The sequence below is a fragment of the Cibotium barometz genome, chromosome 24, assembly GCF_041138505.1.
Source record: "Cibotium barometz isolate CiBa-2024 chromosome 24, ASM4113850v1, whole genome shotgun sequence".
NCBI classification, from domain to species: domain Eukaryota; kingdom Viridiplantae; phylum Streptophyta; class Polypodiopsida; order Cyatheales; family Cibotiaceae; genus Cibotium; species Cibotium barometz.
The window spans coordinates 54,876,850-54,948,938 of NC_141069.1; the positions used below are offsets into that span (position 1 = coordinate 54,876,850).

The window sequence follows — 72,089 nt, forward strand, 5'->3', positions numbered from 1 at the left end:
TAACAAAGAAGTGGTTTTGAAGGTGATCAAATAAGGGGCAAGGAAGCGCAAAGGGGTGAGCATGCTCAAAGAGGCAAGCAAGCTCAAAAGGGCAAGCAAGCTCAAATTAGTGAGACACAGAGTACATGTGACTTTTACTTATTTCACTTTGCATATTCATGTCTCATGCAACTTAGAGAAGGCTAGCTATCTATGTTGGATACTTTATATACCTTCCTTGTAAAATAAAGATTTATGTTTCTTTGTTTGTTTTGTTTTAGATCGTGAAATTTTTGTTGATGACAATTCACCACCACTCGATGTTGGTATGCATGGTAGCTTTCATAGTGGTATGCTTCTTTTTATGGATATACGCAAGTCAATTGTTTTGTATGTTATGCTTGTTGTTCATTCATTATACTTGCCGTGATTATTTAGGTCCATCCTCACGTCCTAGACCACCATCCCAAAAAGAATATGTGCCACTCTTGTCCATACAAGGGGGGCTTCTTTGGATCGCTCTATCTTTTCATTTGGATGTGGAGATTATATTTCTATGGGGGGTAAGGATTTTGCATCCTCTATTAGGAATGAGGATTATGCAAAGATCCATACATTTTTTTCTGGAAACAATAAATTGGGGATGGAGTATAAGAAAAAGAAAAAGACGGTGGCATGGGCTGTTGACTTTGTGCTCTTGGATCTTCCCATGGACTCTTCTACGCATGGACGAGACGGTGTTCCATTGTGGAACAAGGTGTCAGAGGATCATATTCAGCATGGACTTGGAGTGGCAGCAGCTTGTTTGGTGGACTCAGGATGGGTTGTTTGTCTTACCTCCATTTCAGGTGATTCTTTCAGTCAGAAATATGTAAATAGGATTGTTAGGTACTTGTGAATATGATTGTTAGGAAATTGTCAATGTTTAAAATGTATTTCTTTCTGTTAGGGGACTCTCCCTCGTGGGTGGAGAAATATGCCCCGCGGTGTGAGCTGGAGATTGTGCGTAGATTCATAGTTGAGGACTTAGCCTTCATGGATGAGGTTATGATTGAGGGTATTGCCGTAGAGGTATTTGACATGGTTATTGTATACAAATTGTTTTCGTGGTTTTATGAATATTGGTTAATAAAACTATCAGAGAAGTGAATCTTGTTTTCAAGAATTATGATGGAATATTTATTTGTTTAAGAAATAAATCTCAAAAATTAAAGTCATAAATCTGATGACAAAGTTAAGTTGACAAAAATATCGTTTTGTCATAATCATGAGGCGCATAGGCCATGGTAGGCAGTCGGATCCTCTTACCGATCTGGATGTTCGTAAAGCCCTGCACTGATCCCAACCTGGTCCCTTCAAGGGGGTGAAGGGGATGTAACTGGTTTTAACGAGAAGAGCAAGATGGCTCTCGCCAGATTATTGAAAATTGTGGAAATGGCTAGGGTCGCATAGAGGAACCATTGTGAGACAAACCATCTCGACCAAAATACCCAGACCTGGTCAGATCTTAAAGCTTACCTCAGGAAGAGGTTCTGTCCTCCAGGCTTCCTAAAAACCAAAATGAATGAGTTCTTAGAACTGAAGCAGGATAGCCCGACAATTGAAGAATACCATCACGCATTTGCCCTTCTCCTCAAATATTCTCCACTTTTGTATGAAGAGCCAGCTGATGGCCAGATTCATTCGAGGGATGAAAGAGCCATTGGACACTTTAGTGAAAAATGCCAAACCAGTCTCAATGGCAGAAGCTGTCAGAATGGCAAAGGACTTTGCCAAAGCATTTGTTGTTAAGGTCCTATCGAAGCCTGCACCCTCAAACTTTAAAAGGTTCCAAACCCCAGGAAGTGCTTCAAACTTTCCACCCCCAAAGAGGCAGCAAGGCCCTAATCAGAATCAAGATGCTGGGAAATTCAGAAGTGAAGGAAGACCCTTCCCTCATCAGAACACTTTCTCAGGAGCCCCACCTCTTTCAAGGATTTAGAGGGATAAGCTTAGAAGTGAGAACAGGTGTTTTTGGGTGTCAGGGTTTCGGCCACCAGCTTAAAGACTGCCCGACTCTTGCCATGCCAAGAAGAGTGGAGAGGATCCTCCTATTGCAAAGGTTGCTATAGCTAGAGCTTCCCATCGGACTAGAAAGGGAAAGTCAATGCACATGTTGAACCAAGAAAAGAAACAAATATTGACTCAAAATGTAAGTGTTCTAAGGTAGATTAGACAAGCTTAGAAGGCCATAGGGTTTGCACCATTTCAGAGACTCCTAAGAGAGGTTATTAATGGTCACTTGGATTGAGGTGGCAGAGAACTGTAGTCTACACCCTTCACGAAACAACAGAGGATTTTCTCATATAGTTCTTCCAAGGCACTATGTTAGTAGCTACACATGCACACATATTGATAATCATGCACAAGGACATGAAGAAATTGAAGAGGGTACATTGGAGATACGACAAGATTCTTCATCATGTTTAATGGGTGGACATGAAGATGACACATATTCTCCTAGTACCACCATCAAGAAAGTCAAAGGAAGGTGAAGAAAAGAGGTGGAAGAAGTGACACACATGATAATAACACAAGGGGGAAAACACTTTATGAAGAATCTCTCAAGAAAAAAAGATATCTTGAAGGTAATAAATACTATGGATCAAGAGACTGCCCTCCAAGATATCAGAAACTTGCAAAGATTAGCAGATCCTGGGGATAGTGTGAATATTACAATAGATGAGATTGATGTTGAAAGTAGGATTTCACTTAGCGAAGAATGTTTGAGGTTCTTGAAGATTACAACTAAACCATCTAACACAATAATTCTTGTGGGCTTAAGGTAATTTTCTTAATATCTCATTTTTTAGTTCCATGTTATAGGCTATCTTTGGAGGCACTCTCAAATTAATTTAACTTTTGCAAGATTTTTAGGTCTCAATTGTCTCCAAATATGCAATCAATGACATTTATCTTGGATACACACTTTTCATCCTTTTTAAGGAACCCAAAAGAATCAAACAAAAAGCTAGCAAAGTGGTTCATCCATTGTAATTTTGAATATGTCAACTTAATCTTCTTTCCCTACCATGTAGAGTAAGTAAGATACTTGAGTATGTCTTCAATATTTTTGACCACTGTGAAGGAAGTCTGATTATCGTATTATGTTGTAGCATCTCCCATTGGAGCCTTGTGGTAATTGATGTTGCTGTGACAAACAATATTGGATTTTCAATTCTCTCATGGGGATACTCATCACAACAACGAACTTGGATTGTATGTATTATTAGTTCCTTTATGTTCAGTTACTTTGTTTTAATTTCAAGTTACTAAATTATCATATGTTGTAGATGTTTGAAGAGGATTTTCTCTATGCTGGGTCATTTTCCTCCAAATACTAATCTTCTTAGGTTTGTAACTCCACTTTGGATTCCTATAAGTACCTCTTCCTCTTTTCTATTATTGGGGGTCATTGTTAATCCCATTTTGGATTAACAAATATGCTCCTCCATTTGAGGACATTAATAAGTCTCATGCAAAGGCACTATAAAAATTGTACATTATGAGATATTGGCCACCCAAGGCCTTAGTTAAGTAAGTTTTGGGCGCCCAAGTGTGAATGAGGGCCAATTATATATAAGGCATTTTCTCATAATGAATGGACACAATTCCACTTTGTGCTATAAGAGCTCTTGCTTTTGTCTTGAGAGAGAGCATTCTAGCACTTGTGCCTTCTCTATACTTGAATGTCGCATGCTTGTATTGAGAAGTGAGAGATAGTGATTGCCTTATGTGGTGGTGTGAGCAACTCTATGGTGACAGTGTGGAGGTGGAGCTTGGAGGATTGGAGCTTCTCAAGTGAGCTTGGAGACCACAAGGGACACAAGTTCAAAGCATTGGTAAGTGACGTACGACAGTTGTGTTCTATTGCTCTTCCCAAAGGTGAATGCATTGAGTTCCCTCTTGGAGGTGTGGTAGCCCATAACATTTTTGGCGTTGCTGCCGAGGAAACACCTTTGTTTCTTCCATCCTCTTTGAGTTTCAGCTCCCATTACATAAGATTTATTATTGCCTTTGCATTCTGGTAGTGCATTGTGTATGGAATGAATGGATAAGATTTGAGTGGAAGTGAAAAATTGGTTGTTTTTGTTATGTAGTTGTGTGGTGGGGTGGCCTTGGAAGAAGGCTCCACTGTTTTTCTAGTCAATTTTGATGTTTATATCACCAGAATCATTAACGTGAACAAGCAGGGTGATGTTCTGTTTTTCTTTCCTTTCAAAAATTTACAAAAATCATAAAAATAAGGAGCCATTAATTGTGTCTTGAACTCGTATTACACTCTTTATACATGGAACAATCATTTTGGAAGCATTTAGATAGGTATTTTGACCCAATTTCATCTTAGTCGATGCGGTAATTTTCCATGTGAAACTACAGGAGACCATTTACGACATGAAATGTTTTTGAAGTGAAATGTTTTTTACAACTTCACGGTGTGAAACGCTCTAGGCATCATCACCACAGTTCACGAGATTACCTTGCTAAAAACAGGAAGCCTTATCCTGGCACCTCTGACACCACAGGTTTGACAAAATTAAGAACCGTGAATTAGCAGAAAATGTTCACAAGAACCGATTGCATTTCATGATATGAAACATTTGCATTTCATGACATAAACTGATTCAGAGCATTTCACAGCATGAACCATTTTCATTTCACGACATGAACCGATTGCATTTCATGACATGAACCATTTTTCCTTCTGGCGTGAAACTTTCCTATAGTTTCACATCTTTACCAAATCTAACTCATGAACCTGGTATTGTCAGATTAAGGTTAAGGAAGTTCTTGAGACCAAAAAAGATTATAACAAGGCAACGTGGATTTCTGAGTCCAAAGTAAAAATTTTGAATACGTGAAAGTGTAGAAAATCATTGACGTGAACACTTTTCTGGCATTTCACGCCATAAATTGTTCTCTGCAATCTCACGGCCTCAGAAAACAAGTCGATAGTATCTGACCAGAATTTAATTGGGCAGCAAAATAGCTTATCAACTCATATTCACATGCAATTGAGGTCTGGAAAGCTCATCGGAGAAGACCTCACTCGTGACAATAGTGCATCAAATCAACTAGGATCTTCCGATCAAAAGAGTGTGGGTTCATGCCACCTAATAAGCACTCAATTGAGTGTCTTAAGGAATCTAACCATTGTCAATGGAAGAAGGGATGCAATACTCTAGGACTGGGGAAGAGGACAAACCACCCTCCCCTACCAGATCTAGCGATATCATTGATATAGCCCGATGATTTTTTGGTCTCCAAACTAGCAACGATGAAGAGGCGCAATCTGTGAGCATGGGTCCGTCAACTAGTGCTAGACTTGAATCAAGGCAAGAAGTACCTACCCAACCTTCGAATTGTTGAGATATCGAGCTCTAGTGAGGCGGTGGACACTGATGACCCGCCTGGGGGATAGGCCCCACACTTACACCACTGGCATGGTTGGTGAGATCTTGGGTGATATGCGGCCAGTGGGATGACAGGCTGTGTGACAGCCACTCTAGAGACTGGCATAGTTATAGCGCCAGCTCATTTAGTCGGGTTCACATTATAGAGAACCCGTGTATGTATTGGTTGAGTACCTTTCATATTGTGTGTACTCTTATCTTGTATATGGTGTGTTGAGTGTTGAGTAGAGAAGAAGAAGATTTTCAGCCTCTCACCTTGTGTGTTCTCTATTAGGGTTTTGTGAGTGTGTGTGTGTGCTTGCAAGAGCTCAAGCTCTCTTCCCCCCTGCATCTTTTCATGGTATCAGAGCCTGGTTCGTACTAAGGGCTGAGCTGCAAGCAAGAGAACCACAGGAAGCGGTACGAGGGTAAGAGCTGCAACTACTCTTCCCTATTGTGTTGGTGACTACACCCTTGTCGGGAGCTCTACGGGAGGCACCGGCAAACGATCTCCGATTGAGGAGCTTTCTTCGCGGGAGTGAAGCTACAGGGCAACAATACAGTCCTTTGGACTGAGTCCTTTGGACTGAAATTTTCGGACCGGAAACGCGTTTCGGGCGCGTCTGGACCTCCGTTTTTCAGAAAGCAGGCGATTTCGAGCACTGCGGGTAAGTCATCGATTCTCTGCAGAACTCTGTTTTACGAACTGCAGGAAGACAGATTGACTGTGCAGACACTGTGGGTGCTGCAAAGAGGTCTACAGTTGCCATTGGGTGTATGTATGCACATTCAAGTCACTGGTTGTGACATTTGAGAGTACAACAGTACCGCTGTGCAGAAAATACTGCAGGTTGTGCAGAAAAACCAGAGTGCAGTTTCTGGTGAAATTGTGTATTTGGCAAGATGTCTAATGATGGCATAACACAGATTGTGGCTGAGAAGCTGGACAAGAATAACTTCCATGCTTGGAGGTTCAGGCTGACTAATTTCCTAATGGGAAAAGGCTATTGGGACTACATTGAAGGTGAGCATGAAGAGGCACCGGAGATACCGGATATAAATCCGACTGCTGCAGATGTGAAAGAGTTTAAAGACTGGAACCAAGGAGCCAGGAAGGTTATGTATTGGCTTTCCATTAGTATACAGGACACCATGATTGGGCACATTCAGGATGCCAAGTCCCCCAAGGAGGCATGGGACACCTTGGTAAAGCTCTATGAAACAAATACCAAGGCACGTAAGATACAGTTGAAGAATGAACTTCATACTGTGGAGAAAAAGAGCATGTCTGTGAATGACTATGCGTTGAAGATAAAGGGCATTGTGGAATCCCTTGCATCTATTGGTGTGTCAGTAGATGATGATGACAAGGTGGAAGTCTGTTTACGTGGTCTCGGGCCACAATACAAGGCGTTCAAGACGTCCATTCAGACTCGGGAAAACATTCCCAACTTTACAGATTTGGTGTCTATGCTGATTATCGAAGAGAAGAGCTTGGGTGAAGACCAACAGTCTTCACAAAGTAAAAACAGTTCAGAGCAACAGGCCTTCTACACGAGTTCAGGAAGAGGACGAGGTAGAGGAGGCCGTGGACGCGGTCAAGGAGGTGGCCGAACAGGTAATCAGAATTATGGTCAGCAGCAGCAACAACAACAGTCCCAGAATCAACAACAACAACAACAGCACGCAGGTGGAAGAGGCAAATTCAGAGGCAGGGGGAGTCAAAGAGGCCGAGGAAATTGGCAAAGGCAATACAATGATGCACGTGAATGCTACTATTGTGGTAAGCCAGGACATGTGCAGTCAGAATGTTATAAGAAGCAGGCTGACATGCAAAATGGGAAAGTGCAGCAAAACAACTATGCATCCTCAAGCAGAAATAATGAGGATAATGAAAGGTTGTTTGTTATGCAGCATGTTGTGAATGCCATGTCTGAAAATGTTGATGCAGCACAAAAAGATAATGTATGGTATGTGGATTCAGGCGCTTCGAACCACATGACGAGTCATGGAGAGTGGTTCAAGGAGATGAAAAACCCGGAAAGACCAGGTTTTGTGGAAACAGGGGATGACACTGCTCATCCAATTGCCCACATTGGAGATGTGCCATTGTCTATGCAGGATGGCAAAGTGAAGTACCTTGCAGATGTACTTCATGTACCGAACATAACAAAGAATCTGGTTTCAGTTGGCCAGATGATTGAGCAGGGTTTGCAGGTTCGGTTTAACCCTGATGGGTGTTATGTTGAAGATTTCAAAGACAAGTGCAGGTTGGTTGCAAAAGGCAACAGAGTGGGCAGAATGTTTACGTTGGATGTAGACATGCCTGAGATGAGTGCTGCAATGTTTGCAAATGGTTCAGGAGTTGTTGCAGACACAGATATATGGCATAAAAGGATTGGTCATGTGAATGTGCAGAGATTGAAGTCTATGCAGACAAAAGGAATTGTGACAGGGCTGCCAAAATTTAAAGTGGAAGGTATGCAGAAAATATGTGAAGCATGCCAATTTGGGAAGCAAACAAAGCATGTGTTTCCACGTAACAGATATGTGAGCAGAAATGCACTGGATGTTGTGCATTCAGATGTATGGGGTCCTACGAAGACCGTGTCTATGGGAGGCTGCAGGTACTATGTCACTTTCATTGATGACCACACAAGAAAAGTGTGGGTATATTTCATGAAGGAGAAGAGTGAGGTGTTCACTCACTTTCAAAATTTCAGAGTTTTGGTTGAAAAGCAAACAGGGAAATATGTAAAGTGCCTAAGGTCAGATGGAGGGGGAGAGTACTTCTCCAATGAGTTCTCTGAATTTTTGAAGAAGAATGGTATTCGGAGACAGTTCACATGCAGATATACTCCGCAGCAAAATGGAGTTGCTGAGCGGAAAAACAGGCACATTGCTGAGATTGCGCGGGCATTGATGGAAGAGAAGAATATGCCGCATTGCTATTGGGCTGAGGCTGTTTCTACAGCAGTATACATCATGAACAGGACTCCAACTGCAGCCATACATGATGTAACTCCAGAGGAGAAGTTTACTGGCAGAAAACCAGATTTATCTCATCTGAAAGTTTTTGGATGCATTGCATATGTGCATGTGCCAGATGAGCTGAGAACTAAGCTGGATCCGAAAGCTGAAAAATGTGTGTTTATTGGATACTCCCTTGAGCAAAAGGGATACAGGTGTTATAACCCTACTACACGTGAGTTGAGGGTAAGCAGGGATGTTGTGTTTGATGAGATGAGCAGCTGGTATGCTGCTGAAAAAGAAGCTGTTGGGGCTGATGTGAGTGGAAGTGTGGTTGCACAGAATGCAGGTCAGCAATCACAGTCTTTGAGTGGACCAGGAGAGTCCTCATCTAGTGGGTCTGTTGATAGACCATGGAGTGGCAGGCTGCGTCATAATACCAGTCCTGCAAATGTGGTTAGTACATCACGTAAAGGAAAAGAGAAAGTGGTTGAGCCCCTTGGTATGCCTGACATTTCTGCAGGACATTCTCATGTTGATGGAGAGTCTAGTGGCTCGGATATGAGCCTTGATGAGGAGCTTGGGATCCCAGCTATGAGAACACCTGGTGTAAAGAAGGCTATGGAAGCCATGAATGAAAAGCTGCGAAGATCAGGGAGAGTGAAGAACCCTGTGCAGAGATTTACATATGATGGTTATGTGGCACATCACTATGCATATATGGCAAAGGTTGTGCAGGTTGTTGAGCCCACATGCATTGATGAGGCTGTTGGAAATGTGAATTGGGAGAAAGCTATGGATGAGGAGATGGATGCACTATATGGAAATGAAACTTGGGATTTAGTGCAATTGCCTGAAGGCAAGAAAGCCATTGGATGCAAGTGGGTGTACAAAGTTAAACATAACAGTGATGGAAGCATAAACAGGTACAAGGCTAGATTGGTAGCCAAAGGATATGCGCAGACATATGGGATTGATTATGAGGAAACTTTCAGCCCAGTTGCCAAGATGGCAACGGTGAGAGTTGTGATAGCAGTGGCTGCGTCAAAGAAATGGTCTTTACATCAGATGGATGTAAAGAATGCATTCTTGCATGGGGATTTGCAAGAAGAGGTGTATATGTTGCAGCCACCTGGTTATGAGGATGTGGGTCACCCCGAGCATGTTTGCAGGTTGAAGAAAGCCTTGTATGGCTTAAAGCAAGCACCAAGAGCATGGTCTGACAAGATTTCTGAATATCTTGTCACTATTGGCTTTCATGTAGCCAATGCAGATTTCTCATTGTATGTGAGACATGGTGATAGAGGAGTTGTGCTTGTTGTCATCTATGTAGATGACTTGATCATTACGGGGGACCATGATGCAGAGATCTTTGATGTAAAGATCTTGCTTAGACAGAAGTTCGAGATGAAGGATCTGGGGGAGCTCAGATATTTCTTGGGCATTGAGGTGATTAGGTCACCACATGGTATTGGATTACTGCAGAGACAGTATGGCTTGGACATGTTGTCCAAGTATGGTATGACAGGCTGTAAGCCTATTTCTGTGCCATTGGATCAGAATGGCAAGTTGAGTGCAGATTCAGGAGAGATCTTGGAGGATCCTACTATGTACAGGAGCATAGTAGGAAGTTTGATCTACATGACGATCACCAGACCAGATTTGAGCTATGCTGTTGGGTTGGTGAGTCAGTTTATGCAGGTTCCACGGAAACCGCATTTGGATGCAGTGAGACGCATACTGAGGTATGTGAGGTCTACTTTGCATTGTGGACTATTCTATGAGACTGGGACAGAGATATGTGTACATGGGTACACAGATGCTGATTGGGCTGGTAGTATCTCAGACAGAAGATCTACCAGTGGATTCATGTTTTCTTTGGGGAGTGCTGCTGTGACTTGGAGCAGCAAGAAGCAGCCTACGGTTGCTCTATCGAGTACAGAGGCCGAGTACAGAGGAGCTGCTATGGCAGCATGTGAGGTAGCTTGGTTGAGAAAGCTACTTGCAGATTTGGGTCTATCACTGGATAGACAAGTTGTCATTTTCTGTGACAACGTTAGCAGTATACAGTTGGCCAAGAACCCAGTCTTTCATGCTCGTACGAAGCACATAGAGGTCCACTACCACTTCGTCAGAGAGAAGGTCTTGGCAGGAGACCTTGACCTTGTTTATGTCAGCACAGAGGATCAGGTAGCTGACATCTTCACCAAAGCATTGGGTACAGAGAAGCTCCGCAGATTCAGAGCTTCGCTTGGTGTACATGAGATGGAGTTGAGCTCGAGGGGGAGTGTTGAGATATCGAGCTCTAGTGAGGCGGTGGACACTGATGACCCGCCTGGGGGATAGGCCCCACACTTACACCACTGGCATGGTTGGTGAGATCTTGGGTGATATGCGGCCAGTGGGATGACAGGCTATGTGACAGCCACTCTAGAGACTGGCATAGTTATAGCGCCAGCTCATTTAGTCGGGTTCACATTATAGAGAACCCGTGTATGTATTGGTTGAGTACCTTTCATATTGTGTGTACTCTTATCTTGTATATGGTGTGTTGAGTGTTGAGTAGAGAAGAAGAAGATTTTCAGCCTCTCACCTTGTGTGTTCTCTATTAGGGTTTTGTGAGTGTGTGTGTGTGCTTGCAAGAGCTCAAGCTCTCTTCCCCCCTGCATCTTTTCACGAATTCGAGGCTGTCAAAAGACATGGAAAGCGTAGCCAGGACAGGTCAAGTATTCTTCCCAACCTCAGAGGAAGTAGAAGTAGATCTGAAAAGGATTGAAGTAGAATAGCAGACAGCTAACGAGAATTGAGCTTAACCAAGAGCTCGATACTCGAAAGGCTAGAGCTGAACAAAAGGATATGGGAAGTGTAAACTTACTTCAATCACGTGGCAAAGAGCGAGAAATAGTCATGGGAAAGGGTGAGGGAGAAATTCCAAACTTAGAACCCATTAATGAAGAGCCAAGAGCGGAGAAAGGGTTTGTAACCCTATATGAAGGGGATAATCTACCAAGAGAAGTGGGTGAAGTGGAAGACCACCTATACACCAAGAAGGACATCGAGCAGATGATCAATCATCCCATGTTCTTGCAGGACATGGAGCTCTTAATTCTACAAAGGCGTACAAAGGCGACTAATGATGAGCCATTCCAAAATGAAGTGGCTGGACCGTCCTATATACCGGAAATGCTTAGAAGAGCCAACGTAGGAAGAGGATGAGGTCTAGGTAGAGGGGGAGTAGCTCCTCAAATACCAAGGGTAGATCCAAGCATAGATCTTAATGCAGCCACAAGGATGGATTTGTTAAATATGGCTGCAAAAATGGGCCGAGGAATGGACAGGGAACTAGGCACTGCTCTAGAATCAGGACCCTCCTCCCAAATGAAGCCACACATCATTTCAAATCAGGACCCTCCTCCCAAATGAAGCCACACATCATTTCAAATCTCATTAAAAACTTCTCTGGGGATGGGGATCTGATTCAACATGTAGCGATCTTTGAGTCAACATGCGAAACCTATGGGCCACTAAGTAATGTAACCATGATTCATGCTTTCTCTCACTGACCCTAGAAGGAAAAGCGCATCAATGGTTCCAAACTCTCAAACCCAAAGATAAGGTTAATTTCACACAGCTCAATAACTGCACAACATCAAACAGAAGGAAATGGAGTCGATACTCGAACTCCAAACATTCCAAAAATTTGTCACTTTCTTCCCCCCTTTTTTGTGTGTGCACCAGATCTCTTTCTCTCTCTAAATCCTCTCTCTAAAACGCCCTGCACTCCTTCTCCATGGAAAAAAGCGTCTTTCTCTACTCCAAAAGCCATAGCTAGCAGATCTATACTCCTAAATGAGCCTTCTCTCTCCAAACCCACAGTAGTAGCCATGGCTTGCAAGGAAGAAGCTTACCATGAGCATTCTCTCTACAATACTTGGTCCTCTCTCCATAGCTAGCAGGTCTGTACTCCTAAATGAGCCTTCTCTCTCCAAACCCACAGTAGTAGCCATGGCTTGCAAGGAAGAAGCTTACCAGGAGAATTCTCTCTACAATACTTGGTTCTCTCTCCAAACCCACAGTAGTAGCCACAGAAGAACCTTTTCATGATGTATTCTCTCTCTATATTGCTTAGCAGCCATAGCTTGCACTAAAGAAGCTTCCCATGATGCATTGTCTCCTTTGCATTTTCGTCTCACCATTGCCAACCCTCTCTATGTTTCTTTGGCTCCCTTTCTGGCTTCTTTCTCTATCCACAATGCAGCTCTAGAGAAGCAACCCTCATCTCCATTCTTCCCATTATTTTTTGATACCATATCCTGCTCCTTCCACTCCTATTCAACCCAAGCTTACAAGCCTACTTTCTTGTATATGGCACTACAAGACATCACCAATAAGCCTTCTAAGATCCGCCTTCAGGTTGATTTGGAGACAGAATACGCAACCCTACGCAGTAGGCATGTTGCACCCAATATTTCATACGATCAGCTTCGAATGCAAGGAGCAAAGGCCATTGATCTTTGGATTGATGGAAATCTTTATCCACCAGATCCAATATCGGGTGCTCCTCCACCATTCAAAAGCATTACAAGTTTTTTTAAGTTTGTTGGTGATGGTTTCAATGGGCTTCTTGGCTATTGTAGGAGATTACACATGTTGTGGCTAGATGAGGCAGCTGAAAAGAGGCAAACACAATTTGCCTTCGACCAACTTCAAGCGGCATCGACTAAGCAGATCAATAGTTTATGCAGAGGATTAAAGAGCTCTCAGAGGATCTTGAGGTGCAGAAGAATAATCTAGCAGATCGTGTGCGCATAATAAATCAATTTACCGATAATTATGTTCATCTTCAACACTCCACTCGTAATCTTCGGCGTCGTGTTCACCATTTCACTCACCTTCCCATTGGATATCACGCAAGGCAAAGAAAACGTAAAGCTGTTGGGTTACTTTCTAAGATAGTAGGCGCATGCAAGAGGCGTAAACAAACAACCAAGTAAAATTTTTTGTAGGAATTAAAGCAACTTTGAGAAGCAATTAATGAATAAAGCATCTCTCATGGGTGACTCTTGCGATTGTAGGGCATGTGCAACAGCTATACTAGGATGTCACAACGCTGAGGACAATATTAATGTCTCCCTTCTTCAACATGTCCTTCAGGAGAAGGATATCATGGAAATGATAACAAGTTCTGGTAATGATAAGCTGCGGGAGACCCTTCGTCAACATTTCTTGAAGGAAATCGAAGAAATTATCACACCCAAAGAGATGCTTGATATATGTGGCTCAGCAGGTATTAGCCAGAAAGGTTACAGAGCAATGTACAAGTCAATCACTTTAGGGTTGCGAGCAAAGGGAGTTACGCAATCCTTGCTTCCAACACTTTATAGCTTACAGATGGCAAAGAAGTGTGCTAATGGTGATATTGCATCCATGTTTAATGGTGGGTACAAGTGGGTTGAGGATATTATGCCAATGCCAACAATCAAACCCTTTGAATACAATGCATATAACAATGTCTACATTGACATGGAAGTGCTACAAAAAGCAATGATTCAGTACTATGGCCTCACACTTGAAGAGACAGGTGGAAATGCCGTGTTTGTCTTGAAGCTGGATGAATGTCAAAGTGGTTAAAGGTCAAAGACTGGAGCGTGTTAGTTTAACCTTGATGAGCCGAGCACTTAGAGGAAAGCCTTTAGAGACCCAAGAGTTGGATGCAACTGAAGACAGCAACAATAGGGGTCAAGGGCATAAGCAAGACTACTACGGCATTCAATCAGAGAAGAACATCTGGTGGCAAGCAGCATGGGTCCTCCCAAAAGAGAACCATGATACCTTGAGGTGGTATTTTAAACGGTCTGGCATTCAACATGTCGTCTCTTGTCAGGTCAATGGTCAAAAGCTTGATGTTCCCGGAATAGGCTGCTTTAACATTGAATGGCACTTGGGTGGCGATCTAAAAACCTTAAAGTGTATGTTGGGTTGTAAAATAGGTGCGAATACTATATTCTCATGTGTTTACTGTTGTCATTCCAAGACAGCAGTAGACTCAAGAGTAAAAGGGAAACAACCTAGCAAAGGCAAAAGTTAAAAACAGGTGGGTGCAAAAAAAGCAATCGTTTTTGGTGCTGCACAGAGGAAAGGATCAAAGGTATGGCATAATGGCATATTAAGTTGTGACCAGAGCAAGCCACCTAGTCGTGACCAGGAGGACAATGCTTGGAACCCAATCTTGGACATTCCACTATGTCAAGTGCATGTGTGCACATTACATGCAAGACTCAGGATTTTGGATAAGTATTGATGCTCCACATAAACTATGTCTAGAACATGGAGCCCGAAGATCGACGAGAAGAGTCAATACGTGCACTAGAGGGTGTACTTTCCTCTTTGGGATTACATGCTGGAGCAGTGGTCTTGACAAAGGACAGAAAATCAAACCCTACACAAGACAACCCTAATAAAATTTGTATGGGTGGATCAAAGGCAAGACACTTGCTATCAAACCACTTGGGTTCTCATAGCCACACTGACTTTGAAATTTGGAAGAAGATATGTGATGTTACAACATATCAAGGAAATGATGCTAGGCTTGGCCTAAAACGTGCACATGTATGGGAGGTGTGTAATAAAATGGTCGATCTACTAGAGCGACCTCACCTGGATGACCATGGTATTGAGGCACTTAAACAAGCCACTTGTAGATTTACAGAAGAAATGGTCGAGGCATGGGGAGAAACACACATTACTCACTACATGGTAATGTTATATTTCTTGTGTCCTTGTAGTATGTTCTTCATACTGTTTGTTGACTTTTTGTAATTTTCTATGCAGCATATATTGTATGCACATGGGCCATACTTTCTCGATAGATATGGCTCTTTAGCACTTTGGAGCAATCAAGGCATGGAGAAATCACATTACCAAGCAAAGGCCATGTATTTTAAGGGCACTCGCCATGGTGGTGGCAAAGTCAAGAGTAATGCGCTCCATGAAATGTTCAACTGGTTCTATCGCGTTATGGTTGGCAAAAAAAGGCAGAAAACTCGCGGTAATTTGTCTCTTAGGCATCAAATAATGAAAACTATTAATGCAAGAAGAACTGAAGGATACAACAGATCAAATGCTAGGGAGAGACTATGGCAGTGGGTAGCAAGCAAGCGTCGGTGTGGTTCCTCATGGGCTTAAACTCTCTGATTATAATCTTTTTGTGTTTTTAAATTTTCTAAAAGTTTTAAAAAATTATATTTATAGACATATTTAAGTCATTTTTCATTTATAGCCACCACATTTCAATTTCTTCTTTGTGCTCTACTCTCTCTTGCCCTCCCACTATCTCTTGCACTCGTACATACCTAGGCCATGCCAGAGGAACAGGAGCAAGACTTGCGGTTTTTCGATCAACTCGGCCCACTACCTGCTACAGCAAAAAGGACAAATCTACCTATAGTAACAGAGCAAGAGGCAAAGGAGATGAGAGAAGAAGAGCGCAGGAAGGAGGCCAAAGAAGCCCAACGCAGGAAGGAAGCTGAAGAAGCAGAGCCTAGTAGAGAAGCAGAAGAAGAGCAGCGTCAAAAAGAAGCCGAGGAAGGTCAAGGGAGATTGTTATTGAGGCCGACACCCTAGAACAGCTAGAGGTTATCTTACAGAACAGGGAGGTCGAGCTCTTGTCCTATGGCATCACAAAAGATACCATTGACAAAGAGTTTGCTCTTGTGAGGGCGGCTTGGGAGACAGAAATGCAAGAGACAGCAGCCCAAAGAGGACGCAAGGAGGGCAAGCCAAGCACAGCCACAAGCAGCCACAACATCCAGACGTCCAGTCAAGAAGTGTGGCAAAAGAATGGAGGGCAAGTTTTGGGACTAGCAAGAAGAGGAAGAACGTGCACAAAAGAAAAAGAAGTTCAGGTCTGAACGACCACCGTGGGAGAAGACCACCACCGCCTCCACCAGTTACAAAGAAGAAGAGAAAATGGAGGCCAAGGACAGTCACGCTACGAGAGATTAGGAAATATCAGAAAAGCACAGATCTTCTCATCCCCAAGGCACCATTCTCTCGACTGGTGAGGGAAACAATGGAAAAATTTACTGACAGGGTTGACCGCATACAGAGCACAGCTCTTGAAGCTCTTCAAGAAGCTGCTGAAGATATTGTAGTTTCTATTTTTGAAGACTCAGTGGTTCTGGCTATGGTACATGCCAAGAGAGTTACTTTGAAGCCTGTAGATATGTCCCTAGCCCTACGTCTACGTTTAGAGCGTAGCCTTCTACCTCAATAGGCTAACCCACTTTGTAATTCTCCCTACAAAATTTTGTAATGTTCCCAAATTCCTTTGTAGCATTTTCACACATTAATGAAAGCTTTTTGAGTTGTGTTACATTCTTTGTTGAGTCCAATTTTTTTTGTATGCTCAGTGCCAATGAACATTTCATTAAAAAAATATAAAAGCACTATACACATAGGAAAAAACACACACAAACACACACACACACATACACATATATATATACACACACATACATATATACACACATATATATATACATATACAAATATATATACATATACACACATATATATATATGTACACACACACACACACACACACATATATATATATTTATATTTATATATACAAAAAAGGTAGAGCCTATAAAGTCACCTAGAGACCCTTATAGGGGGCCTTATGAGCCTCAAGACCAAAAAAATAAAAAAAAATGCCATGTGCGCTACGGCATGTTAATCGCTAGTTTGACCAGGTCAAAATGTCGATTTCCGCGCCGTAGCGCACATCATTTTTTTTATTTTTTTTTGATATTTTTGGTCTAGTGAGGCTTATAAGGCCCTTTATAAGGCCCTTTAGGTGCCCTAACAGTCCCAAAATCTTATATATTTATATAAGATATTATATATATTTATATATATCTTATAATAGCCCCAAAATCTTATAATATCGTATGTCTTATATATATATATATCCTATATATCTTTTATATATATATATATATATATATATATTATATCTTTCAATAGCCCCAGAATCTTTTATATATATATAGGTACACACACACACACACATATATATATGTATATATATACATATATGTGAGTGTGTATACATCTATAAATACAACATTTTTTCGTACCGCTCTAACCCAATCTCGATTACTTTTTTTAATCACAATCACATTTAAAATGAATCCTAAACAATATTTTCTATTGTAAGATTCCTCCCCCAACCCCTTTTTGATGTCTAGTATATTCCCCTGTAATCAATTCCTTTTCTAAAATATAAGAGATCTTGTTTGTGGCTGTTTTAACCTAGAGAGAGAAAATATTCTAGAGAGAGAATATTCAGATTTTGAATATTTTTGGATAGAAAAATATCTCTTATAATTTAGATGAGTTTCCCTGAAACAGAAATTTAAAAAGAATTTTCCAATGTGCAATTGGAATTAATTGGAAATAGGTATAAAGAACCTTAGCCTAAGGGTCTAGATTTTCAGAAATCTTTAGACTATGGTCCAATTAAGGTTTCTATGGGCCAATAGCATCAATCCATGTGTAGGGAGGAGATAAATCCAAATTGTAAAAAGAAAATATCCAAAAATGAGTAAATGCTCGCATGAGGTGAAGAGTTGAAAATGTACAAGGTTTATTAGTAAATAAACACATATGTAAGGAAGGGGAGTTCTTTAAAGGAGGTGCATATTTCACATAAGATGAAGAGTTGAAAATGTACAAGGTTTATTAGTAAATAAACACATATGTAAGGAAGGGGAGTTCTTTAAAGGAGGTGCATATTTCACATAAGATGAAGAGTTGAAAATGTACAAGGCTTATTAGTAAAAAAACTATGACACATGTGTAAGGAAGAGGAGTTCTTTAAAGGAGGTGCATATTTCACATAAGATGAAGAGTTGAAAATGTACAAGGTTTATTAGTAAAAAACTATGAGCAATACAATTTTGACACATATGTAAGGAAGGGGAATTCTTTAAAGGAGGTGCATATTTCACATGCTTGAATGAGTTTTAAACTCATAAAAATTGAGATATTTCATCTCTCCTCTCTCCTCATTCAAGTCTAGTTCCAAAAAGTTAGCTTAATTGACCTAAAAATGGTCAAAAAGTGACCAAACTGACTTGGAAAATTCTAGAATCAGTTTGTTTGGTTAGGAGCTCAAATTTTCCTATAAATAGAAGCCTCCCCTTGTTGAAAAAAAACATAGTCTCTTATGCTTTGTTACTCTACTCCACCTAAGCCAAAATATATAGTCTCTTATGCTTGTTACTCTACTCCACCTAAGCCAAAATATATAGTCTCTTATGCTTTGTTACTCTACTCCACCTAAGCCAAAATATATAGTCTCTTATGCTTGTTACTCTACTCCACCTAAACCAAATTAGATAGAGTCTTATGCTTTGCCAAATTAGATAGAGTCTTATGCTTGTTACTCTACTTCACCTAAGCCAAATTAGATAGTGTCTTATGCCTTGTTACTCTACTCCACCTAAGCCAAAATATAGAGTGTCTTATGCATTGTTACTCTACTCTACCTAAGCCAAGAGTTGTGAATTCTTTAATAATTCACTAGTTTTTGATACTTCTCTCTTTCTGGTGGCTCCATCAACATACTAAACCAATTGATTGGTTGGGGGCCTCTACCGTGAATAAAGAATCAAGCAAATCATAAGGTAAGTATATTGAATTTTGATCTTTTCTATAATTTCTCAATGATTCTCTATTCTCAACCCCTCTCAAGCTTGAGGAGTTTAATTAGTATGGTTTTTAAAATGCTATTGAAGTTAATTGGTGAATAGTAGTGAGAGTTACATAATTTAATAAATGCTATAGAAGTTAATTTCCATTTATGTTTAAATTCTAATGGTTTTTATGTAATTTCTCTCTCTCACTCAAGAAATGGTCATACTCATGACCCATTCTCAATCCAAATGAAGCTTTTCATAAAGCCTTTCCTTAATCCAAGATTAAGCTATGCTTGAGGCCAAATTAATGGCTTTTTGCTATACTTTTAGTTTATGCACATTGATGATTTAATCCATTATGGATTGATGACCCAATTAGAGACCATTCTAATTGTTTTCTTAATGATCCAATTAGAGACCATTATGGATTGATGACCCAATTAGAGACCATTCTAATTGTTTTCTTAATGATCCAATTAGAGACCATTATGGATTGATGATCCAATTAGAGACCATTCTAATTATTTCTTTAATAATGAGCTTTATCCCTTAGAAAAAAATTGAGATTTATCAGTCATAGTAGCGGAGCTATGGCAAAATTTTTATAGAAATTACGCATAAAATAAATTCATTCAAAACATAAAAAGAGGACTTCCTACCATATTCTAGGAACTATCATCCTAGATTAATTAAAAGAATATTATTAGGCATGGAGATGTGGATGTTTGCATGTATATGTAGATGTATGGATGTGAGTGTGAATGTGGAGGTGGATGTGTGCATGGAGATGTGGATGTATGCATGTAGAAGTAGATGTATAGATGAGGATGTAAATGGAGACGTGGATGGATGCATGTAGATGTAGATGTATAGATGTAGATGGGAATGGAGATATGGATGTATGCAGGTAGATGTAGATGTATAGATGTAGATGAGGATGTGGAGGTGGATGGATGCATGTAGATGTAGATGTATAGATGTAGATGTGAATGGAGATGTGGATGTATGCATGTAGATGTAGGTGTATAGATGTAGATGAGGATGTAGAGGTGGATGTATGCATGTAGACGTAGAGGTATAGATGTAGATGTGAATGTGGAGGTGGATGTATGCATATAGATGTAGATGTATGGAGGTGAATGTGAATGTGGATGTAGATGTATGCATAGAGATGTAGATGTATGCATGTAGATGTGAATGTACGCATATAGATGTAGATGTATGGATGTGAATATACGATTGTGAGGTGAGGGAATCTGAAGTGATGAGATGGAAATGATGTGATGGGATGAGTATACATATAAATGGAATATGGAATAAGTAATGTAGATTGAGGAGGGATAATGTGGAAAAATGAAAGTTAAAATAGAAATTGTATTGTAAACTGTTTGTAAATGCTGTTTGTAAATGATTGTTTTATGTCAAGAATGCTGGGGGGAGCATTTTGACCGTCTTGTGATTAAAGTCGTGATGGTAAAGTTGCAACTGCTGACGGGGAGTCAATGAAGGACGTCTCGCGTAGCAAGGTCGGCCGAGGTCTTGACCAGCCTCGGTGCGATTAAAATGGTGAGCTTCCGGTACGGTGGATGAGGGGCCAAGGAAGCGGCCTATGCGTGAAGCGCTAGGTTACCTGCGAAGGATCCTAGAGGGTGCTGACCATACGGTGCTCGGGCTCTGGGTTGCCTAGGATACCCACGCGTGCGTCGAGGAAGATATTGGAACAGAGTTGGAGTTGTTTTCTGAATCGGGCATGGATCTGGTTGATTGACCTTGCTGGTCTTCAATGGATGAGTCCATGGCCCCTTATATGGATCTGTTGGTTGATCTTGCTGATCTTCAACGAGAGTCCATCTTGATAAGTGATTATATTGCCAAGTATTAAAGGCTAGGAACTATTGAAACGGCCCCTGAGCGTTCTAGTTGCCAATGATGCCATATATACTCTGATGAAGGAATGATGGAAAATTATTAAAGGCTAGGAACTATCGAAACGACCCCTGAGCGTTCTAGTTGCCAATGATGCCATATATACTCTGATGAAGGAATGATGGAAAATTAAGAATCAATGGGATAAATTGGAAGATTGTGATCAGTGATACTATGGTTTTATTAAAGGATTGTTTTAAACTGGTTGAATCTGATTGAAAAAGGCAATTTCATATTGGGTGTGTGAGTGGTGTGACTAGTTTTATTTTGCATGAACCTCCGGCTAGGGGGCCTTGGAACTCTTTTCCCTGGTACCCGGGACAAAACCTAACCAAATTTTTAATTGGATCCCATCACTACAGTGGTTGGGCGGTTGGCTAACCCATGGGATCGGATGGGGTTAGGCTGGACTGATGGATCCGTAAATCGAGACTCAAACTTTTGTTTTTACGATAGAAAAGAAAAGAAAAATCCCGGACAGTAACTGTTCTATGGATAGGAATCAATGGCTGTGCCTCTTGAATGGGGAAAAAAGCGTTGATCCCAATGATCCAAGTGCAAGTTTCTTCCTTGAACTGACTAAGTATCTTATAGATGTAATTGGATCATCTCCATCAGAAATGATCTTGACTACGTTAGAGTAAAAAGTTATCCTGGTGGAATCGCCCGTGCTTCCGGTTAAGAAAGTTTTTCCGGGTTCGGTTTTGGAACAACCGACGGATTAGTCTCTTATCCGGATATCCGTGGGCGAGGCCCCGAGTGTGGGACCCCTGTCCCGCGCGAGAAGCGCTACTTCCGCTGCCAGTACCCCGAATCCGTTGCTCGGTGGGAACAGGGATCTTACAGTTGGTATCAGAGCATTTGGTTAATAAAGATCAACTGAGAAGATAAATATGTCAAAAATTTATCAAGAAACACAAAAAGGTTATAATTGTGTGATATAACTCATACAATTTGATATTCAAACTGAAATTCATAGTTTGGTAATTGGTTCTTCAGATGGAAGTACCGCAATTATATAGAAACCCTGACTTGCTTGAGGCCTAGACATGATAGTATTTACCTTATAATTCCAAGGGCCGTGACTACCCGTATATACCGAGAGTATACTGCAGCTCTTTACTGACAGTATATACGAGTAAATCTAAGACTTGAAATTATAAGCGTTAATGCTATCTAGATGATGATTTCGAATGTGATTGATATGATTTTTAATTCTGTTTGAGAATGAATGAATTGATTTGGATTCTGATTGAAAATGCTGATTGAAAAATGTTGATTTTTAAAAATTAGTTGAAATATAATGAAACCACAATGAGGGGGAATGGGACGAGTCCCTGTGATGATATTCATAACTAGAATGATGATAATGAATTCAGCAAATCACTATGAGATTAGTGGGTTGTGCTGTCAGATTGCTACTGTTAATACTTGACCGGTAGATCAAGTTAAGGGATGTCAAATTGAGAACTTGCTTGACTGAAATTTCCGTGTGGAGGAATGTTCCGAAGGAAACTTTTCGGTCTAATGGACCATTATCATGTTAAAGATATGAATGATATAATCTGAATGAATTGTTATTTAATGATGAGTTCTATATAAGGGATATTTATCCCAGTGTTCTGTTGGGTTGACCAGAATATAAGCAACCCCAGAATAAAAATTGGATCTTAAGAATAAGAGCTGTCCTCTACCTTGCGAGATGAGGACATCTCGCACTTTTTAAGTGGGGTAGGATGTAAGATTCCTCCCCAGCCTTCGAGGTATATAGGAGTAAGAATCTCCCTTTCGGATCTTATAATTATTCCCTCTCTAAAATAAAAGAAAGTTTCTGTTTAAAAAAGGAATACCCTTTTCCTAAAATACTTCTCAGGAGTCACGCCTATTTTAAGGATTTAGAACAATGAGTTTAGAAGTGAGAATCGGTGTTTTGGATACCAAGGTTTTGATTTTCATTCGAGTACGGCCCAAAAGAAGTTCTTTATCTCTTGGGGAGTATAAGAAGTTATCCCCCAGATATTGTGACCCTTATACCTGAATTTAATGAAAGTAGGTGACTTAACCTACAAGCTTCTTTTATCTCCTCATCTCAAAATTCTTAATGCCTTCTATAGAAAAATATGTCAAACACAAATCATGGAAAGACGGTAAAACTTCAGTGGCAAGTTACCGTTGGCTTCTAGGTTACGCTAGCTCCTTCCTCCTTTATATAAGTCGTAACTTTTACTTGTCGCTCACAGTAATCTTACTCCCATCAATCTCCTTTCTTTCTTAATCTCCTTCATGGCTTGGCAACAAGAATTAGTTTTATCCATAATGATTCCTCACCTTCAAGACGCAAGTGAGTCTGTGAAGAAGGATTTTATAGAACAGTATGAGCGCTCACTTTTTCCTCACCTAGGAACTTCTGTAGCGCAGACCAAATGGCGGACCTATCAAAACATAACTAGGATAACACCCTGGGGTCAGCAGCACTTTCGTAACAATGTCCGCTTGGCCATGGTTATTGAAGCTTTGGGTCTAGGTCCCCGATACTACTGTGTCATGAGATCAAGGCATCTTGGGTTTTCTGAGCGGGTCTTCTTACTGGCATGTTTTCTTCCTCATGAGAAGATATGCCTTTACCCCGTTTTTGGCTTGCCTCTCAGAGGTCCTTTTGTTAGATCACCTCATACCACTGAGATAGGTGCGGCAATAACCAGCAGAATCATTCCCATAGATGAGTTACCCTATACTTGTGCAGCTTGTGAGGACTGCTTTTGTGACCATATGATGGACGGGCTTATGGAAGTGTAAAGAGTTCTTCTATCTTTACTGTATAAGTCCCGTGAATGAATAAAGTTAAATCTTGTTCTTATTTTGAATCTTGCTCTCTTTAAGACTTTTCTTGGTGGTTAATCGTGATTAAAATTTTTCTCTAAGTCTCATATTCGTGCATCTTGCGAAATTATTCCAAGTTGCGAGATGAGGACATCTCGCGTTTTTTAAGTGGGGTAGAATGTAAGATTCCTCCCCCAACCCCTTTTTGATGTCTAGTATATTCCCCTGTAATCAATTCCTTTTCTAAAATATAAGAGATCTTGTTTGTGGCTGTTTTAACCTAGAGAGAGAAAATATTCTAGAGAGAGAATATTCAGATTTTGAATATTTTTGGATAGAAAAATATCTCTTATAATTCAGATGAGTTTCCCTGAAACAGAAATTTAAAAAGAATTTTCCAATGTGCAATTGGAATTAATTGGAAATAGGTATAAAGAACCTTAGCCTAAGGGTCTAGATTTTCAGAAATCTTTAGACTATGGTCCAATTAAGGTTTCTATGGGCCAATAGCATCAATCCATGTGTAGGGAGGAGATAAATCCAAATTGTAAAAAGAAAATATCCAAAAATGAGTAAATGCTCGCATGAGGTGAAGAGTTGAAAATGTACAAGGTTTATTAGTAAATAAACACATATGTAAGGAAGGGGAGTTCTTTAAAGGAGGTGCATATTTCACATAAGATGAAGAGTTGAAAATGTACAAGGTTTATTAGTAAATAAACACATATGTAAGGAAGGGGAGTTCTTTAAAGGAGGTGCATATTTCACATAAGATGAAGAGTTGAAAATGTACAAGGCTTATTAGTAAAAAAACTATGACACATGTGTAAGGAAGAGGAGTTCTTTAAAGGAGGTGCATATTTCACATAAGATGAAGAGTTGAAAATGTACAAGGTTTATTAGTAAAAAACTATGAGCAATACAATTTTGACACATATGTAAGGAAGGGGAATTCTTTAAAGGAGGTGCATATTTCACATGCTTGAATGAGTTTTAAACTCATAAAAATTGAGATATTTCATCTCTCCTCTCTCCTCATTCAAGTCTAGTTCCAAAAAGTTAGCTTAATTGACCTAAAAATGGTCAAAAAGTGACCAAACTGACTTGGAAAATTCTAGAATCAGTTTGTTTGGTTAGGAGCTCAAATTTTCCTATAAATAGAAGCCTCCCCTTGTTGAAAAAAAACATAGTCTCTTATGCTTTGTTACTCTACTCCACCTAAGCCAAAATATATAGTCTCTTATGCTTGTTACTCTACTCCACCTAAGCCAAAATATATAGTCTCTTATGCTTTGTTACTCTACTCCACCTAAGCCAAAATATATAGTCTCTTATGCTTGTTACTCTACTCCACCTAAACCAAATTAGATAGAGTCTTATGCTTTGCCAAATTAGATAGAGTCTTATGCTTGTTACTCTACTTCACCTAAGCCAAATTAGATAGTGTCTTATGCCTTGTTACTCTACTCCACCTAAGCCAAAATATAGAGTGTCTTATGCATTGTTACTCTACTCTACCTAAGCCAAGAGTTGTGAATTCTTTAATAATTCACTAGTTTTTGATACTTCTCTCTTTCTGGTGGCTCCATCAACATACTAAACCAATTGATTGGTTGGGGGCCTCTACCGTGAATAAAGAATCAAGCAAATCATAAGGTAAGTATATTGAATTTTGATCTTTTCTATAATTTCTCAATGATTCTCTATTCTCAACCCCTCTCAAGCTTGAGGAGTTTAATTAGTATGGTTTTTAAAATGCTATTGAAGTTAATTGGTGAATAGTAGTGAGAGTTACATAATTTAATAAATGCTATAGAAGTTAATTTCCATTTATGTTTAAATTCTAATGGTTTTTATGTAATTTCTCTCTCTCACTCAAGAAATGGTCATACTCATGACCCATTCTCAATCCAAATGAAGCTTTTCATAAAGCCTTTCCTTAATCCAAGATTAAGCTATGCTTGAGGCCAAATTAATGGCTTTTTGCTATACTTTTAGTTTATGCACATTGATGATTTAATCCATTATGGATTGATGACCCAATTAGAGACCATTCTAATTGTTTTCTTAATGATCCAATTAGAGACCATTATGGATTGATGACCCAATTAGAGACCATTCTAATTGTTTTCTTAATGATCCAATTAGAGACCATTATGGATTGATGATCCAATTAGAGACCATTCTAATTATTTCTTTAATAATGAGCTTTATCCCTTAGAAAAAAATTGAGATTTATCAGTCATAGTAGCGGAGCTATGGCAAAATTTTTATAGAAATTACGCATAAAATAAATTCATTCAAAACATAAAAAGAGGACTTCCTACCATATTCTAGGAACTATCATCCTAGATTAATTAAAAGAATATTATTAGGCATGGAGATGTGGATGTTTGCATGTATATGTAGATGTATGGATGTGAGTGTGAATGTGGAGGTGGATGTGTGCATGGAGATGTGGATGTATGCATGTAGAAGTAGATGTATAGATGAGGATGTAAATGGAGACGTGGATGGATGCATGTAGATGTAGATGTATAGATGTAGATGGGAATGGAGATATGGATGTATGCAGGTAGATGTAGATGTATAGATGTAGATGAGGATGTGGAGGTGGATGGATGCATGTAGATGTAGATGTATAGATGTAGATGTGAATGGAGATGTGGATGTATGCATGTAGATGTAGGTGTATAGATGTAGATGAGGATGTAGAGGTGGATGTATGCATGTAGACGTAGAGGTATAGATGTAGATGTGAATGTGGAGGTGGATGTATGCATATAGATGTAGATGTATGGAGGTGAATGTGAATGTGGATGTAGATGTATGCATAGAGATGTAGATGTATGCATGTAGATGTGAATGTACGCATATAGATGTAGATGTATGGATGTGAATATACGATTGTGAGGTGAGGGAATCTGAAGTGATGAGATGGAAATGATGTGATGGGATGAGTATACATATAAATGGAATATGGAATAAGTAATGTAGATTGAGGAGGGATAATGTGGAAAAATGAAAGTTAAAATAGAAATTGTATTGTAAACTGTTTGTAAATGCTGTTTGTAAATGATTGTTTTATGTCAAGAATGCTGGGGGGAGCATTTTGACCGTCTTGTGATTAAAGTCGTGATGGTAAAGTTGCAACTGCTGACGGGGAGTCAATGAAGGACGTCTCGCGTAGCAAGGTCGGCCGAGGTCTTGACCAGCCTCGGTGCGATTAAAATGGTGAGCTTCCGGTACGGTGGATGAGGGGCCAAGGAAGCGGCCTATGCGTGAAGCGCTAGGTTACCTGCGAAGGATCCTAGAGGGTGCTGACCATACGGTGCTCGGGCTCTGGGTTGCCTAGGATACCCACGCGTGCGTCGAGGAAGATATTGGAACAGAGTTGGAGTTGTTTTCTGAATCGGGCATGGATCTGGTTGATTGACCTTGCTGGTCTTCAATGGATGAGTCCATGGCCCCTTATATGGATCTGTTGGTTGATCTTGCTGATCTTCAACGAGAGTCCATCTTGATAAGTGATTATATTGCCAAGTATTAAAGGCTAGGAACTATTGAAACGGCCCCTGAGCGTTCTAGTTGCCAATGATGCCATATATACTCTGATGAAGGAATGATGGAAAATTATTAAAGGCTAGGAACTATCGAAACGACCCCTGAGCGTTCTAGTTGCCAATGATGCCATATATACTCTGATGAAGGAATGATGGAAAATTAAGAATCAATGGGATAAATTGGAAGATTGTGATCAGTGATACTATGGTTTTATTAAAGGATTGTTTTAAACTGGTTGAATCTGATTGAAAAAGGCAATTTCATATTGGGTGTGTGAGTGGTGTGACTAGTTTTATTTTGCATGAACCTCCGGCTAGGGGGCCTTGGAACTCTTTTCCCTGGTACCCGGGACAAAACCTAACCAAATTTTTAATTGGATCCCATCACTACAGTGGTTGGGCGGTTGGCTAACCCATGGGATCGGATGGGGTTAGGCTGGACTGATGGATCCGTAAATCGAGACTCAAACTTTTGTTTTTACGATAGAAAAGAAAAGAAAAATCCCGGACAGTAACTGTTCTATGGATAGGAATCAATGGCTGTGCCTCTTGAATGGGGAAAAAAGCGTTGATCCCAATGATCCAAGTGCAAGTTTCTTCCTTGAACTGACTAAGTATCTTATAGATGTAATTGGATCATCTCCATCAGAAATGATCTTGACTACGTTAGAGTAAAAAGTTATCCTGGTGGAATCGCCCGTGCTTCCGGTTAAGAAAGTTTTTCCGGGTTCGGTTTTGGAACAACCGACGGATTAGTCTCTTATCCGGATATCCGTGGGCGAGGCCCCGAGTGTGGGACCCCTGTCCCGCGCGAGAAGCGCTACTTCCGCTGCCAGTACCCCGAATCCGTTGCTCGGTGGGAACAGGGATCTTACAGTTGGTATCAGAGCATTTGGTTAATAAAGATCAACTGAGAAGATAAATATGTCAAAAATTTATCAAGAAACACAAAAAGGTTATAATTGTGTGATATAACTCATACAATTTGATATTCAAACTGAAATTCATAGTTTGGTAATTGGTTCTTCAGATGGAAGTACCGCAATTATATAGAAACCCTGACTTGCTTGAGGCCTAGACATGATAGTATTTACCTTATAATTCCAAGGGCCGTGACTACCCGTATATACCGAGAGTATACTGCAGCTCTTTACTGACAGTATATACGAGTAAATCTAAGACTTGAAATTATAAGCGTTAATGCTATCTAGATGATGATTTCGAATGTGATTGATATGATTTTTAATTCTGTTTGAGAATGAATGAATTGATTTGGATTCTGATTGAAAATGCTGATTGAAAAATGTTGATTTTTAAAAATTAGTTGAAATATAATGAAACCACAATGAGGGGGAATGGGACGAGTCCCTGTGATGATATTCATAACTAGAATGATGATAATGAATTCAGCAAATCACTATGAGATTAGTGGGTTGTGCTGTCAGATTGCTACTGTTAATACTTGACCGGTAGATCAAGTTAAGGGATGTCAAATTGAGAACTTGCTTGACTGAAATTTCCGTGTGGAGGAATGTTCCGAAGGAAACTTTTCGGTCTAATGGACCATTATCATGTTAAAGATATGAATGATATAATCTGAATGAATTGTTATTTAATGATGAGTTCTATATAAGGGATATTTATCCCAGTGTTCTGTTGGGTTGACCAGAATATAAGCAACCCCAGAATAAAAATTGGATCTTAAGAATAAGAGCTGTCCTCTACCTTGCGAGATGAGGACATCTCGCACTTTTTAAGTGGGGTAGGATGTAAGATTCCTCCCCAGCCTTCGAGGTATATAGGAGTAAGAATCTCCCTTTCGGATCTTATAATTATTCCCTCTCTAAAATAAAAGAAAGTTTCTGTTTAAAAAAGGAATACCCTTTTCCTAAAATACTTCTCAGGAGTCACGCCTATTTTAAGGATTTAGAACAATGAGTTTAGAAGTGAGAATCGGTGTTTTGGATACCAAGGTTTTGATTTTCATTCGAGTACGGCCCAAAAGAAGTTCTTTATCTCTTGGGGAGTATAAGAAGTTATCCCCCAGATATTGTGACCCTTATACCTGAATTTAATGAAAGTAGGTGACTTAACCTACAAGCTTCTTTTATCTCCTCATCTCAAAATTCTTAATGCCTTCTATAGAAAAATATGTCAAACACAAATCATGGAAAGACGGTAAAACTTCAGTGGCAAGTTACCGTTGGCTTCTAGGTTACGCTAGCTCCTTCCTCCTTTATATAAGTCGTAACTTTTACTTGTCGCTCACAGTAATCTTACTCCCATCAATCTCCTTTCTTTCTTAATCTCCTTCATGGCTTGGCAACAAGAATTAGTTTTATCCATAATGATTCCTCACCTTCAAGACGCAAGTGAGTCTGTGAAGAAGGATTTTATAGAACAGTATGAGCGCTCACTTTTTCCTCACCTAGGAACTTCTGTAGCGCAGACCAAATGGCGGACCTATCAAAACATAACTAGGATAACACCCTGGGGTCAGCAGCACTTTCGTAACAATGTCCGCTTGGCCATGGTTATTGAAGCTTTGGGTCTAGGTCCCCGATACTACTGTGTCATGAGATCAAGGCATCTTGGGTTTTCTGAGCGGGTCTTCTTACTGGCATGTTTTCTTCCTCATGAGAAGATATGCCTTTACCCCGTTTTTGGCTTGCCTCTCAGAGGTCCTTTTGTTAGATCACCTCATACCACTGAGATAGGTGCGGCAATAACCAGCAGAATCATTCCCATAGATGAGTTACCCTATACTTGTGCAGCTTGTGAGGACTGCTTTTGTGACCATATGATGGACGGGCTTATGGAAGTGTAAAGAGTTCTTCTATCTTTACTGTATAAGTCCCGTGAATGAATAAAGTTAAATCTTGTTCTTATTTTGAATCTTGCTCTCTTTAAGACTTTTCTTGGTGGTTAATCGTGATTAAAATTTTTCTCTAAGTCTCATATTCGTGCATCTTGCGAAATTATTCCAAGTTGCGAGATGAGGACATCTCGCGTTTTTTAAGTGGGGTAGAATGTAAGATTCCTCCCCCAACCCCTTTTTGATGTCTAGTATATTCCCCTGTAATCAATTCCTTTTCTAAAATATAAGAGATCTTGTTTGTGGCTGTTTTAACCTAGAGAGAGAAAATATTCTAGAGAGAGAATATTCAGATTTTGAATATTTTTGGATAGAAAAATATCTCTTATAATTCAGATGAGTTTCCCTGAAACAGAAATTTAAAAAGAATTTTCCAATGTGCAATTGGAATTAATTGGAAATAGGTATAAAGAACCTTAGCCTAAGGGTCTAGATTTTCAGAAATCTTTAGACTATGGTCCAATTAAGGTTTCTATGGGCCAATAGCATCAATCCATGTGTAGGGAGGAGATAAATCCAAATTGTAAAAAGAAAATATCCAAAAATGAGTAAATGCTCGCATGAGGTGAAGAGTTGAAAATGTACAAGGTTTATTAGTAAATAAACACATATGTAAGGAAGGGGAGTTCTTTAAAGGAGGTGCATATTTCACATAAGATGAAGAGTTGAAAATGTACAAGGTTTATTAGTAAATAAACACATATGTAAGGAAGGGGAGTTCTTTAAAGGAGGTGCATATTTCACATAAGATGAAGAGTTGAAAATGTACAAGGCTTATTAGTAAAAAAACTATGACACATGTGTAAGGAAGAGGAGTTCTTTAAAGGAGGTGCATATTTCACATAAGATGAAGAGTTGAAAATGTACAAGGTTTATTAGTAAAAAACTATGAGCAATACAATTTTGACACATATGTAAGGAAGGGGAATTCTTTAAAGGAGGTGCATATTTCACATGCTTGAATGAGTTTTAAACTCATAAAAATTGAGATATTTCATCTCTCCTCTCTCCTCATTCAAGTCTAGTTCCAAAAAGTTAGCTTAATTGACCTAAAAATGGTCAAAAAGTGACCAAACTGACTTGGAAAATTCTAGAATCAGTTTGTTTGGTTAGGAGCTCAAATTTTCCTATAAATAGAAGCCTCCCCTTGTTGAAAAAAAACATAGTCTCTTATGCTTTGTTACTCTACTCCACCTAAGCCAAAATATATAGTCTCTTATGCTTGTTACTCTACTCCACCTAAGCCAAAATATATAGTCTCTTATGCTTTGTTACTCTACTCCACCTAAGCCAAAATATATAGTCTCTTATGCTTGTTACTCTACTCCACCTAAACCAAATTAGATAGAGTCTTATGCTTTGCCAAATTAGATAGAGTCTTATGCTTGTTACTCTACTTCACCTAAGCCAAATTAGATAGTGTCTTATGCCTTGTTACTCTACTCCACCTAAGCCAAAATATAGAGTGTCTTATGCATTGTTACTCTACTCTACCTAAGCCAAGAGTTGTGAATTCTTTAATAATTCACTAGTTTTTGATACTTCTCTCTTTCTGGTGGCTCCATCAACATACTAAACCAATTGATTGGTTGGGGGCCTCTACCGTGAATAAAGAATCAAGCAAATCATAAGGTAAGTATATTGAATTTTGATCTTTTCTATAATTTCTCAATGATTCTCTATTCTCAACCCCTCTCAAGCTTGAGGAGTTTAATTAGTATGGTTTTTAAAATGCTATTGAAGTTAATTGGTGAATAGTAGTGAGAGTTACATAATTTAATAAATGCTATAGAAGTTAATTTCCATTTATGTTTAAATTCTAATGGTTTTTATGTAATTTCTCTCTCTCACTCAAGAAATGGTCATACTCATGACCCATTCTCAATCCAAATGAAGCTTTTCATAAAGCCTTTCCTTAATCCAAGATTAAGCTATGCTTGAGGCCAAATTAATGGCTTTTTGCTATACTTTTAGTTTATGCACATTGATGATTTAATCCATTATGGATTGATGACCCAATTAGAGACCATTCTAATTGTTTTCTTAATGATCCAATTAGAGACCATTATGGATTGATGACCCAATTAGAGACCATTCTAATTGTTTTCTTAATGATCCAATTAGAGACCATTATGGATTGATGATCCAATTAGAGACCATTCTAATTATTTCTTTAATAATGAGCTTTATCCCTTAGAAAAAAATTGAGATTTATCAGTCATAGTAGCGGAGCTATGGCAAAATTTTTATAGAAATTACGCATAAAATAAATTCATTCAAAACATAAAAAGAGGACTTCCTACCATATTCTAGGAACTATCATCCTAGATTAATTAAAAGAATATTATTAGGCATGGAGATGTGGATGTTTGCATGTATATGTAGATGTATGGATGTGAGTGTGAATGTGGAGGTGGATGTGTGCATGGAGATGTGGATGTATGCATGTAGAAGTAGATGTATAGATGAGGATGTAAATGGAGACGTGGATGGATGCATGTAGATGTAGATGTATAGATGTAGATGGGAATGGAGATATGGATGTATGCAGGTAGATGTAGATGTATAGATGTAGATGAGGATGTGGAGGTGGATGGATGCATGTAGATGTAGATGTATAGATGTAGATGTGAATGGAGATGTGGATGTATGCATGTAGATGTAGGTGTATAGATGTAGATGAGGATGTAGAGGTGGATGTATGCATGTAGACGTAGAGGTATAGATGTAGATGTGAATGTGGAGGTGGATGTATGCATATAGATGTAGATGTATGGAGGTGAATGTGAATGTGGATGTAGATGTATGCATAGAGATGTAGATGTATGCATGTAGATGTGAATGTACGCATATAGATGTAGATGTATGGATGTGAATATACGATTGTGAGGTGAGGGAATCTGAAGTGATGAGATGGAAATGATGTGATGGGATGAGTATACATATAAATGGAATATGGAATAAGTAATGTAGATTGAGGAGGGATAATGTGGAAAAATGAAAGTTAAAATAGAAATTGTATTGTAAACTGTTTGTAAATGCTGTTTGTAAATGATTGTTTTATGTCAAGAATGCTGGGGGGAGCATTTTGACCGTCTTGTGATTAAAGTCGTGATGGTAAAGTTGCAACTGCTGACGGGGAGTCAATGAAGGACGTCTCGCGTAGCAAGGTCGGCCGAGGTCTTGACCAGCCTCGGTGCGATTAAAATGGTGAGCTTCCGGTACGGTGGATGAGGGGCCAAGGAAGCGGCCTATGCGTGAAGCGCTAGGTTACCTGCGAAGGATCCTAGAGGGTGCTGACCATACGGTGCTCGGGCTCTGGGTTGCCTAGGATACCCACGCGTGCGTCGAGGAAGATATTGGAACAGAGTTGGAGTTGTTTTCTGAATCGGGCATGGATCTGGTTGATTGACCTTGCTGGTCTTCAATGGATGAGTCCATGGCCCCTTATATGGATCTGTTGGTTGATCTTGCTGATCTTCAACGAGAGTCCATCTTGATAAGTGATTATATTGCCAAGTATTAAAGGCTAGGAACTATTGAAACGGCCCCTGAGCGTTCTAGTTGCCAATGATGCCATATATACTCTGATGAAGGAATGATGGAAAATTATTAAAGGCTAGGAACTATCGAAACGACCCCTGAGCGTTCTAGTTGCCAATGATGCCATATATACTCTGATGAAGGAATGATGGAAAATTAAGAATCAATGGGATAAATTGGAAGATTGTGATCAGTGATACTATGGTTTTATTAAAGGATTGTTTTAAACTGGTTGAATCTGATTGAAAAAGGCAATTTCATATTGGGTGTGTGAGTGGTGTGACTAGTTTTATTTTGCATGAACCTCCGGCTAGGGGGCCTTGGAACTCTTTTCCCTGGTACCCGGGACAAAACCTAACCAAATTTTTAATTGGATCCCATCACTACAGTGGTTGGGCGGTTGGCTAACCCATGGGATCGGATGGGGTTAGGCTGGACTGATGGATCCGTAAATCGAGACTCAAACTTTTGTTTTTACGATAGAAAAGAAAAGAAAAATCCCGGACAGTAACTGTTCTATGGATAGGAATCAATGGCTGTGCCTCTTGAATGGGGAAAAAAGCGTTGATCCCAATGATCCAAGTGCAAGTTTCTTCCTTGAACTGACTAAGTATCTTATAGATGTAATTGGATCATCTCCATCAGAAATGATCTTGACTACGTTAGAGTAAAAAGTTATCCTGGTGGAATCGCCCGTGCTTCCGGTTAAGAAAGTTTTTCCGGGTTCGGTTTTGGAACAACCGACGGATTAGTCTCTTATCCGGATATCCGTGGGCGAGGCCCCGAGTGTGGGACCCCTGTCCCGCGCGAGAAGCGCTACTTCCGCTGCCAGTACCCCGAATCCGTTGCTCGGTGGGAACAGGGATCTTACAGTTGGTATCAGAGCATTTGGTTAATAAAGATCAACTGAGAAGATAAATATGTCAAAAATTTATCAAGAAACACAAAAAGGTTATAATTGTGTGATATAACTCATACAATTTGATATTCAAACTGAAATTCATAGTTTGGTAATTGGTTCTTCAGATGGAAGTACCGCAATTATATAGAAACCCTGACTTGCTTGAGGCCTAGACATGATAGTATTTACCTTATAATTCCAAGGGCCGTGACTACCCGTATATACCGAGAGTATACTGCAGCTCTTTACTGACAGTATATACGAGTAAATCTAAGACTTGAAATTATAAGCGTTAATGCTATCTAGATGATGATTTCGAATGTGATTGATATGATTTTTAATTCTGTTTGAGAATGAATGAATTGATTTGGATTCTGATTGAAAATGCTGATTGAAAAATGTTGATTTTTAAAAATTAGTTGAAATATAATGAAACCACAATGAGGGGGAATGGGACGAGTCCCTGTGATGATATTCATAACTAGAATGATGATAATGAATTCAGCAAATCACTATGAGATTAGTGGGTTGTGCTGTCAGATTGCTACTGTTAATACTTGACCGGTAGATCAAGTTAAGGGATGTCAAATTGAGAACTTGCTTGACTGAAATTTCCGTGTGGAGGAATGTTCCGAAGGAAACTTTTCGGTCTAATGGACCATTATCATGTTAAAGATATGAATGATATAATCTGAATGAATTGTTATTTAATGATGAGTTCTATATAAGGGATATTTATCCCAGTGTTCTGTTGGGTTGACCAGAATATAAGCAACCCCAGAATAAAAATTGGATCTTAAGAATAAGAGCTGTCCTCTACCTTGCGAGATGAGGACATCTCGCACTTTTTAAGTGGGGTAGGATGTAAGATTCCTCCCCAGCCTTCGAGGTATATAGGAGTAAGAATCTCCCTTTCGGATCTTATAATTATTCCCTCTCTAAAATAAAAGAAAGTTTCTGTTTAAAAAAGGAATACCCTTTTCCTAAAATACTTCTCAGGAGTCACGCCTATTTTAAGGATTTAGAACAATGAGTTTAGAAGTGAGAATCGGTGTTTTGGATACCAAGGTTTTGATTTTCATTCGAGTACGGCCCAAAAGAAGTTCTTTATCTCTTGGGGAGTATAAGAAGTTATCCCCCAGATATTGTGACCCTTATACCTGAATTTAATGAAAGTAGGTGACTTAACCTACAAGCTTCTTTTATCTCCTCATCTCAAAATTCTTAATGCCTTCTATAGAAAAATATGTCAAACACAAATCATGGAAAGACGGTAAAACTTCAGTGGCAAGTTACCGTTGGCTTCTAGGTTACGCTAGCTCCTTCCTCCTTTATATAAGTCGTAACTTTTACTTGTCGCTCACAGTAATCTTACTCCCATCAATCTCCTTTCTTTCTTAATCTCCTTCATGGCTTGGCAACAAGAATTAGTTTTATCCATAATGATTCCTCACCTTCAAGACGCAAGTGAGTCTGTGAAGAAGGATTTTATAGAACAGTATGAGCGCTCACTTTTTCCTCACCTAGGAACTTCTGTAGCGCAGACCAAATGGCGGACCTATCAAAACATAACTAGGATAACACCCTGGGGTCAGCAGCACTTTCGTAACAATGTCCGCTTGGCCATGGTTATTGAAGCTTTGGGTCTAGGTCCCCGATACTACTGTGTCATGAGATCAAGGCATCTTGGGTTTTCTGAGCGGGTCTTCTTACTGGCATGTTTTCTTCCTCATGAGAAGATATGCCTTTACCCCGTTTTTGGCTTGCCTCTCAGAGGTCCTTTTGTTAGATCACCTCATACCACTGAGATAGGTGCGGCAATAACCAGCAGAATCATTCCCATAGATGAGTTACCCTATACTTGTGCAGCTTGTGAGGACTGCTTTTGTGACCATATGATGGACGGGCTTATGGAAGTGTAAAGAGTTCTTCTATCTTTACTGTATAAGTCCCGTGAATGAATAAAGTTAAATCTTGTTCTTATTTTGAATCTTGCTCTCTTTAAGACTTTTCTTGGTGGTTAATCGTGATTAAAATTTTTCTCTAAGTCTCATATTCGTGCATCTTGCGAAATTATTCCAAGTTGCGAGATGAGGACATCTCGCGTTTTTTAAGTGGGGTAGAATGTAAGATTCCTCCCCCAACCCCTTTTTGATGTCTAGTATATTCCCCTGTAATCAATTCCTTTTCTAAAATATAAGAGATCTTGTTTGTGGCTGTTTTAACCTAGAGAGAGAAAATATTCTAGAGAGAGAATATTCAGATTTTGAATATTTTTGGATAGAAAAATATCTCTTATAATTCAGATGAGTTTCCCTGAAACAGAAATTTAAAAAGAATTTTCCAATGTGCAATTGGAATTAATTGGAAATAGGTATAAAGAACCTTAGCCTAAGGGTCTAGATTTTCAGAAATCTTTAGACTATGGTCCAATTAAGGTTTCTATGGGCCAATAGCATCAATCCATGTGTAGGGAGGAGATAAATCCAAATTGTAAAAAGAAAATATCCAAAAATGAGTAAATGCTCGCATGAGGTGAAGAGTTGAAAATGTACAAGGTTTATTAGTAAATAAACACATATGTAAGGAAGGGGAGTTCTTTAAAGGAGGTGCATATTTCACATAAGATGAAGAGTTGAAAATGTACAAGGTTTATTAGTAAATAAACACATATGTAAGGAAGGGGAGTTCTTTAAAGGAGGTGCATATTTCACATAAGATGAAGAGTTGAAAATGTACAAGGCTTATTAGTAAAAAAACTATGACACATGTGTAAGGAAGAGGAGTTCTTTAAAGGAGGTGCATATTTCACATAAGATGAAGAGTTGAAAATGTACAAGGTTTATTAGTAAAAAACTATGAGCAATACAATTTTGACACATATGTAAGGAAGGGGAATTCTTTAAAGGAGGTGCATATTTCACATGCTTGAATGAGTTTTAAACTCATAAAAATTGAGATATTTCATCTCTCCTCTCTCCTCATTCAAGTCTAGTTCCAAAAAGTTAGCTTAATTGACCTAAAAATGGTCAAAAAGTGACCAAACTGACTTGGAAAATTCTAGAATCAGTTTGTTTGGTTAGGAGCTCAAATTTTCCTATAAATAGAAGCCTCCCCTTGTTGAAAAAAAACATAGTCTCTTATGCTTTGTTACTCTACTCCACCTAAGCCAAAATATATAGTCTCTTATGCTTGTTACTCTACTCCACCTAAGCCAAAATATATAGTCTCTTATGCTTTGTTACTCTACTCCACCTAAGCCAAAATATATAGTCTCTTATGCTTGTTACTCTACTCCACCTAAACCAAATTAGATAGAGTCTTATGCTTTGCCAAATTAGATAGAGTCTTATGCTTGTTACTCTACTTCACCTAAGCCAAATTAGATAGTGTCTTATGCCTTGTTACTCTACTCCACCTAAGCCAAAATATAGAGTGTCTTATGCATTGTTACTCTACTCTACCTAAGCCAAGAGTTGTGAATTCTTTAATAATTCACTAGTTTTTGATACTTCTCTCTTTCTGGTGGCTCCATCAACATACTAAACCAATTGATTGGTTGGGGGCCTCTACCGTGAATAAAGAATCAAGCAAATCATAAGGTAAGTATATTGAATTTTGATCTTTTCTATAATTTCTCAATGATTCTCTATTCTCAACCCCTCTCAAGCTTGAGGAGTTTAATTAGTATGGTTTTTAAAATGCTATTGAAGTTAATTGGTGAATAGTAGTGAGAGTTACATAATTTAATAAATGCTATAGAAGTTAATTTCCATTTATGTTTAAATTCTAATGGTTTTTATGTAATTTCTCTCTCTCACTCAAGAAATGGTCATACTCATGACCCATTCTCAATCCAAATGAAGCTTTTCATAAAGCCTTTCCTTAATCCAAGATTAAGCTATGCTTGAGGCCAAATTAATGGCTTTTTGCTATACTTTTAGTTTATGCACATTGATGATTTAATCCATTATGGATTGATGACCCAATTAGAGACCATTCTAATTGTTTTCTTAATGATCCAATTAGAGACCATTATGGATTGATGACCCAATTAGAGACCATTCTAATTGTTTTCTTAATGATCCAATTAGAGACCATTATGGATTGATGATCCAATTAGAGACCATTCTAATTATTTCTTTAATAATGAGCTTTATCCCTTAGAAAAAAATTGAGATTTATCAGTCATAGTAGCGGAGCTATGGCAAAATTTTTATAGAAATTACGCATAAAATAAATTCATTCAAAACATAAAAAGAGGACTTCCTACCATATTCTAGGAACTATCATCCTAGATTAATTAAAAGAATATTATTAGGCATGGAGATGTGGATGTTTGCATGTATATGTAGATGTATGGATGTGAGTGTGAATGTGGAGGTGGATGTGTGCATGGAGATGTGGATGTATGCATGTAGAAGTAGATGTATAGATGAGGATGTAAATGGAGACGTGGATGGATGCATGTAGATGTAGATGTATAGATGTAGATGGGAATGGAGATATGGATGTATGCAGGTAGATGTAGATGTATAGATGTAGATGAGGATGTGGAGGTGGATGGATGCATGTAGATGTAGATGTATAGATGTAGATGTGAATGGAGATGTGGATGTATGCATGTAGATGTAGGTGTATAGATGTAGATGAGGATGTAGAGGTGGATGTATGCATGTAGACGTAGAGGTATAGATGTAGATGTGAATGTGGAGGTGGATGTATGCATATAGATGTAGATGTATGGAGGTGAATGTGAATGTGGATGTAGATGTATGCATAGAGATGTAGATGTATGCATGTAGATGTGAATGTACGCATATAGATGTAGATGTATGGATGTGAATATACGATTGTGAGGTGAGGGAATCTGAAGTGATGAGATGGAAATGATGTGATGGGATGAGTATACATATAAATGGAATATGGAATAAGTAATGTAGATTGAGGAGGGATAATGTGGAAAAATGAAAGTTAAAATAGAAATTGTATTGTAAACTGTTTGTAAATGCTGTTTGTAAATGATTGTTTTATGTCAAGAATGCTGGGGGGAGCATTTTGACCGTCTTGTGATTAAAGTCGTGATGGTAAAGTTGCAACTGCTGACGGGGAGTCAATGAAGGACGTCTCGCGTAGCAAGGTTGGCCGAGGTCTTGACCAGCCTCGGTGCGATTAAAATGGTGAGCTTCCGGTACGGTGGATGAGGGGCCAAGGAAGCGGCCTATGCGTGAAGCGCTAGGTTACCTGCGAAGGATCCTAGAGGGTGCTGACCATACGGTGCTCGGGCTCTGGGTTGCCTAGGATACCCACGCGTGCGTCGAGGAAGATATTGGAACAGAGTTGGAGTTGTTTTCTGAATCGGGCATGGATCTGGTTGATTGACCTTGCTGGTCTTCAATGGATGAGTCCATGGCCCCTTATATGGATCTGTTGGTTGATCTTGCTGATCTTCAACGAGAGTCCATCTTGATAAGTGATTATATTGCCAAGTATTAAAGGCTAGGAACTATTGAAACGGCCCCTGAGCGTTCTAGTTGCCAATGATGCCATATATACTCTGATGAAGGAATGATGGAAAATTATTAAAGGCTAGGAACTATCGAAACGACCCCTGAGCGTTCTAGTTGCCAATGATGCCATATATACTCTGATGAAGGAATGATGGAAAATTAAGAATCAATGGGATAAATTGGAAGATTGTGATCAGTGATACTATGGTTTTATTAAAGGATTGTTTTAAACTGGTTGAATCTGATTGAAAAAGGCAATTTCATATTGGGTGTGTGAGTGGTGTGACTAGTTTTATTTTGCATGAACCTCCGGCTAGGGGGCCTTGGAACTCTTTTCCCTGGTACCCGGGACAAAACCTAACCAAATTTTTAATTGGATCCCATCACTACAGTGGTTGGGCGGTTGGCTAACCCATGGGATCGGATGGGGTTAGGCTGGACTGATGGATCCGTAAATCGAGACTCAAACTTTTGTTTTTACGATAGAAAAGAAAAGAAAAATCCCGGACAGTAACTGTTCTATGGATAGGAATCAATGGCTGTGCCTCTTGAATGGGGAAAAAAGCGTTGATCCCAATGATCCAAGTGCAAGTTTCTTCCTTGAACTGACTAAGTATCTTATAGATGTAATTGGATCATCTCCATCAGAAATGATCTTGACTACGTTAGAGTAAAAAGTTATCCTGGTGGAATCGCCCGTGCTTCCGGTTAAGAAAGTTTTTCCGGGTTCGGTTTTGGAACAACCGACGGATTAGTCTCTTATCCGGATATCCGTGGGCGAGGCCCCGAGTGTGGGACCCCTGTCCCGCGCGAGAAGCGCTACTTCCGCTGCCAGTACCCCGAATCCGTTGCTCGGTGGGAACAGGGATCTTACATCTATGAACACATGAACAAAATCTTAAAATTGCGAGGCTTGAAATGGTATATCACAAGTACGCCAGAAAAAATCACAACTTACAATGCACAACAAAAAAATTTTATTAAACTTGGAAGAGAAGTTTGCATTACATCTTTTTAATAAGCTCTTGGAAGAGCTCAGGAGAGAGAGTTCTAGAGGCTGGTTTCTGGCCTAAGGCTTTGAAATATATCACTCGGCTCATTGATTCCTTGAGCCTGAGAAAGGGCACAATGGCCTAAAACTGAGCCGGGATGCTTGCCCATAAAGCAATACAAGGCAGCTTCCCTAGCTACCAAAATACATTTATTTATGTTCGAGGCTAAGGGGTTCTCCGACAAGACTGCACTAAGTGCTTTACATTTTAGGAGCTCGGCATAGGCGATCTCTGAATAGTCTAAATGAAAAACCCACACTATGTCGGCTCTGAGGGCAGGTATGTAGTGCCAAAGAGATGCATCTCGACCCTCTGACTTTGGCCGCGTTCCTCCTACGCGCATAGCAAACTTGTCCACTTCAAAAGCAGTCTGTCAACATGTCAATATAGAAGTTAGGAAGCGTGAAATGATACAACTAAAAATAATTTTCTTTACAACTAAGAAGTTAGGACATACCTCAATTGCAGCGTCACTTGCAATTTGTCAAGTTTATGCTTCCTTGGTCTTGAGCATCGCCAGCAACCAAGGGCATGTGTGGTTCAAAGGCAGCTACGCTCTCATAGAATTGCACATCTTGCTTTATTTCAACGAGCGCTTTGGCCACTACATCTTCCAAGGAACTGCTACCAATATCGTATGCAAGCGCTTTTGTGAGGTTGTCATCTTCAAAAGAGATTTTCACTTTCCCTTTGTCTTGACCCCCAGCATTCACGGCAATAATAGACAGTGCCTCATCCTCGCGAAACCCGAGTGTCTTGGCAATGTCATCCAAAAACAAAAATTCTTTCCCATCAATAATGATTGGATGCAAAGCCATGATAACAAGGTCTGGGACCTCCTCAAGTACTTCATCCCCCTCTAGAACTAGGTCTGGAACCTCCTCGGGGACATTCTCTTGTAGAGCCACCAATGCCATTGAGGCCTCCCATTGTTCTGTAACATTCTCTTCCTCAGCATGGGCCTCTTGGACTTGCTCCATTAGCTTTACTTTGCCCTTTTCTTTTTCCTTGCCACTTTCTTTCGCCACACCCTCTTGTAACAGAAGGACCAAAACCATGTCCCAGCTTAGGAAAGAAGTGCCGATGTTGCCCATTTGTAGATCCAAGAGTAAGTCTTCCTCCTCATTCCTGTAGTCCTTTTATGTGAGGGATTTTAAAAACCTTGTTAGGCGAAATCTAAAATTCTTGTCTTCCCTAAATATGTACTTGAATATGTACTTGATGAGGTCAACTGGAACCCATAGGCCCTCATCACCCTCAAACATGATGGAGTACGTGCTGATGTGTTCATCCATATACTGAATGACATCTGTAAAAGCATCCGCGTGTAGATGCATTGTTGCACGCACATCAATTGCTCCCTCAAACATAGGGACGATCTCATCAACCCTATGAAGTAACTTAAGCTTTCCTAGCTGTGCAATAAGTGCGTCAAGTAGAGGTGCCATGACTATGAGTGATTGCAAGAAATAGAGAGTGTGTGATACAGAAAGGTGTGCGAAATTGAGAGCAAGTGTTAGGAGAGAACGATAATTGTCAATTGATGAAAATGAGTAAAGTATCGTTTATAAATGGGCGACCGTGTTATAAAATTTTTAAAAACTTTTAAAATTTTTAAGTACCAAAAAATTTTAAAAAATTGGTATGCGAAAGCAAGAACGTATCCTTCCATCGCAAGGTCATTTCTAATTTACTAGTGGCTCAAGCCATAGATGCTTGTGTGACCAACCTTACACTATCACAAAAAAATAAAACTTGCACAAGACAATTGAAAAACCTTAATAAGACAGTGAGGCAAAAAAATTGAAATTGTATTTACTTCAATTCAAGATTACATATCCAGTGGTTATTTGATAGCTACACAGCCAGGGAAAGTAATTTCTCTACAAAGAAAAGATCGTTCCTGCCTTTTGCGCACTACTCTACCATTGATTATCAAAGCAAAATCACCACTCACTCAGTGAGAACTAAGTAGTCACGTAAGTTGGCAAGGGACCAGTCATCATTCACAACATCTTCTACATCCCCACATTGCATGGATATATGTAGCACACCCTGTTCTGTAGAGGTTGTGTCGGAGTCTAACGCCTCCCATTCTCCATTTGTAAGCTTCCATCGCCTGTAAGGAAACGCAATCGACAACTGTTGCTTGGCAATATGGTAGCACATCACAACCTTCTCAACTATTACTCCGCATCTGCTGATGGTATCTCCATTGTGTTGAACAACTTTTTTATCCCATGCAGGTGATAAGAAACAAGTCAGAGCTCTCTCCCCCTTTGCAATCCATAAACTTGGGGTACGATGTGTGTCACTTGTACGGAACAGGTACACAAAGAGGTGTAGAGGTATGAAGCAAGTTATGGTTGCTTTGTGAGATCCATATGTGCACTTCATAGCATTTTGCACCTTGCTTTCGATCTGCAAACAAGCCATGGCCACTGAAGCATTGTCTGGAATTGGCCATTCAATAGATGTGAGAGTTGGCGTAGGTTTTGGAACTAATTTTCCAGTACCATTTGCTATCGTGGGAACCACATATGTATCCTCATAGAAGAAGATGTTTCGTGCAAGAAGTTGTGCAGCTGGACACCCTCCAAAGATTAAACTACCAAGCTCCACATGGTATGCTTCAAAGGTTCCTGAAATTTCCTCCATAGGCTCCCACTCACTATAGTTTGAGAGGGAAAAATATCTACGCAGAGGAACCCAAGAAATCAAAGCAGTGCTCAGTATACCATTATTAGCACACAATTGATTTAAAAACAAGAATATAAAGTGGTGAAATAACTTACAATTTGCAGGAAATCATTGACGTTGGTCATGGTCTGCTAGTTTCAGCGTTGTTGCCTTGTAAACATGTTGGACCTTGGCTAGCTTTTTTCCATCACGATCTTGTTTGAGCTCCAATATCCGCCCTTTCCAATGGTGACTTTGTATATCAATGTATCGCTTTGACACCTTGTGGGTTCCTCTTGTACTAGGCTGCATCGTAATCCAATTCCACTTCTCGTACTGTTTGATGTTCCAGTGTCCATCCTCATCTTGACCACTGCTACAAGAGAGAGATTGAATACTGATCGGAGGCCTTCGAGCTCTAGAAGAAGACATCAGATGTATATATTAGGGAGATTATAAACCTTGATGGCAAAGGAAAATAGAATGGTGAGAAAAAAACTTAGACTAGGGAGATGTACAAAAGAGAAGGAGTTGTAGAGCAAGTTCCAAGGGCTTGGCTGTGCTATTACTGCACTTTGAAAGAGGATATTAGAGGGGGTGAGAGGAGACAATGAGTAAGATTATGAGAGCCAAAGCATTTGCAACTCAAGCTTCCATAGCTTGGCTCCACTGTTACACTCTGTAAAAGGAGGTTGGACAAGGTAGAAGGATGAAGTAAGGAAATGTAAGTGAGGATCAAACTTCCATAGCTTCTGAGAGGAGGTTGCAGATCAAGCTTCCATAGCTAAGCTCTGCTGTTACACTCTGTAAAAGGAGGTTGGACAAGGAAGAAGGATGAAGTAAGGAAATGTAAGTGAGGATCAAACTTTCATAGCTTCTGAGAGGAGGTTGCAGATCAAGCTTCCATAGCTAAGCTCTGCTGTTACACTCTGTAAAAGGAGGTTGGACAAGGAAGAAGGATGAAGTAAGGAAATGTAAGTGAGGATCAAACTTCCATAGCTTCTGAGAGGAGGTTGCAGATCAAGCTTCCATAGCTAAGCTCTGCTGTTACACTCTGTAAAAGGAGGTTGGACAAGGAAGAAGGATGAAGGAAGGAAATGTAAGTGAGGATCAAACTTCCATAGCAACTGAGAGGAGGTTGCAGATCAAGCTTCCATAGCTATAGATCTAGGTTTTTGAGTGAAGAGAGAGGTAGATCAAGAGGTAGATAGCTAAAAGAAGTAGTCTAGAGAGTGAAAAACGCCCTGCTATGAGAAAGGGGGAAGAGAGAGCGTTTTGGAGGGAATGTGGGAGAGAGGGAAAGTGGAAAGTGAAGGGGAATGTGCATTGAATGCATGGGAACTCGTTTTTGGGCCTCTATCACTTTAGAGACTTTACTTAATGATGGTTGCAGGCTGCAGCTATCCTTTTCTATAAAAAATAGGGGAAAAATTCATATACGTATAAAATTTTTGAGTTTTAGTTGATTTTAAAAATTAAAAAAGAGCCTATTTAGCCTATTATTCTAAGTTTGACCACTACCTTCTAGGCTCTTACAAACCATTGGTTTCAGTCCACATGTAATCTCCCTATTTGTCTATTTCTTAATCACCTCCATTAGGCAATGGCAAATTAAAGGGCCCAAAAAGACTCCATTGAGTTCCTAATGCATGTGCAAATATCCAAGGTTCCAAACAGGAACATAGTTGCCGGCACCTAGAGCTCCATTGGCCTTACCAACACCACCTGTGCAAATCACTGTAGCTACAGGACATGCCAACTCTTCTTATTTATACCTAGGGGGATGTTTCAGGTTCAGGTGTAAGATTCCTCCCTCCAGCTTTTGAGGTGTAAAGGTGTAAGAACCTCCCCTTCTGTTCTTGTAATTATTCCCCTCTGAAATAGAAGAAAGATCTTGTTTTACCCTGTTTTGGCCTAGAGAGAGAAAATGTCTAGAGAGAGATAATCCAAAATTGAGATATCTTTGGATATAAAAATCCTCCTAATGTCTAAAATGGATTCCCTTGAATCAGAAGTTTAAAATGAACTTTCCAATGTGCATTAAGAATTAATTAAAAATGGTATAAGGGACCTTAGCCTAAGGGTCTACATTTTCAGAAATTTTTGGATTATGGTTCAATGTGATAGGATGTGATGTGATGTAAATGGATGTGGATGTGGATGTGATAGGATGTAAATGGATGTGTATGTGGATGTGATAAGATGTGATGTGATGTAAATGGATGTGGATGTGGATGTGGATGTGGATGCGATAAAATATGATGTAATGGATGGATGTGGATGTGGATGCGATAAAATATGATGTAATGTAAATGGATGTGAATGCGGATGTGGAATGAGATGTGATGTGATGTAAAGGAGATGTGGGTGTGATGTGATGTAAAGGGATGTGGGTGTGATGTGATGTAAAGGGATGTGGATGTGAATGTGATGAGATGTGAAGTGATAGGTGTGAATGTGAATGAATGGATGGATGTGAATAGTTGTGCATGTGAATGACTGGATGGATGTGGATGAATGAAATGGGATGTGTATAAATGAGATATGATGTGGATGTAATGTAATGTGGATAGAATGTATATGGGATGGTGATGAGAATGAATATAATGGATATGAATGGATGTGATGTGATGCATGTGATATAAATGAATGTGAATGGATGTGATGTGATGTGATGTGATGTGAATCGGGATAGATGTGAATGGATGAGATGTGATGTGAAATGGATGTGATGTGAATCGGGATAGATGTGAATGAATGAGATGTGATGTGAAATGGATGTGATGTGAATGTGATGTGAATCGGGATAGATGTGAACGGATGAGATGTGATGTGAAATGGATGTGATGTGATGTGGATCGGGGTAGATATGAATGGATGAGATGTGAATGAATGTAATGTGATGAGATGTGGACATGGATAGATACTAATGGATGAGATGTGATAAGGATAAATGTGGATAGATGTGATGAGATGGAATATGATGTGATTGGATGTGAGAATGGATGAAGGACAATGGGAATACATATGATTGGACGTGGATTAAGAAATGTAGATTGATGTGAAAGACGAGAGTTTGTTATAGAAATTGTATTTATGACCTATTTTTAAATGACTGTTTTATGTCAAGAATGTTGGGGAAGCATTTTGCCCGTCTTGTGAATGAGGTCGTGGAGACCTAAGTGATAAAGTTGCAACAGCTGACGGAGAGTCAATGCAGGACGTCTCGTGTAGCAAGGTCGGCCGAGGTCTTGACCTGACCTACGAAGGATCCTAGAGGGTGCTGACCATACGGTGCTCGGGTCGCCGAAGACACCCACGCATGTGTCGAGGAAGAAAATGGAACAAGGAGTTAGAGTTGTTTTCTGAAACCGAGCATGGATCTGGTTGATTGACCTTGCTGGTTCTCAACGGATGAGTCCATGGCTTTTTGATATGGATCTGTTGGTTGATCTTGCTGATCTTCAACGGAGAGTCCATCTGGATCTTTATAAGTGAATATATTTTCGGGTACTATGAGCTAGGAGCTATTGAAACGGTCCCTGAGTCGACAGGTGGTGAACGTTCTGGTTGCCAATGATGCCATAGGTACACCGATGAAGGAATGATTGGAAATTAGAATTCAACCGGATATTTTAGAGGATTATGATTAGTGATACTATGGTTTCATTAAAAGATTGTTTAAAGACGACTGAATCTGTGAAAAAGGCAATTTTATATTGGGTGTATAAGTGGTGTGACTATCTTGAAGTTTGCATGAAGCAGCGGCTAGGGGGCCTTGGAACTCTTTTCCCTGGTACCCGGGACAAAACATAACCAAATTCCTAAATGGACCCTATCACTACAGTGGTTGGGTAGTTGGCTAACCCATGGGACTAAATGGGGTTAGGCTGGACTGATGGATCCCTAAAATGAGACTCAATTCTGTTATGGTACAATAGATGAAGTAAATCCCGGACAGTCCTTGTTCTATGGAAAAGAATCAACGGCTGTGCCTCTCGATGAGGAAAAAAGCGTTGGTCTCTATGATCCAAGTGCAAGTCTTTTCCTTGATCTGACCATGTGACTTACGGCTTCGGTCGGATCAGTTTGGTTAGTAATGACCTTGACTACATTAGAATAAAAAAATATCCTGGAGGAATCACCCGTGCTTTCTGGGCGAGGGAAGTTTTTCCGGGTTCGGTTTTGGAAGAACCGAGGGATTATTCTCTTGTCCGGATATCCGTGGGCGAGGCCCCAAGTGAGAGGCTCTGCCCTACGCAAGAAGTGCTACTTCCGCTGCTACTAGCAACCCTGAATTCGTTGCGCGGAGGGGGCTGGGATCTTTCACGTATAGATACTTCTAGTGAAGCGAAAACCATAGAAGGTATACCCAGGGAAAAAATAGAAAAGTATGCTGCACAGTAAAGGCTACAGAAGAATCCCCATCTGCTGAAGTTAAACCCATAGAAGAATCCCTATATAAAGTAAAAGATACAGGGAGGCCTCCAAATCTGCCAATATAAAGGAGGATATCAAAATGGAAGTTCCAATTATAGATACTTCTGGTGAAGCCAAAACCACAGAAGACAAGCCCATGGACAAAACAGAAGAGCATGCTGAAGTCAAACCTACTTAGTAGTAGTACAATGCAATTGTATATTTTGATGATGACAAAATGTCATTCTTATTACTTTTCACTACAACAGAATGCGAGTGTAGCAGAGCGAAAATAGCAGTGCTTTTATAACTAGAAGAGTAGGGAGATGTCATGCCCATTTTGCTGCTAAAAAAGCAACTATTTTTGCTACAACGGGATCGTTTCTTAGTAGCTAAAGAATTACGTGAAAAAAAAACTAGGATAGACTGGGGAGTCATCACAGGACTCCCCTCCTATCTGTCCCAGCTTTTGTTTTTAATACAGATACAGTAAAACTAACACAAGCTCATGTCCTACTCATTTTCATGGACACATGTAATGTAAAACTTTACAAATACAAAAAAAAAAAGATAATTACAATTCATGGTGGCTGGCAAATGTCATAATTCTATTTACAATACTTGGCAAAATTACTTGTGTATGAGTTCAAAAAGGTCATATACAAAATAAAGCATAATGAAAATCTATGATCCTAAAACATAGTAAAACTAACACAAGTGAAAATGAGTTTTGAAAAAACAAAGAGGTTATAGTTTTAGGAATGTACTTGCCATTCTTGCCAAGCATGTCCTCCAAAAGTAACAATCCATCCTTTGCCTTGCAACCTTTCAAAGAGAGCTTCCAAACCTTGTTGTAATGCAAAATCATATTCATCTTACATAGGGAGGCAGTCCACTGCTTCAAGCTATAGACATACAAACAAAAGAAGTTATTGCCATGTCGGTAGCTACCCGCATACATTAGAAGTTACCGATATACATTGGAAGCTACCAGACATGCATTAGGAGTTACCGGTGCATTCATAAGCTTTAGGTTTTATAAGCACCCGGCTGGAAGCTACCGTCATGCATTAGAAGCACCGGCATGCATTGGAAGCTACCGTCATGCATTAGAAGCACCGGCATTGCATTGAAAACTACCGGCATGCCTAGGTAGTTATCGGTATGCTAATGTACAAGCCTTATACATGAGGCTTATGCCTATGGCCTATGTAGCTACCGGCATACTAATGTATAAGCCTCCTGAATGAGGCTTATGCCTATGGCCTAGGTAGCTACCAGCATACTAATGTATATTGGCATGCCTAGGTAGCACCTATGCATTGGAAGATACCTGCATGACTAGGTAGCTACCAGCATCATGCATTGGAAGCTACCGTCATGCTAATGTATAGGCCTCATGCATGAGGCTTATGCATATAGTATATGCATGTGTCTCATACATATGGTCATCTCTTGCAAGATGCACAGCTCTCTAAAGGCTATGCATAGAGGCTTATGGCTAATGCCTAAGCCTCATGCTTTATACATGAGCCTTATGCATGAGACTTTGTGCACAAGTCTCATGCATGTGGCTTATTCATAAGCCTTATGCATAAAGCTTATGTATAAACCTCATGCATGAGGCTTATGCATATGGCCTAGGTAGCCACTGGCATGCATTGGGGAAGCTACCAGCATGCCTAGGTAGCTCCTGGCATGCCCAGCTATCGCCATACATTAGAAGCTACCGACATTTTTATTATGTAGCTACCAGTATGCTAATGTATAGGCCTTGTGCATGAGGCTTATGCATATGGCATAAGCATATGTCTCATGCATATGGCCACCTTTTAAAAGATACATAGCTCTCTAAATTATATGTATAAAGGCTTATGGGGCTAATGCCTAAGCCTCATGTATAAGTTGTATACATAGGACTTATGCATGAGGTTTTGTGCACATCTCTTGCATGTGGCTTATTTAGAAGCCTCATGCATAAATCTTATGTATAAGCCTCATGTATGAGGCTTATGCCTATGGCCTAGGTAGCTACCGATATGCATTGGAAGCTACCAGCATGCCTAGGTAGCACTTGACATGCATTGAAAGCTACCTGACATGCTAATGTATAGGCCTCATGCACATGAGGCTTACTTACGCATACGGCTAATGCATATGTCTCATGCATATGGCCACCTCTTGAGAGATGCATAGCTCTCTAAAGACTACGCATAGAGGCTTACGGCTACTGCCTAAGCCTCATGTATAAGCTTTATACGTGACCCTTATGCTGCATGAGGCTTTGTGTAGGCCACTGCAAGGAGAAAGGGTAAGGGGCCTGGATTGGCCGCCGCAAGGGCTGCCTCTCGAGAAGAAGCCAAAGAAAGGAAAACCTATCCATATTTAGAAGCAGGCCAGAACAAGGAAATTTTCACAGAACTTCTACATTCTGAGGGAGATCAGGAAGGCACAGAATTGTGTAGAGTTATGTGTTCCCAAGCTCCCTTTCCAGAGGGTGTGCAGGTCTATATATGAGAACTAGAGCCTATCCGTAAGGTGGAAGAGGACGCTAATGTTCATCTCGCTTTCAGCTCAGCACAACATGGGAGATGTAGATTGGGATGGAATCTTTGAGGTGTGGAAAGGCATGAAAGAAAGAAGACCTCAAAAGTTACATGAGTAGTAATGCTAATTTTCTTCAAATGATTAAAGACATTCTCTCTCTACACCTTTATGTGTATTTGTCACTTGAATGTGTTGAACCTTTTTTTTAATTTTAATTGTTTTTGTCAATTATAAAAAATTTAAAATTGTTATATAATACATGCATATTGATAGAATAAGAATTATGAAATGTTGTAAAGGTATGTAAAAAAATAACTTTTTAAAAAAAAGGTAAGGTTTATTTCACCCCATCTGTGAAGAAAAAAAAAAGGCTACCCTTCAAAAGAAAAAAAAAGGCTACCCGTCAAAAGAAAAAACAAGGCTACCCTTCAAAATGGAGGACCGCTTCCCATATGGTCTTAAATTGGCAGGACGAGTAGTTCAAAACATATTTTAGCCCTTCAAAAGAAAAAACAAGGCTACCCTTCAAAATGGAGGACAGCTTCCCATATGGTCTTAAATTGGGAGGACTAGTAGTTCAAAACTGGTGGCGAGCCATCCGTTTTGAAAGGAAACAAGGCTACCCTTCAAAATGGAGGACAGCTTCCCATATGGTCTTAAATTGGGAGGACTAGTAGTTCAAAACTGGTGGCGAGCCATCCGTTTTGAAAGGAAACAAGCGGGCTGTTTTTCACGAGGGAAGTGCCTTCATGTTAGACAGACTTTGTGCGTGCCCACCACCGAGAATTCTGGCGAAATCAAAATGCGGCAATGTTACATGTGGAGGAATTTGGCTGCTCCTGCGGTGAGTCGGTGAGACCACCAACCAATCCAATCAGTTGAGAATCACAAGTCAGTCTGGGCACGTTTTTCTTTAGGCGCCTTGGAGATGAGAGCACATGGCACACACGAGATGCTTGGTTACTCTGTGGTGGGATTTGTTTATTTAGAGGTGCTAAGCTTCGTAGAAGCCACGCTTAAACCGCATTCCGGCACGCAGTTCCTTGCGCCCGTCCCTTACATACCATTTTCATCGTCCCTAGCCATGCCAGAAGGACCTGCAGAAACCCTACGTCTGCTGGCATGCTCGGCCTCCTCAGACTGTGCAGCTGAACAATCCCCCGGTCGAGCTGCCCAGCTTACAATCTTCTACTCGGGCAGGATGAACGTCTACGACCATGTTCCGGCCGACAAGGTAAATATCGTGTATAATCAGAAGCTGATTGCTGTAGCCTAATTGTTCCAATTTCTTCTTGTACCCAGAAGCTCTGGAGGACATAATTTCGCTCAACTGCAGGCCCATGCTATCATGCTGCTTCTCTCCAATGGGAACGGCAGTACAGGTATAAGTGAGGGAAGACCCTCGCTTAAGCCCGTGCAGGCAAACGCAAAGCCCGGTAGGACAAATACTTCTATTAGTGTTGGTGGGGCGCGTTCTAGATCCTCCACTGCACCTCCTCGCCCACCTGCATACACGATCACACAAGCAGAATTAAAGAAGCAGCAGCCTCGGCTTGTAATCAAGCGATCCCAAGCTGGTATATTGCGCCCCCTCTCCCCCCTGATCTCCTCTCTCTCCCCCTCTCGCGCGCGCTCACAGCACCTCTATTCTCCAAATTTTTGCCCTTCTAACCGAGAATCAATTCTTCTGTGCAGAACTTCCATTCGCGAGGAAGGCATCGCTTGCACGCTTTTTGGAGAAGCGCAAAGACAGGTATGGAATGAACTACGCCCGTTTCGAAATGTGGCTACTATGATCACGAAGGAGAGTCCGTTTGCGTTTGTTTGTTTGCTTGCAAGGAAGAATTCAGACTCATGTGGGTTTCGATGGCTTTGCAGAGTCGACTCGTCTCTCCTGTCAACGAGACATCAAAAGACGCAGCTCCCCTGCAAGAAGATCAAGCCGTAAGAGACAGCAACTCCGAAAGTAACAGCACAGCGAAGGTCGACCACTTTGTAAATCCCCCAACTCTAATTTATTTCACAAAACGTAAAATGCTAACTTAGAAAACGAGAATCAAAAAGGTCCACGTTTACCGTTCACAAGAAGGGTATGGTTTTGACAAAGTTAATAGGAATGCCCTCTTTGGGAACTTGTACAAATCACATAGACACATCAGTCCTTCAATTGAAGAATCTTAGCCCACCCTTCAAACTCGAGGCTAACAAATATTTAGAGCCAAACTAGTGCATTGTAATAATAAAGGCTTAAATTCTTTTGTACACATTGATGGTGATAAAGGCTTAAATTCTTTTGTACACATTGATGTTTCATTTTTTCTACAACTCTTTTATCGCGATCATTGTTAGCATGATGAACACTAAACATTGTTGCCATGCCTAGGTCATGCCACTGACCATGCATCATTAACAGAAGGAGAAAAAAAATGCAAAGCCATGGGGGTCTAGACTACTCATCGTGATCACAACATTTCTTTGCTACATACGTAAAACTTTGTAATAAGGATCTTGGCTAGAAGCTTATGATTGTCATTAAATGTACTCATATCAAGTTCATTTTCAAAGTTGCAAGGATCCCTGGCTGACTCGTCCCGGACTGGGCTCACATGGGACCAGTTCACCATCCCAGGTCCTGCACCTTCTGTACAGAAATGTCTATGTGGCATCCAAGTGCGGGATGCACGTGACATCCCCTTCTGCTTAACTTGACGGAAGTTGCATAGCCTCCAAATAATCCGTCATCAATAACTCGGGATAGTCTTCGAAAACTCTTTGTCGAGCCATACCGCTTCATGGGTTTCTCGGTCCTGAAACGTTGTGAGGAACTGTCGTAGTCTTCGGCCCGAGCGATGCTTGAAAGGGTGCAGAAGGATCTGTTTGTGGAACCATAACTTATGCTTCATCCAACAATGTCTGGTTCCGCTTCGTCTTTGACCTCTGAAGGGATTGGACCTGCATATGGCTTTAAAACCAACTGACATGAAATACATCGTGCATAGTCCAACAACTCGGAGGTAGCTTTAACTGCATAGACACCTCATTAATCTTTTTCCTGATGGGAAAAGGTCTGAAGCTCCTGAAAGACAACTTTGGACATCGCTTGCCCACCTGCTTCAATCTTTGCTTCATAATCCAAAGATAAACCCAATCCCCTTCCGAAAACTTCATATCCCTTCGGTCTTTATTGGCCTGTCGAGTGTAGGCCTCTTGCGCTTTAGCTAATCTATCTTTTACTGACTATAAGATCTCCTGGTAGTAAGACTCCGTTACCCTGTTCACCTCCGGTGCTGAAGACGAAGTCGTGGTTAACAACAACGATTGGAAAGGTCTTCCAAACGCTGCCTCATATGGAGTCTTGCCAATAGCTGAAGAAAAAGAATCATTCAAAACAGCTTGAACTAAAGGCAAATACGATTCCCACTTACCTTGCTGATCGTGGACATAACACTTCAGCACATCAAAGGCCAACTGGTTATATATCTCTGTCTGGCCATCCATCTATGGGTGGAATGCACTGGAAAAAACTCAACTTAGTACCAAAATTATCAAACAATGCCCTCCAAAAATGACTGGTAAACTTGGCATCTCAGTCTGACACTATGGTTCTAGGAATCCCGCCAATTGGGTACCAATGCCGAATGAACAATCGGGAAACATCCTCGGCGGTCACATTGGCCCTGCAAGGAATAAGCATAACAAATTCGCTAAACCTATCAACAATAGTTAAGCACTGCTTAATACGCTTACTCAGACTGGGAGGCCGATTCGTGACAAAGTCCATGGAAATGTCTTGGAAAGAACCCTCAGGAATTAGCAAGGGCTGTAACAACCCTATCTTCTTTCCACGAGGAGCTTTCACCTTTTGACAAATGTCACAGCGTTGTACATATGTAAACACATCACGCCTTATCTTTGGCCAATAGTATTGCCGTTCTAATTTCTCCAGAGTCGAATTCATGCCCCTATGACGACCTGTAATGGCGTCATGGACATCATGTAGAAGAGCTACCCTGAATGACTTCATGACACATAGTCGGCCTTTGTAGAAAAGCCAACCATCGCGTATCAAAAAATGGCATGGTCCTGTGTGGCATCCAATGCTGCCTGTTCCCACTATGAACCGAATTCCTCGAAATCCGCGTACGTGTGCTTCATGTCCTCTAGTCCTATACCAACAAGATCAAGTCTAGTGTTCTAAATCGTAGACACTTGTCCCTTCCTGCTACTCAAAGCATCGGCCACCACTGGATTGGCCTTTCCTGGAAGGTACTCAATCATACCACCGAACTACTGGAATATCTGACTCCAACGGTGTTGTCGATCACTCCACTATGCACTTGGCATCGTCTGAATCCAGCGTAATGCCTGATGGTCAGTGTGAACCTCGAAATCGCGGCCATACAGGAAATGTTTTCAATGTTTCAAGGCATGTATCACTGCTAGGAGTTCACGATCATAGAGTGAATAGTTCTTGTCGGCGGCGGCGGGCAGTAACTTACGAGACATGTAAGCTACTGAATGACCATCTTGTTGTAATACACCTCCAATTGCGATGTTACTCACATTGTTGATCACCTGAAATGGGTCATCCCACGAGGCGAGTGCTAAACAAGGCGCTTCTGACAAAGCCACCTTGAGGTTGTGGAATGCCTCCAACGCTCGTGGAGTCATTCGGATCTTTTGCCTTCTTGTTTTCACTCCCTTAGCAGATCGGTGAGATCTCCCGAGAGGTCAGAAAACTTGTCGATGTGGGTGGAATATGCCTGGCATATACCCACAAATGATCTAATGTCATAGGCTGTCTGAGGTACTTCCCAGTTGGCAATCTCGGCCACTTTAGCCTGATCAAGTCAAATGCCTTTTAGCACTAATTATATATCCCAAGTAATGTACCTGGAACAAATAAAATTTTGACTTCTTTTCATTGACGTAGAGCTCGTTGCTTTCTAGCAACTTAAGGACTTTCTCCACATCAATGTCATGCTGCTCAACCGTAGTCGCTGAAAATATGAGTATGTCGTCCAAAAATATGAACACACACTTTCCAATCAAATCCCGAAAAACACGCATCATCATGCGGTTAAATGTAGCTGGGGCGTTCGTCAAGCCAAATGGCATGACCACAAATTCATAGTGGGCCCGTTCTGTATGGAAGGCTGTCTTGGGGATGTCCCCCTCCACAATCCGCACCTGGTGGTACCCACTTTTTAAATCTAGTTTTCGAGAACACCTTTGCTCCATTCAGCCTCTCGAGAATATAATCAATTCGAGGCATCGAGAATCTGCTCTTGATAGTCAGCTTCTTGAGTGCACGATAATCGACACACAAACGGGAAGACCCATCTTTCTTCTTGACAAATAAGATCGGTGCTACAAATGGCGACACGCTGGGGCGGATGAAGCCAGATTGCAACAATTCTTAGAGTTGGCGGTCCAACTCCGATTCCATTGCCTTGGAAAGGCGATACGGAAACTTGCTCGTCGGGGGTTCCACCCCTTTGCGTAGCAACTCCCTTGGCTTGTCTAGCCCTTGATTTGCTTGAGCTCTTGGTGAATAATGAGATGAAAGAATGGGATTGTGGCCTCCACTATTTATACTACTTCCCAACAGTAGTCGGCCAGTAGATAAAGAGGCGGGCAGCACAAATGTCCCACGACTTGTGAAAATTCAAAAATAAATGCTGGAAAAATCACCTAAAATGCTGCGCATTACTCCCTAGATGGCTGGGCATCATGCGCTTGCTTCCAAAGTGCTGGGCACACCCTTTGCGCACATCCCAAGGGTTGGGCAAGTATGGGTTGCCCCATACTTGCCCTACAGCCATGTAAAGGCTGTAATCTCCTGGAATCTACCTTATTCTTGCCATAGGGCTGTCCTACAGCCCCTCCATGGCTGGTGGGTTCACCTTGGGCCTTCTTGGCCCTCATGGGGGTGGTTCTACACCATTCCCATGCCCACACTAACATCCGGGGTAGCCCTATGGGCTGGCCCCTTGTCCTAAACACTAACTTCTCAGTGATCTGGCATCCGGTACCATACCAGATACACAGAATCACTGACATCATTCTAGAGAAAGATTCACAGCCAGCGCGGACTGGCACTGTTTCATGTGCAGGACAGTGCACACTTGACCTTAGACTCCTGTGCAGGACAATGCACACCTGACCTTAGACTCCTGCACAAGACAATGCACACCTGACCTCGAACAAGTGAGATGGATCCCAGGCTCACATGGGACCAGTTCACCATCCTAGGTCCTGCACCTTCTGTACAAAAATGTCTTCGTGGAATCCAAGTGCGGGATGCACGTGACATCAATGTAACACGCAGAAGCTCTGGGAGTCTTCTTTCAGCCCTAAACACCACTTAGAACATGCTGATGTAAAAACGCAGACAGAAGGGAGAGTAGAGAGAGAGATATATGCTGGAAATTCCGTATATTAATATAGTACAAAAAGGGTATTCTACAGCCCTAGGCTGTCTCATATAAAAGGTGAAACATTACCAAAATCTGGTCCCTACTTGGACCCTTAGGACCCATCCCCATAAAGGAATGAATGAATCAAACTATGAGCACACTTTGCTATTTATAGGGTTCTTGGACACTTGGTATACTGGCCGACTGCTAGCAGGCCAGTCAAATATGCATTAAATGCTCTTCAGCGCTGCCCGACTGGATCTCTTTATGTCCATAATCACTGTCGTCTGGTCCTCAAACAGGCGACAGCAAATCCTCTGCTCCCGACAGCCTCCAACGCAGCCGACAGGTTTTGTACTCAACTGACAGCATCTTCTGGGTCCTTCTCCAAGTCCTCATTGTACTATGTGCTCCATGTCCTGGCTCTACCGATGTTTTTCTTGGCTGCCCCTTCTGGATTAGCCTCTAAGAATGGTCATGGCATTTCTTGCACATGACATCCCCCTCTGATAAACTTGATGACGGGATTCCAACTTTTTCCTTGGATGACTGTCATCATCCCACTCTATTCCTAGAGTCCCTTTGTCATCCATCCAACTCTGGTTCCCCTTTTCATTGAAAACCCGGCCCGCTCTCCAAAACCACTCTGCCTCTGAATAAGATCTATGCATCTGTTCCTTCCAGTCCCCAATCCATTCTTGCCCTAACTCTGAACACTGTCTTGGTCTTCATTCTTGAGAAATGAGTCTGGCACTCTCACATCACCCCTTGGAGGTTAAACCTCCCTTGGGACCGTTGCCCGTGAACTTATCTGGCTCAGAGGACTGCCATCCCCTTTGGTTTTGTGGAACACCACCTACACACCTCTTGGGAGCTCTTCCCGATCTATGTCCCTTGCCTTGGGCTTCGTATCCGTGTACTTTCCTGTACCTTGGACCTGTACACCATCATATGGGACTGATTCAGTGTCTAGCTTTGCTGACCCTGATGCTCTGATACCAATGTAACACGCGGAAGCTCTGGGAGTCTTCTTTCAGCCCTAAACACCACTTAGAACATGATGATGCAAAAACGCAGACAGAAGGGAGAGTAGAGAGAGATATATATGCTGGAAATTCAGTATATTAATATAGTACAAAAAGGGTTCTCTTTTGCAGCCCTGGGCTGTCTCATATAAAAGGTGAAACATCACCAAAATCTAGTCCCTACTTGGACCCTAAGGACCCATCCCCATAAAGGAATGAATGAATCAAACTATGAGCACACTTTGCTATTTATAGGGTTCTTGGACACTTGGTATACTCGTGGCCGATTGTTGCTGGTCGGCCAGTCAAATATGTATTAAATGCTCTTCAGCGCTACCCGATTGGATCTCTGTATGTCCATAATCACTGTCGTCTGGTCCTCATGCAGTCGACAGCAAATCCTCCATTCCCGACAGCCTCCAATGCAGTCGACAGGTTTTGTACTCACCGACAACATCTTTTTGGTCCTTCTCCAAGTCCTCACTGTACTATGTGCTCCATGTCCTGGCTCTACCGATGTTTTTCTTGGTTGCCCCTTCTGGATTAGCCTCTAAGAATGGTCATGGCATTTCTTGCACATGACATCCCCCTCTGATAAACTTGATGGCGGGATTCCAACTTTTTCCTTGGATGACTGTCATCAACCCCACTATATTCCCTTTGTCATCCATCTAACTCTGGTTCCCCTTTTCATTGAAAACCCGGCCCGCTCTCCAAAACCACTCTGCCTCTGAATAAGATCTATGCATCTGTTCCTTCCAGTCCCCAATCCATTCTTGCCCTAACTCTAAACACTGTCTTGGTCTTCATTCCTGAGAAATGAGTCTGGCACTCTCACATCACCCCTTGGAGGTTAAACCTCCCTTGGGACCGTTGCCCGTGAACCTATCTGGCTCAGAGGACTGCCATCCCCTTTGGTTTTGTGGAACACCACCTACACACCTCTTGGGAGCTCTTCCCGATCTATGTCCCTTGCCTTGGGCTTCGTATCCGTGTACTTTCCTGTACCTTGGACCTGTACACCATCATATGGGACTGATTCAGTGTCTAGCTTTGCTGAGCCTGATGCTCTAATACCAATGTAACACGCGGAAGCTCTAGGAGTCTTCTTTCAGCCCTAAACACCACTTAGAACATGCTGATGCAAAAACACAGACAGAAGGGAGAGTAGAGAGAGAGATATATGCTGGAAATTTAGTATATTAATATAGTACAAAAGGGTACTCTTCTACAGCCCTAGGTTGTCTCATATAAAAGGTGAAACATCACCAAAATCTGGTCCCTACTTGGACCCTAAGGACCCATCCCCATAAAGGAATGCATGAATCAAACTATGAGCACACTTTGCTATTTATAGGGTTCTTGGACACTTGGTATACTGGCCGACTGCTGGTCGGCCAGTCAAATATGCATTAAATGCTCTTCAACGCTGCCTGACTGGATCTTTGTATTTCCATAATCACTGCCGTCTGGTCCTCATGCAGCCGATAGCAAATCCTCTGCTCCCGATAGCCTCCAACGCAGCCCGACAGGTTTTGTACTCAGCCGACAGCATCTTCTGGGTCCTTCTCCAAGTCCTCACTGTACTCTTTGCTCCATGTCCTGGCTCTACCGATGTTTTTCTCGGCTGCCCCTTCTGGATTAGCCTCTAAGAATGGTCATGGCATTTCTTGCACATGACACTCAGACTCCCCTGACTATGCCCAAGCTCCGCGAAAGCTCCTCTCTTCATCCATTGCTAAAAGCCATAGAATCCCCACTAACCCAAATAAATATTATAACCTTACCTGAGATTTCCACAACAAAGTTATTTATTTATTTATTTATTTAAAGAGAGTAATCACATGCAATGGACCCCATCCCCATTAGGATTCCACATCTACTATTAACATTTTCATTTACTAACTAGCTTCTTCATCCCTTTGGAGGATCAAAGACATGCAACATTTACTTACCAATACCAAGTATACATCTACCCATCTACAAAGTCTTTAATCTGATTATGAGAACACGATCCATTAGGAATTTTTTGGACCCAAAAAAGGCCTCCTAAGGATTCCTAATTTTAAGCGATTAGAGCTTAAAAAGCTGGGCTTAAGGGAGACAAAGGCTATGATGACCCCTATTTTTTGCCTTGCCACATCAGCCATACCCCCTAGTTTCATTTTTTAAAGGGAATCTTCTCATACTCTCTCTCTTACTTTTTGACTTTTCTCATACTTTCTCTCTTACTTTTTGAAATTTTTATCTTCACTCTCTAGAAATTGAATCTGTCTTGTCAGTTTGAAATCTCCTTTCTCATTAACTCCCACCATATCTCCCTTCCACATGAGCAAAACATTCTCGTATTTACGTGGGCCCCAAAAAGTGAAATTTTTTTATTTTTTATTTTTTTACATTTTGAGGTGGAAAAAACACTACCCAACCAATATGTATGATGAAAATAATTTTTTCCCTCCAAAAAGCTTGTAATTCAAGGGTCACGTCAGAAGCCTGTCAGAGCCAGTACATCCCATAACTAACTGCCACAACCCCATAAACATAACTAGCTGTCAGAAACCACTACATCCATGAGATCCCGAAATTATGGAGACCCAAAAAATTATTATTTTTTAATTTTTCTCATAAATGTAATTTATCAATGAAAAACTCCATGTTAGTATATTTGTATATCAAAAATATTATTTGTGTTAAACCTGCAATAGCAAAGTTTTACAGTCTCTCACTTACTCCCTCTCTCTCTCTCTCTCTCTCTCCCCCTATGAGGATCTCTTTGCTTTAGTTCCTCTGCTTAGCTATGGAGCTTTTGCAAGCTGTGTGTGTAGCCCCTTGTAAAGCTAGAAAATGGAAGGTTGATTTACACATTCGTATTCCTGAAGAGTATGGCAGCTCTAAAAAAACCCATCCTTCTGATGCACAATCTGTCCAAGCTCGTAGGATAGCAAAGGAGAAAAATGTAGATCTTTGGGTTGATGGGCATCTCTATCCAGTTGACCCTCCATTAAGAGCAAACCCTCCTTTCCGCAATTTATCATCTTTTATGCAATTTGTTGGTGAAGGAGAGCTTGGCTTGTTATTAGGATACTGCAGAAGATTGACTACAAGTGGAGCTTGGCAAACCCATTTTCTCCAATCTCAATTGCAAGCATCACAATTCAGCCTTTTACAATGTCAAGGACTTAAAACATCATCACAATTCAGATAAAATGAAAGATATCCTCGCAGAGAATGTGGAGAAGGATGCAAAGATTCAAAGGCTAGAGGAACTTATCAAATGACTCAAAGCAACACCAAATGGTGCTTGTGAATGCAAAAGTGTTCACCAAAAGTGTGCTAGGTGAGAGAGTAAAGTAACACACTATATGGTATGTTGTACATTAGAAAAATAAACTGGTGTTTTAACCTTGACTTTTTCTAATTAAATTCTATTGTCATGTGTACAGCACATAGTTTATGCGCATGGTGCGTATTTCATGAACAAGTATGGATCGCTCGACATGTGGAGTACCCAAGGGATGGAGAAATCACATTATAAAGCAAGAGAGGTTTATTTCAAAAATACAAGACATGGAGGTGGAGCTTCTGTAGGAGGAACATGTACAAACTATCTACCAGAGATGTTCAATTGGTTTTATCGCACAACCTTTGGAAGGGTATTGGTTAGGGAGCGGGCCCAACAATCTAAGCTTGCGCAAGAGGCACACAAGGCTGCAAAAAGTCATGCTCGGCTTGAATGGTTGCAGACCAATGCTCCCCATAGGCATGGTGCTTGGCATGCACGAATAAGGAGACAAGGGGGGGCATTGGGTTATGCACGCACCAGCATAAATCTAGATGTAATAAGGCTAAGAAAATAAGTTTAGTTAGGTTTTTTTTCCCTTTAAAAAAACTATTAATAGTTCCTTCTCTCACTTCATTTTCATTTCACTTTTTTAGAGAGCTTGAGCTCAAGATCTACATAGACACCCACGTAAGGATACCAGCACATCACCACGTTAGCATAGTCGTACATGGATATGGCACGCACCAAGAACACCGCACGTGTTACCATGCCTTCACAAAACACAGTGCAAGGCACCCAACGACCACATACTGGCGACACCACACGGAAGAGAGTGACACCTTGGATTCTAGGACACGCCCAATGGGATCACCAGAGTCCAACCATCTTCCCACAGCAACACCAGTGTACACACATGTAGGCCCTTCTAGTGGGAGCAAGCGTGTGAAGAAGACCCCACAATGCAGCCACCCCAGAGATCAAGACAGAGAGGCCGATGATGAGCAGTTCGACTGGGTTGGTGAAAACATTCCTACATTGCGCAGCACCATAGGTGGCAAGACCTTACTACCAGGACAAGGTCCCCTACCTACCCGAGAGGAACTTGATACACAGGTACCATGGCAATAGGAGGAGGAGGATTTAGACTATGAGAGAGACCAAGAGGAGGTTCCTGCAATTGCACGCAAGCGTAGAAAGGTCAAGCTCTTCAAGAGGAGGTTCCTGCAATTGCGCGCAAGCGTAGAAAGGTCAAGCTCTTCAAGCCAAGGAAGTCCCAACCTCGCCAACGCACTAACACAACACAGAGAGCTCCAAGGAGAAGGATGCGCCAAGGGCCTAGGGCTTTACAAGAAATCAAGTTTTATCAGAGAAACACTGAGTTGCTGGTAAGAAGAGCCCCTTTCGCTTGCACAGTGATGAAGGAGATTCTCCAACGATATAGAACAGAGTTCCGTGTGCAGGGGATTGCCCTTGAAGCATTGCAAGAAGCCTCCGAGGCTTACCTTGTTGGGCTTTTTGAAGACACCAACCTCCTTGCAATACATGCAAAGAGGATTACCATATCTGCCAAGGACATGCAACTAGCTCGGCGCATTCGAGGCGAGCGAGACACGATCTAGAGATCTTAGATGTTAACCTTTTTTTTGAAGCAACTCTTTTGTTTCAAACCCCCCTTTGTAACAAGCCTATCTGGCTTTCATTTGTAACCTTCTGATAATTAAAATTTTAAGTTTCTCTTACAATGTCTCGGTGTCATCATGTTTGTTTAACATGGAGTGTCTATCATCATGTGCCAGTTTGTCACCCAAGTTATCAGAAATGCTCCTGGAGGACTGAGGAAGCTGTGCCGCCAGAACAGTGCGAATTTGGCCTCTGTAACGGCGATGTAGGCTCCAAATTCACACTGTTCTGGCACCTCTCTCCTTGCCACTCAGGATCATTTCTCATGCATTTATAATAAAGTTGAGCACACTAATTGTTGTGAGAAACAATAGTTTATAAGATAAAAACACTTTTAATCGTGTAAAAATATAGTGTTTATCATCCAATGCATCAGAATTGCTCCTAGAGGACTGGGGAAGCTATGCCAGAACAGTGCAAATTTAGGCTCTGCAAGCGACAGTGCAGGCTCAAAATTCGCACTGTTCTGGCACTGCTCCCCCAGCCACTCAGGATCATTTCTGATGCATTTATAATGAATTTGAGCACACTAATTGTGAGAAACAGTAGTTTATAAGATAAAAACACCTTTAATCATGTGTAAAAATATAGTGTTTATCATCCAATGCATCAGAATTGCTCTTGGAGGACTGGGGAAGCTATGCCAAAACAGTGCGAATTTAGGCTCTACAGCGGCGGTGCAGGCTCAAAATTCACACTGTTCTGGCACTGCTCCCCCAACCACTCAAGATCATTTCTGATGCATTTATAATGAAGTTAAGCACACTAATTGTGAGAAATAGTAGTTTATAAGATAAAAACACCTTTAATCATGTGTGTAAAAATATTGTGTTTATCATCCAATGCATCAGAATTGCTCCTGGAGGACTGGGGAAGCTATGCCAGAATAGTGCAAATTTAGGCTCTACTCCTGGAGGGCTGGGGAAGCTATGCTAGAACAGTGCGAATTTGGGCTCTAGAGCAGCGGTGCAGGCTTAAAATTCGCACTGTTCTGGCACTGCTCCCCCAGCCACTCAAAATCATTTTTGATGCATTTATAATCAAGTTGATTACATTGATTATGAGAAACAATAACACCAGCACTCGTTCCTACTCCCTTCACTTCCTTGTCATCCCTCTGGAAAGTGCTCTGATGCAAGCTGCTCTTCTACACTAGCACTCGTTCCTACTGCCTTCACTTCCTTGTCATCCCTCTGGAAAGTGCTCTGATGCAAGCTGCTCTTCTACACCAGCACTCGTTCCTACTGCCTTCACTTCCTTGTCATCTCTCTGGAAAGTGCTCTGATGCAAACTGCTCTTCTACACTAGCACTCGTTCCTACTGCCTTCACTTCCTTGTCATCCCTCTGGAAAGTGCTCTGATGCAAGCTGCTCTTCTACACCAGCACTCGTTCCTACTGCCTTCACTTCCTTGTCATCCCTCAAATACCCTGCCAACAACTGTAATGTAGGCATCTCTATCTCCTCATCCGAATCCTCATCTCGCTGATGAGGAACGCAAAAGTGGCGAGCCATGAAAGGAATCTAGTTCCTAAATTGCCCTTCCCCAACCTCTTCACCTCCTACTTATTGAAGGTACAGTAAGCTCCTGCGGGGATGCAGATGTCGATGAAGCATTCAAGGCGCTGGATGTAGGGCCTGGCATATTGTTGAATGTACTTAAGCAGCTCAACAGGCACCCATCGATCATTGGGGCAATGGGAAAAGGAGATGGAGTGGGGAGCCAAGTATTGCTCCATGTATGCAATCTGCATCTCATAATGTTGGAACACAAGGGCGAGCGACTTTTCAAAGTCGACTTCACGAGAGAACATGACAAAGAGCTCGCTCTTGCCCGCCCACGGGGTGGTGGAGAGGAACTCACAGAAGTTGTCAAAGTGGGTAGCCATGTGAATGCAAAGAGATAGTGTGAGCTCGTGCTTGGTTTCTATCGCGTGAAAATGAGAAAGAAGGCACCTTTGGCTATTTATAGTTAAAATTTAAAGTTTGGCCTTTTCACACTAGACCGCTAGATAAAAAAATTACAGTTTGTAAAAATATTAAGATTTCAATTAAATAAAGAAAAAAGAGCCGGCTACAAAATTACAAGCATGTCATCTAATCTAAAATTGTTATAATGTCTTCATTTTTTGCCCCTCTTGTGACATTTACTTCATGTTGATCTCCATCTCCTTGTTGACTTGAAAGCTTGTCATTGCCTTCACCTCGATCTTGAAACTCTTGCCCCTCACATGCATCAAAACAGAGGCTATTTTCCCATATACTCAGTTCATCTTCAAGCTCTTCCACATGCTTACTATGTGTTGGTAGGGCTATGCACCTTGCTGCTGAAAATTCAAGGTCCCCCATTTGCCATGATTCTGAGACCATGGTTGTCCCCTCCTTACGCTTCCCAATCTGTAAAAATATAGAAAGTGACACAATAACCAGAAAGTGTAAGGGTTAATTCTAGACATGTAGTGGAATCAGATATACCTTTCTTCTCATCAACTTGAAACTTGACTATTCCACATTGTCAAAGCCCATGATGCTAAAAAGTTGACGCAGGTCTGCTAGGCTCCAATGCTTGCTTTCTCCCACTCGCTCAATCCATCCATTTTGCATCATCACAGCTACCTCAATAGGCATAATTTCTTCTTTTGAGGCTTGAAGTGGGATCCATGTCCCGTGCTTTTGCATCCATCTTTGGTAGTGCAGACGCATGTACAAAATAGAGCGTGCCTTCAAGAACCTGAAAGACACTGTAGAATCTACTACATTGCACTTGTACACATCACCTTGATGTGACCCCTCATTGACCTCCCAACCCTCTCCTAGTAATCCTTAAATGAGGTCAGACCATACCTCCTTACAAATATACATTATTTTTGTTTGGTGCATTGGCATGGAATTGAACATGTGCACAAAAACATGTAAAGGACAAAACCAATTTAGCCCTACTGACCTAGATGCCTTTGAAAACTTAAGTGATGTCTTGATATCACTTACCATCTTAAACTTTAAGCATAAGATGGTCCAAGCATCAGGTTTGGGTCATTCGGGGATTGTTAAGAGGGGGGTTGGGGATCTCTTCTAGCTTGCCCAATAAACCTGGTTTTTAATCTACAAAATATGTGTGAGAAAAGAAAAAGATATTGTTCTATACAAGACCACTTGGGCTTTGAGATACAAACATTGCCTCTCCAATGGATGCATGCATAGTATAGAAAACTCCAGTGAGGCTTTGGAGTGGTTGTTCCTCAACATAATTAGAGGGGAAAATATCTGTAGGAGAGACATAAGAAAATGGAGAATCATAAGAAAATTTGAAACAAAAAATCCAATATTAGCATGTTGTTAAAGCTGTGTTTATGTTACACTGACAATTTTAAGGAAACCTTGGTCGTTGGCTTGAATGTATAGGTCTCCAAGGGTATACACATGTTGCACTATGGCAACCAGTCCTTCCTTCTTAGTATGCTTGAAGCCTTGTAGCTGCCCCTTCCAATGATGTAGAATATTCCCCAGTTGATGCACTTGATGTGGTCCCTTAGAGCTTAGCTGCATGTAGACCCAAGCCCTAACCCTGAATCTTGTTGGAGCCCAAACTCCATTCTCATCTCTTGTGTTATGCAGTACAAGCTCTTCCACCTTCTCCCTAGGTCTTCTCACATTATTGGAAGAGGCCATGGTGGTAAGAAAAGAGAAGAAGGGAAAAGAAAAACTTGTTTTTTACAACAGAGGAGTGGAGAGGAGAGAAAGTTCAGGGTTTTAAGTGCAGCAATGGAAAGCTTAAAAGAGGGTTAGAGTTTGAGAATAGGCTTCCTGAACCTAGAGTAGACTGAAGAGGGTTAGAGTTTGAGAATAGGCTTCCTGAACCTAGAGTAGACTAAAGAGGGATAGAGTTTCTGTAGCAATGGAGAGGGAGGGAACTTGAGAGAGAGAGAGAGAGAGAGGGAGATTGAGAGGGAGGGAGCTTGAGAAGGAGGGAGAGCTTGAGAGGGATGGAGTTTCTACAGCAATGGAGAGCTTAGAAAAGGAAGAAAGAGGGAGAGGGAGCTTGAGACTGAGGGAGCTTGACAAGGAGGGAGAGCTTGAGAGGTATGGAGTTTCTGTAACAATGGAGAGCTTAGAAGAGGAAGAAAGAGGTTCAAAATGAGCTTTCCAAACCTAGAGTATGTTGGGGGGGAGTTTGAGAGGGAAAACACACTTTTGGGAAAAAATTAAAAATTTTCAATTTTTAGGATTTTTAATCTGCGCGATTCTAGGTGGAGGGACCTTTAAGTTTAGGCCCAAGAGGTAGGGGGACAAGAGTAGTAATTAGGCCCCATTAGCAAACCAAAGCCTAGGCCCCCTAAGGTCAAAGAAGTCAAAAATGTGCACCCAGCCCTCTTCCTATTGGTCCATTCCTAATCAAAAGTAAATCCAAGAGGCCCTCTTTGGGTCCAAAAATTTCCTAATGCGATATCAAGACGGGGAGATATTAACCCATTTATGTTTAACAAGGTTGCCACACCCAATTTTATGCCACAATATGAATAATCTACATCAAATATCAAGGATGGACATACCAAACTCATGTACAAACAAGCCATGAAGAAATGGTGTCCAAATCTCAAACTTGGAGGACGGGCGCCCATAAAGGTCGATGGATAATTTTTCGCTCCAAGAGCGTGTGTAGTAAGCTAGGATATGCTCCCTAGTGCTGTAATGCATCAATGTATTATGAGATGAAGCAATGTATAAGAAATAGGCCAAATAGAAACTTTAGGCACCTTCCTGGTCACAATTTAAATGTGTGTAAACACTTATGGCCATGTATATAAGACAATTTATCTCATAATGCAAGTACACTCACATTGTGCAACTAAGCTTTCCCTCTTACTAAGCTTGTCTCTAGTCTTCTCCTCCCTAATGCATGCTAGTGAGTGTGTGTGAGTGAGTTGAGATGAGAGGAGGGAGTAGTGCCTATAGTGCAACGCAACAGTGTGACAATGCTTGTAAGAGAACACGAATGGTAAGCTACCTATGGCGGTGTTGATCTTGGAGACCTCAAGGGTTACAACATCGGCCATCAGAAATATCCCCATGACATGTTGAGGTGGTTCCCTCGAAGCTATCTCTTAGCCTTAGCAAATTGTCAATAGATCAAAGAGAAAACCTTCAAGCAAGAACCCAGACTTGATGAGTAAGTGGGAAAACAAGTGACTCCAAAGCAACTTTCCTACATCCTCAATGGACTAGGTGCTAAAAAATTCATCAAGTGAGTTTAGCCTCTAGTCCAATAAAGCGTGGGTCAGACTCAAAGCCATCTTTGGTCAAACCAATGTAGCAACATGCCTTTTCCTAAGAAAAAAACTTCATAGCTTAGAAAAAATGCGATGACTTATGTGGCTTCACATATTAATTAATGATGTAAGGTGCTCAATTAGTACTCGATGGATCAACTTTGTGGAGCAAGAGTCATAATGTTGGAAGAGGAATAAATCTTTGTTCTTCTTTATAGCATGCCTACATCATTTGAATAGCATGTATCTATAATATCAAATCAATAGTGTGTACCTACATCGTTTGGATAGTGTGTATCTGTAATATCAAATTAACCAAATCTAACTCTTGTGTTAGTAGCCGCTTTTAAAGGAAACGAGGTTGGAAGCATCCAAATTATCCACTTCAATAGCACCACTAACTCAACCTCTTAGTGAGCAAGGGCTTGTCATGGAACATACGAAGAAGAACAAGACCCCAAGGTCTTGTTTATTATTGCATTAAAAAAAAGGACACTTCATCAAAGATTGCTTCAAGCATAAAAAGGATGAAGAAGAGAAGGGGAAATCCAACAACAAAGAGGAAGATTCTTCAAACATGAAGCAAATTTAGTTGATTTATTATAACAACTCCAAGCCTATGTGGCTCATTGTAACTTTTGTGGTTTCTAGCCAAAGGGTGTTTTTTTTGTTGCCATGTGAAAATACTCTAGTCTACACATCATGTTGGTATGTATGTAGATCAAGTCAGGGTGTTGAAAATGTGATGCACATACATGTGTTGTATGGTCACATATAAATACTTTGTGGTAGATTACATCAAATTACAGGCTAAGGGCTAGGTTTCACATAACTATGGTTACTTTGTGGTACCCTATTTAGGTAGGTCAATCATGGCACCTCTATTTTGTGGAGGACACATGGCCAAGTGGGTTAGGCAAAGTGGCTCTAGGCACCCCCTCCTTTAGAGCCTATATATTTGAGGGACTCCCACTATATAGTACATACGTGTGAGAGCTCTAGCATTTTTGTAATCTCTCTTTATGAGTAATTCTAAGTGGTCCTTTGTGAAAATTGTGGTCCTTTGTGGAGATCGTGGTTCTTGCATAGTGTTAAGCTTTAAGCCTTGATATGAGTGCTTACTGTTAATCTTATTTCTATGCTTGATTAGTATAAGTTTTTTAGTAGATAGCATCTCTTTAACAAAGCTTATCAAGGATTGCTAGTGACCTATCTATGATTGTTTCATTTAGCTTATGATATAATCTTAATGATTATATTTTAATAAGAGGGACCATGAGCAATACATGCAAGTAAATCAAGAGGATCACCTCCAAGCTCGAGCTCACAAGATCACAATCTTGGTTGCCGTGGCTTGATCCACTAATCTCATAAGAACCAAGGGCCAAAAGTGGGAAAGCAATGTCTATGAGAGTCATAGGACTCCTAGGTGGTCTACCACCTATCCATGAATAATGGAGGAGATAGATTCCAAACTCCACTCACGCTCTGTTGTTGTTGCTGCTACATAGGGGAAATGAGAAGGTCAATGTGCCACACCAAAGAGTGGCCGGTCTCCTAGGTGGTGAGAGAGCTCTACTACTTGATCCGTTAAGCTTCATGCGAGCCAAGGGCCAAAAGTGGGAAACAATGTCTGTGAGGCCTAGGTCTCCCAGTTGTTGGCGAGAGCGCTCTACCACCTATCCATGAATAGTGGAGGACACAGACTCCGAACTCTACTGCTACTCAGAGGGAACAAGAAGATCAATGCACCACCAAAGTGGCCGGTCTACATTGGTGAAAAAAATGACACATACTCGAAGAGGAGCTGAAGTCTCTATAAAAGCATTGGCATCCATTGGAAGTTGGAAGACATTTGAGGAAACTGTAGTCCACTTGCTACCCCATGACTTCAGGAGGGCACCACTTCGAGGGGAGGGCTCTCACCAAGGAAGCAGTTAGACGATCATCATCGCTTCTGGCTCCAAGAAATGATGAATCAATCTACAAATGGAGCAGTTACTTCTAGGGTTAGGGGATGCTAGTGGTCGGCACTCGAGAGAGGCCATAGGGGGGCTAGGGGAGAGCAAAGGAGGCTCCATAGGGGAGGATGGGAGAGAGGCTAAGGGTAAGGGGAGGAAGTAACATCCGTCACATTGCTTCTAGATCCACCGGCAAAGGCTTGTGCAGGTTCGAAGCTAACTTCTCATCGCTCGTCATTTTTGCTATCGGATTTGTCACTCTTTTGCTTCTTTTCAAGCGTGGATCTTTTTTAACTCATCTTTTTCCTTGGCTTCTTTCTTATCATGCACAGCTCACAAGGCTTCTTTGGTGAGAGGTACATAGTACTTTTTGAATTTACTCCCATTAAGGAAACCTATTGTTTCAACTCCATCTAGAGTTTCAACACGCGTGCCATTGGTAACTTGGGACATTATTTTACAAACTCTAAATGGTCCTTTCCCCATATATTTGAGTTTCTTTTTCTTACTGCATACCCCATACATAAGTACAAGATCTCCAATTTTAATTCTCTTTATTCTTGAGATTATTATCAAACCATTTTTTCAATGATCCTTTTTAGTTAACATGTTTTGCATAGCAATCTATCTTTGTTTCTCAAGTTGTTTAAGAATGGACGATCAATCTACTACATATTACCTTTCAAGTCTCTCGGAGCAATATGTCTTTCTTCCTTAAGTTGTTCAAGAATGAACAATCGGTCTACCAACATATTACCTTTAAGTCTCTTGTCTATTGCTACCCTCAAGCTAGTTATCATGAATTCCCAAGATATTATTTCCTCAACCACATATACCATCTTAAAAAGTACGCAGACAATTTCAACTTTAGAAAGGTGTGATAAGCCCATAAAGCTGCAATGAGCTTAAATTCCCAATCTTGTGCTGAGGCTCAACATTTTTAGCTAGTATAGAAATAAGGACTCTATTTTGGTGCTCTCGGCTTGACCATTTGCGTTTGGGCAGTATGGCATGGATTTGCAATGTGCAATCATGAACGTTGTGGTAAGATGTTTAATTACATCGTTTATAAAGTGCTTTCCTTGGTCACTTATCATTTCAAAAGGATAGCCAAAACAAGTGATAATGTTCTCGTTAAAGAAACTTAGACATGGTTACAACATCCTGCCGTCCTCCAAGATCTTGCTTTGGTCCATTTTGTGACATAGTCTGTGGCTATTAAAATGTATCTTGCTTGTGTGCTATGTGTGTTCGGACTAATGTGTCCCACAAAATCAATGCCCCATTTCATAAAGGGTTCTAAAACTTTGACAAGGTGTAAAGGCATCATGTCTTTTTTTGTGGTTTAGCACATCATTGGCACTCATCACATCCTCTAACAAATAATGCACAATCCTTAAAAATCATGGGCCACCAATACCCAAATTGAAGTATCTTTCTTACAGTAATGTCCACCAGGGTAAAAAATAAGGCACCTTCAAAAATGTTTAAGTGTAGATGAGTTGGCGAATATATCTTCCCACAATAAACCTA

At 40.8% G+C, this 72,089-nt stretch overlaps 1 protein-coding gene across 1 annotated transcript; it reads left to right on the plus strand.

Annotated features, from left to right (window-relative positions):
* Positions 1-622: 622 nt before the first annotated feature.
* Positions 623-53,199, plus strand: LOC147625457 (uncharacterized). The gene is made up of 7 exons (XM_086817978.1): positions 623-827; positions 929-1,050; positions 50,668-50,824; positions 51,840-52,156; positions 52,259-52,499; positions 52,618-52,675; positions 52,801-53,199. Exons 1-7 carry the CDS (start codon positions 623-625, stop codon positions 52,868-52,870), a joined length of 1,170 nt encoding a protein of 389 aa, XP_086674104.1. The 3' UTR covers positions 52,871-53,199.
* The last annotated feature ends 18,890 nt before the right edge of the window (positions 53,200-72,089 follow it).

What these genes read in the sequence shown, in the direction of transcription:
- LOC147625457 (XM_086817978.1), top strand. Translation starts at nt 623, where the DNA reads ATGGAGTATAAGAAAAAGAAAAAGACGGTGGCATGGGCTGTTGACTTT. An exon ending in TTGTCTTACCTCCATTTCAG is followed by an intron (nt 828 to 928) that starts GTGATTCTTTCA and finishes TCTTTCTGTTAG; the next exon opens with GGGACTCTCCCTCGTGGGTG. An exon ending in TTGAGGGTATTGCCGTAGAG is followed by an intron (nt 1,051 to 50,667) that starts GTATTTGACATG and finishes GGCTTTGTGTAG; the next exon opens with GCCACTGCAAGGAGAAAGGG.